General features: G+C 43.7%; 2 protein-coding genes across 3 annotated transcripts in view; one reads left to right on the top strand and one right to left on the bottom strand.

Annotated features, from left to right (window-relative positions):
- Positions 1 to 2,463: 2,463 nt before the first annotated feature.
- LOC109901506 (kelch-like protein 32) lies at positions 2,464 to 43,886 on the bottom strand. 2 transcript variants are annotated; one of them, XM_031786510.1, is made up of 11 exons: positions 43,700 to 43,886; positions 26,411 to 26,508; positions 25,001 to 25,181; positions 21,176 to 21,283; positions 19,455 to 19,553; positions 16,149 to 16,364; positions 13,455 to 14,181; positions 10,013 to 10,071; positions 4,203 to 4,395; positions 3,781 to 3,875; positions 2,464 to 3,596 (listed from the first exon to the last, which is right to left on the bottom strand). In XM_031786510.1, the coding sequence occupies exons 2-11, from the start codon at positions 26,431 to 26,433 to the stop codon at positions 3,435 to 3,437; spliced, it is 1,863 nt and encodes a 620-aa protein (XP_031642370.1). In that variant the 5' UTR covers positions 26,434 to 26,508; positions 43,700 to 43,886; the 3' UTR covers positions 2,464 to 3,434. The 2 variants fall into 2 exon arrangements, with proteins under 2 accessions (XP_031642370.1, XP_031642369.1); XM_031786509.1 differs by lacking the exon at positions 43,700 to 43,886 and adding an exon at positions 26,913 to 26,958.
- Positions 43,887 to 53,005: 9,119 nt separating this feature from the next.
- Positions 53,006 to 56,096, top strand: part of LOC109901508 (calcium homeostasis modulator protein 6) — a 4,371-nt gene continuing 1,280 nt past the window's right edge. Inside the window, exons 1-2 of the mRNA XM_020497504.2 lie at positions 53,006 to 53,671; positions 54,621 to 56,096. The exon at positions 54,621 to 56,096 is cut by the window's right edge and continues 1,280 nt beyond it. Coding sequence (XP_020353093.1) covers positions 53,126 to 53,671; positions 54,621 to 55,058 — 984 coding nt within the window. The 5' untranslated portion in view covers positions 53,006 to 53,125 and the 3' untranslated portion in view covers positions 55,059 to 56,096. The remainder of the gene's footprint in view (positions 53,672 to 54,620) is intronic.

Raw genomic sequence — 56,096 nt, 5'->3', positions numbered from 1 at the left:
CGGTTAGTTGAGGTAATATGTACATGTAGGTAGAGTTATTAAAGTGACTATGCATAGATGATAACAACAGAGAGTAGCAGTGGTGTAAAATAGGGGGGGATGCAAATAGTCAGGGTAGCCATTTTATTAGGTGTTCAGGAGTCTTATGGTTTGGGGTAGAAGCTGTTTAGAAGCCTCTTGGACCTAGACTTGGCGCTCCGGATACCGCTTGCTGTGCAGTAGCAGAGAGAACAGTCTGTGACTAGGGTGGCTGGAGTCTGACAATTTTTAGAGCCTTCCTCTGACACCGCCTGGTGTAGAGGTCCTGGATGGTAGGAAGATGGGCCCCAGTGATGTACTGGGCCGCACACACTATCCTCTAGTGCCTTGCGGTCTGAGGCCGAGCAGTTGCCATGCCAGGCAGTAAAAAAACATTGTGACCGGTTGTGTGTTTATGCCACATGTAAAAGGTAATTAATACATTTTAAAAGTAAAATGACAAATATTTGGGCTATATTGAACCGTTAGATTCTAGATGAGCGAAGAATAGCTGCTCAGATTGGAGGAGGCGGAGCATGTGTTGAGCTTTCCTGAATAACTGGGCCTGCTGAGATTATTATTATTATTATTATTATAGGACGACATGCGAGAATGATGATCCGCAACAAGACCGCGCATCTCAGTATCAGAAGTAGAAATACAGCCAGACAGGCCTGCCATGGTGCCTTTCAAGACCTTGTAAACTGTCCAGAGTAGAGACCCACAACTGGAATGAAACGTTCAATTCACAGGGCTTTTGCACCGTCATTCAAATGACATTTTCACTGCGGCCTAGAGCAGAATTTTGTGCTCCCTTGAAAACAATAATGCAATTATTCATTGCACTGTGGCGTTGTATGCTTGTCTTGGTAGGATCATTGTGTTGTCCCTAAAGATCGATAGGGGAGCTTTTTGAGCTGCGTTCCTTGTCTTTCATGGTCAGTGATTTACCTGGCCTATCCACTTCCTATCAGCTCTTCCTCTTTATGTGGGTACATATTGAATATTGGTGCAGCTTTGTATGATTATATGTGTGCCATGATTGCTAATTAGCCTATTGAGTACCACAGTGTGAGTCATAAAACCCAGGAAATGGTTCCCAATCGTTGTTTTTTTTTAGCCATTCATTTATTCCTTCTGGGATTTTAGAACTACTTCGTGTAAGGTCTTTGTTTCGTGTAGGCTTACCCTGGCGTGACATTTTTATAACCGTGCAAATCTCTCTCAGACAAGGTCCCTTTTATCGATAATTAGTGTTGCACATGTTAAGTAAACTGAGGCGAATATATTGATAAAACTCACCTTGCCCGAGAGAGAATTACACGGCTATCAAAACCTCACAATGAATGACTTTTTTTTTGGTAAACTTCACGATGTGAAAAAACGAACGGAGGAAAAAAACAATTTTTTATGGGTATGATGTGTCCACTGTGACGGACCATTGCAGATCTGGACAAACGGTCTACCTACCACTATTGTCACTATGACTGCTGGCTAGAGGGCAGGATAGACAGACTGGTAGATATATCCCCGTCCCTCTACTTAAGGTGTCGAAACCATTCCACAGGGATGCTGGCCCAGGTTGACTCCAATGCTTCCCACAGTTGTCAAGTTGCAACATGGCCTTTGGGTGGGGGACCATTGTTCAGACTCAGCAGCGTTACAGTTCGTGACAAATCCGCTGCGCCTGGCACCTACCCTGTTCAAAGGAACTTCAATCTTTTGTCTTGCCCATTCACCCTATGAATGGCACACATACACAATCCTTCCTTAACTTGTCTCCTCCCCTTCATCTACACTGATTGAAGAGGATTTAAGTGACATCAATAAGGGATCACAGCTTTCACCTGGATTCACGTGGTCAGTCTGCCAGGGAAAGAGCAGAGATCCTTAATGTTTTGAATACTTGTGGTATAGTTAAGCAATAAGGCCCAAGTGGGTGTGGTATATGGCCAATTCTTACGCACGACGTAACGCAGAGTGCCTGGATACAGCCCTTAGCCGTGGTATATTGGCCATATACCACAAACCCAGAGGTGCCGTATTGCTATTATAAACCGTTTTCTAAGTAATTAGAGCAATGCAAATACATGTTTTGTCATACCCGTGGTATAGGGTCTGATATACCACGGCTGTCAGTCAAACAGCACTCAGGGCTCGAACCACCCAGTTTCTAATAATAGTTAGTGCGTGGAAAAGCGCATTGCATAAGGGAAGTACCAAAACGCCTCGATATAGGGGATGTGCGTGCAAGCAGATGAGAAAATGTGCTAAGGATAGAATAAATTATAATAAATCCTGCAAAAGGGAGAATGTAAACCAGGAAAAAAAGCACCCTGTGTCCAATGGAAAAAAGAAAAAAAACAACACAACCCACCCAAAAGCATCAAAAATAAAATGCTCCCGTATTTCAGACTAACACAATACAGCGCATGAACAACTTGCTCGGTTCAACTTATCACGGGCTTTATTGATACAGTACTGGACCTCTTTTCTGAAAACAAGACATGTTTTTGAAGTCCTCTCTCTCTCTCTCTCTCTCACTGCTGGAGGTGAACGGCGTTATTTCTTTGACGAAGTAAAACAAGACATTTTGAAAATGGCATAAGACAGTGGCGACACATAGCGTAGGCTCTCCGACACACAGTGTGCTGAGCACATGCACTGTATGCTACGTGGTCAGACATTCACTCAACTGTTAAACAGTCTTCAATCCTGAGCTTGATCAGAAAAACACACGCTCGAGAAAGAGTAAGACGGGCCCACAGTTTACACAGGACAGGTTTCAATTGAAATGACCGTGGGTGGGTCCGTTGGCTTTGTATTGAGTAGATGGGTTATGGCAAGTAGTAAGTACAGCTAGTTAGAGTGCCAATAGCCCTATAGTGCATTAGTAAAAGAGGGAGCCATTTCACTCCGTAGAGAGCTCTGCTCCCCTCGAGTGCTCCAGCATTGCGATCTACTGTTCTGCACCAGTTTGACTAGAGCCGGTCATCTGAGCAGGGTTGGGGTCAATTCAGGATATATTACTCCAATCAATATCTATTATTCTCAATGCTTTTCAATTAGCAAAATTGTCATCAGAATTTCTGTTTACTTCCTGAATTGACTGAATTGAAATGGAATTGACCCAAACCCTGCAGCTGATGGAAAATCAGTCCATCATAACAGGGTAGTTGGATAGGAATAGGGAACTTTGAGGACCTTCCTCTTTGAGGACCTTCCTTTTTTCATCCTCAGGATGGGCAGTGACGCCTGCACTTGAAGTGTGTGTGTGTGTGTGTGTGTGTGTGTGAATGCCTTTTAGAGGAAGAGTGGGGCTGTTGTAAAGGAGCAGACCTTTGGTTCTATTATTTTGTGTTACATAATTGTATGTATGTTTGCATGATGTATTTACTGTAGTCTCTATTAGTGTGTTAGACAGCCCCTATCCTGTGATGGGGCACTTGTAGAGTCTGTAGGTTGGGGCAGGTGAAGCATGGAGCAGGGAGGAAACACGTTGCTATTCCATTGGAGGCGAACGGTAGAGTTGGTCCATAGAACACTTCCTCCTTCCCCTCCGTGCTCACATCTAACACCTGGACAACAGGAAGTGAAATAAACATGTCATGCACATGGAACAATAGAATATTGTAATAAGATAACATTTGCTATGAATACCCTCTTTCCCCATAATGCATTGTAACCTTATAAACTACGCACAGCATAGTTTAATAAAACATACCATCTTTTAGGTGACTTAAACCTGTCATGGTCACTCACCTGAATACACGCTAGGGGCTCATTGGTCCAAATAGAATATCCACCGACAACATAGATTCGGTCATCATGGACTGCCACGCCAGATTCGTTCTGACCTGCAGAGGATAGAGAGGAGAGAGCGAAAACAATGATTCGCTGTGCCAAAGAGAGGCCAGATGACTCAATGTCATCTGAGACACAGGGTGCGTTGGGAAAGTTCCCGAAAATAAGTCCCTCCGTCTCCTCTCATGACTTCACCTTGAACATACTTGACAACTTCACAGGGAATCAAGGTCGGGAAGGGTGGAGAGTCACGGGAAAAAGGAGAACAGTGATCTTATCTAGTATGTGCGTGTGTGCATGTGTGCGTGTACACGTGTGTGCAGGTGCGTGTGTCTGCCTGCCTGTGTGTGCACGTGCATGCGTATGCGCAGCCCACCCACCCGTGAGTAGGCTGAAGGTGCAGCGGGTCCACTGGTCCATGTCTATGTCATAGGAGTCGATGTGGCGGACCAGGATGCGGTCGTTGTTGTAGTCCAGGTCATTTCCTCCCAGCACATACAGCTGCCTTCTCGCCACGGCCATGACATGGTACACTCGCCTCTGTAGCATGGGACTGCGGGCCAGCCACTGGTTCTGTCAGAGAGGGAAAGGGGGGAAAAAGAGAGAGAGGGGGGGTGAAAGAGACAGAGAGGGGCGAGAGGAGGGGGGGGAGAGAGGGTGAGAGAAAGAGAAGGTGAGTAGGAAAAAGGATGGTGAGAAGATGAGATGTTGAATAGATGGATTAATATTTTAGCGTATCCCTGCTTGGGTAATTGATGTATGTTCAGTGCTGGATAAATAATGTGACACCAGGGCTATGATTTTTCCTAATGATTTCACCCCCCTTCCTAATAATATACTTCACTCTCTCCATTTTACAAAGATGTATCCGACTGTGCACATTTGACTAAGTGTGTCTTTGGTTGTTTTGTAAGTGTGTGTGTGTGTGTGTGTGTGTGTGTGTGTGTGTGTGTGTGTGTGTGTGTGTGTGTGTGTGCGTATGTCTGGTAGAAGCTGGCGGGTGGCCATCTGTTGAGGGTAGTGTGGGGGGGGGGGGGGGGGGGTTGGTGTTCCTGGCAGGTGAATGTAGCTCCACGGTGAATACAAATGAGACTTTCTCTGTCTCCTGCTCTCTCAATTCAATTTTATTCTATTCATAGGGCTTTATTGACATGGGAAACGTGTGTTAACATTGCCAAAGCAAGTGAAGTAGATAATATACAGAAGTGAAATAAACAATAAAAATGAGCAGTAAACATTACTCACAGAAGTTCCAAAAGAAAAAAGACATTTCAAATGTCATATGTATATATAGTGTTGCAACGATGTGCAAATGGTTAAAGCACAAAAGGGAAAATAAATAAACATAAATATGGGTTGTATTTACAATGGTTTTTGTTCTTCACTGGTTGCTCTTTACTTGTGGCAACAGGTCACACATCTTGCTAATGTGATTGCACACTGTGGTATTTCACCCAGTAGATATGGGAGTTTATCGAAATTGGGTTTGTTTTCAAATTCTTTGTGGATCTGTGTAATCTCAAGGAAATATGTGTCTCTAATATGGTCATACATTTGGCAGGAGGTTAGGAAGTGCTGCTCAGTTTCCACCTCATTTTGTGGGAAGTGTGCACATAGCCTGTCTTCTCTTGAGAGCCAGGTCTGCCTATGACGGCCTTTCTCAATAGCAAGGCTATGCTCACTGAGTCTGTACATAGTCAAAGCTTTCCTTAAGTTTGGGTCAGTCACAGTGGTCAGGTATTCTGCCACTGTGTACTCTCTGTTTAGGGTCAGTCACAGTGGTCAGGTATTCTGCCACTGTGTACTCTCTGTTTAGTGTCAGTCACAGTGGTCAGGTATTCTGCCATTGTGTACTCTCTGTTTAGGGTCAGTCACAGTGGTCAGGTATTCTGCCACTGTGTACTCTCTGTTTAGGGTCAGTCACAGTGGTCAGGTATTCTGCCACTGTGTACTCTCTGTTTAGGGTCAGTCACAGTGGTCAGGTATTCTGCCACTGTGTACTCTCTGTTTAGGGTCAGTCACAGTGGTCAGGTATTCTGCCACTGTGTACTCTCTGTTTAGGGTCAGTCACAGTGGTCAGGTATTCTGCCACTGTGTACTCTCTGTTTAGGGTCAGTCACAGTGGTCAGGTATTCTGCCACTGTGTACTCTCTGTTTAGGGCCAAACAGCATTCTAGTTTGCTCTGTATTTTCTCTTAATTCTTGTCAATGATTCAAGTAATTATCTTTTTATATTCTGATGATTTGGTTGGGTCTAATTGTGTTGCTGTCCTGGGGCTCTGTGGGGTCTGTTTGTGTTTGTAAACAGGGCCCCAGGATCAGCTTGCTTAGAGGACTCTTCTCCAGGTTCATCTTTCTGTAGGTTATGGCTTTGCTATGGAAGGTTTGGGAATCACTTCCTTTTAGGTGGTTGTAGAATTTAGCAGTTTTTTTCTGGATTTTGATAATAAGCGGGTATCTGCCTAATTTGGTGAATTCTTGGTTGGTGAACAGACCCCAGACCTCACAAACATAAAGGGCAATGGGTTCTATAACTGATTCAAGTATTTTTTGTCAGATCCTAATTGGTATGTCGAACTTTATGTTCCTTTTGATGGCCTAGAAGGCCCTTCTTGCCTTGTCTCTCAGATTGTTCACAGCTTTGTGGAAGTTACCTGTGGCGCTGATGTTTAGGCCAAGGTATGTATCGTTTTTTGTGTGCTTTAGGGCAACAGTGTCTAGATGGAATTTGTGTTTGTGGTCCTGGCGACTGGACCTTTTTTGTAACACCATTATTTTGGTCTTACTGAAATATACTGTCAGGGCCTCTTTGGTTGGTGACAGAAGCACCAGATCATCAGCAAACAGTAGACATTTGACTTCAGATTCTAATAGGGTGAGGCCGGGTGCTGCAGACTGTTCTAGTGCCCGCGCCAATTCGTTGATATATATGTTGAAGACGGTGGGGCTTAAGCTGCATCCCTGTCTCACCCTGTGGGGAGAAATGTGTGTTTTTTGTCAATGTTACCCTCACACTTGTTGTTTGTGTACATGGATTTTATAATGTTGTATGTTTTTCCCCCAACACCAGTTTCCATCCATTTGTATAGCAGACCCTCATGCCAAATTTAAATCAACAAAGCATGAGAAGACTTTGCCTTTGTTTTGGTTTGCTTGTTTGTCAATTAGGGTGTGCAGGGTGAATACATGGTCTGTCATATGATAATTTGGTACAAAGCCAATTTGACATTAGCTCAGTACATTGTTTTTACTGAGAAAATGCACGAGTCTGCTGTTAATAATAATGCAGAGGATTTTCCCAAGGTTGCTGTTGATCCTACAGTAATTATTGAGGTCAAATTTGTCTCCACTTTTGTGGATTGGGGTGAACAGTCCTTGGTTCCAAATATTGGGGAATATGCCAGATGATGATAAAGAGTTTCAGTATAGCCAGTTGGAATTTGTTGTCTGTATATTTTATCACTTTATTGAGGATACCATCAACACCACAGGCCAATTTGGGTTGGAGGGTTTTTATTTAGTCTTGTAGTTCATTCACGATAAGTGGATAATCCAGTGTGTTCTGTTAGTCTTCAATAGTTGATTCCAAGATTTTGTATTTGATCATGTATATGTTTTTGTTGTTGTTTGTTCTTTGTTATAGAGCCAAAAATATTTTTGGCTCTATACATCTACATTTTGGACAGATAGCAACACAAATAATTATCTGTTTAGTGTTTTCTAATTTCTAAGAAGTGGTTAGAGTCTATGGATTCGTCAATTACATTGAGCTGATTTCTGATGTGCTGTTCCTTTTTCCATAGTGTATTTCTGCATTGTTTTAGTGATTCACCAAAGTGAAGGAGTAGACTCATGTTTTCTGGGTCTCTGTGATTTTGGTTGAACAGGTTTCTCAATTTCTTAGGTTTCTGCATTCTTCATCAAACCATTTGTCATTGTTATTCATTTTCTTTGGTTTTCTGTTTGACATTTTTTGATTTGATAGGGATGCTGAGAGGTCAAATATACTATTTAGATTATCTACTGCCAACTTTACACCTTCACTATTACAGTGGAACATTTCGTCCAGGAAGTTGTCTAAAATGTATTGCATTTGTTGTTGCCTAATTGTATTTTAGTATGTTTCCACACTACATTCCTTCCATCTATAGCATTTCTTAATGTTACTCAGTTCCTTTGGCTTTGATGCCTCATGATTGAGTATTACTCTGTTCAAGTAGACTGATTTTGCTGTGATCTGATAGGGGTGTCAGTGGGCTGACTGAACGCTCTGAAAGACTCTGGGTTGAGGTCAGTGATAAAGTAGTCTACAGTACTACTGCCAAGAGATAGAGTGCGCACCAGAGACAAAGACTCCTATGGTAAGTACACCTATAGCTCATCTCTTGGCAGTAGTACTGTAGACTACTTTATGACTGACCTCAACCCAGAGTCTCTCAGAGCATTTAGTCAGCTCTCTCTCTCTGGCGCTCGCTCTCTCTCTCTCTGGCGCTCGCTCTCTCTCTCTGGCGCTCGCTCTCTCTCTCTGGCGCTCGCTCTCTCTCTCTCTCTCTCTTTGGTACTCGCACTCTCTCTCTGGCGCTCTCTCTCTCTCTGGTGCTCTCTTTCTCTGGCGCGTGTGCTCTCTATCTCTCTGGCGCGTGTGCTCTCTCTCTCTCTGGCGCGTGCGCTCTCTCTCTCTCTCTGTCGCGTGCGCTCTCTCTCTCTCTGGTGCGTGCGCTCTCTCTCTCTCTGGCGCGTGCGCTCTCTCTCTCTCTGTGTCGCTCTCGCTTGCTCTCTGTCTCTGTCTCGCGCGCTCTCTCTCTGGCACTCGCTCTCTGGTCTCGCATGCGCTCTCTTTCTCACTCGCACGCGCTCTCTCTGTCTCGCACGCTCTCTCTCTGTCTCGCACGCTCTCTCTCTGTCTCGCACGCTCTCTCTCTGTGTCGCTCTCGCTTGCTCTCTGTCTCTGTCTCGCGCGCTCTCTCTCTGGCACTCGCTCTCTGGTCTCGCATGCGCTCTCTTTCTCACTCGCACGCGCTCTCTCTGTCTCGCACGCTCTCTCTCTGTCTCGCACGCTCTCTCTCTGTCTCGCACGCTCTCTCTCTGTCTCGCACGCTCTCTCTCTGTCTCGCACGCTCTCTCTCTGTCTCGCACGCTCTCTGTCTCGCACGCGCTCGCTCTCTCGCTCTTCCCCACTCTCGCATGCGCTCTCTCTCTCTCTGTGTCTTGCACGCGCTCTCTCTCTCACACGCGCGCTCTCTCTCTCTCTCTCGCACACACTCTCTCGCACGCTCTCTCGCACGCTCTCTCTCTCTCGCACGCTCTCTCGCATGTTCTCTCGCTCTCGCACGTTCTCTCTCTCTCTCTCTCGCACGTTCTCTCTCTCTCGCACGCTCCCTCTCTCACGCACGCTCTCTCTCACGCACGCTCTCTCTCTCACGCACGCTCTCTCTCTCACGCACGCTCTCTCTCTCACGCACGCTCTCTCTCTCACGCACGGCCTCTCACGCTCTCTCTCTCACGCACGCTCTCTCACGCTCCCTCTCGCACGCTCTCTCTCTCACGCTCTCTCTCTCACGCTCTCTCTCTCACGCTCTCTCTCACGCTCTCTCTCTCTCTCACGCTCTCTCTCTCTCTCTCTCACGCTCTCTCTCGCTCTCTCTCACGCTCTCTCTCTCTCTCTCACGCTCTCTCTCTCTCACGCTCTCTCTCTCTCACGCTCTCTCTCTCTCACGCTCTCTCTCTCTCACGCTCTCTCTCTCTCACGCTCTCTCTCTCTCTCACGCTCTCTCTCTCTCTCACGCTCTCTCTCTCTCTCACGCTCTCTCTCTCTCTCACGCTCTCTCTCTCTCTCACGCTCTCTCTCTCTCTCACGCTCTCTCTCTCTCACGCTCTCTCTCTCTCACGCTCTCTCTCTCTCACGCTCTCTCTCTCTCACGCTCTCTCTCTCGCACGCTCTCTCTCTCTCGCACGCTCTCTCTCTCTCACGCTCTCTCTCTCACGCTCTCTCTCTCACGCTCTCTCTCTCACGCTCTCTCTCTCACGCTCTCTCTCTCTCACGCTCTCTCTCTCACACTCTCTCTCTCACACTCTCTCTCTCCTATTGCAGTAAACAAGCGTATTACTCGGCTAGCACATAAACTGTTCTGGTTTTCATTGTTTTGATGTCTTTTCTGTTATTTCTCTGTACTATCTGTTCTTCAGTTACCTGTTCTGGGTCGTACACCATCAGTCTATTCTGGTACTGAGCTGTGTTTGTGACTCCACCTGTAACAGACAAGAGTATTACACACAGGTGGCGTGCATGTGTGTGTGTGTGTTCAGTGTGTTATGCTCTATTATCCATCTGGGTGTGTGTGTGTGTGTTCAGTGTGTTATGCTCTATTCTCCATCTGGGTGTGTGTTCAGTGTGTTATGCTCTATTCTCCATCTAGGTGTGTGTGTGTTCAGTGTGTTATGCTCTATTCTCCATCTGGGTGTGTGTTCAGTGTGTTATGCTCTATTCTCCATCTAGGTGTGTGTGTGTGTTCAGTGTGTTATGCTCTATTCTCCATCTAGGTGTGTGTGTGTTCAGTGTGTTATGCTCTATTCTCCATCTAGGTGTGTGTGTGTTCAGTGTGTTATGCTCTATTCTCCATCTAGGTGTGTGTGTGTGTGTTCAGTGAGTTATTCTCTATTCTCCATCTGTGTGTGTGTGTGTGTGTTCAGTGTGTTATGCTCTATTCTCCATCTGTGTGTGTGTGTGTGTTCAGTGAGTTATTCTCTATTCTCCATCTGTGTGTGTGTGTGTGTGTGTGTGTGTGTGTGTGTGTGTGTGTGTGTGTGTGTGTGTGTGTGTTCAATGTGTTATGCTCTATTCTCCATCTGGGTGTGTGTGTTCAGTGTGTTATGCTCTATTCCCCATCTAGGTGTGTGTGTGTTCAGTGTGTTATGCTCTATTCTCCATCTGTGTGTGTGTGTGTGTGTTCAGTGAGTTATGCTCTATTCTCCATCTGTGTGTGTGTGTGTGTTCAGTGTGTTATGCTCTATTCCCCATCTAGGTGTGTGTGTGTTCAGTGTGTTATTCTCTATTCTCCATCTGGGTGTGTGTGTGGTCAATATGTTATGCTCTATTCTCCATCTGTGTGTATGTGTGTGTGTGTGTTCAGTGTGTTATGCTCTATTCTCCATCTAGGTGTGTGTGTGTGTTCAGTGTGTTATGCTCTATTCTCCATCTAGGTGTGTGTGTGTGTTCAGTGAGTTATTCTCTATTCTCCATCTGTGTGTGTGTGTGTGTGTTCAGTGAGTTATTCTCTATTCTCCATCTGTGTGTGTGTGTTCAGTGTGTTATGCTTTATTCTCTATCTAGGTGTGTGTGTGTTCAATGTGTTATGCTCTATTCTCCATCTAGGTGTGTGTGTGTTCAATGTGTTATGCTCTATTCTCCATCTGGGTGTGTGTGTGTGTTCAGTGAGTTATTCTCTATTCTCCATCTGTGTGTGTGTGTGTGTGTTCAGTGAGTTATTCTCTATTCTCCATCTGTGTGTGTGTGTTCAGTGTGTTATGCTTTATTCTCTATCTAGGTGTGTGTGTGTTCAATGTGTTATGCTCTATTCTCCATCTAGGTGTGTGTGTGTTCAATGTGTTATGCTCTATTCTCCATCTGGGTGTGTGTGTTCAGTGTGTTATGCTCTATTCCCCATCTAGGTGTGTGTGTGTTCAGTGTGTTATGCTCTATTCTCCATCTAGGTGTGTGTGTGTTCAATGTGTTATGCTCTATTCTCCATCTGGGTGTGTGTGTTCAGTGTGTTATGCTCTATTCCCCATCTAGGTGTGTGTGTGTTCAGTGTGTTATGCTCTATTCTCCATCTGTGTGTGTGTGTGTGTGTTCAGTGAGTTATGCTCTATTCTCCATCTGTGTGTGTGTGTGTGTTCAGTGTGTTATGCTCTATTCCCCATCTAGGTGTGTGTGTGTTCAGTGTGTTATTCTCTATTCTCCATCTGGGTGTGTGTGTGGTCAATATGTTATGCTCTATTCTCCATCTGTGTGTGTGTGTGTGTGTGTGTTCAGTGTGTTATGCTCTATTCTCCATCTAGGTGTGTGTGTGTGTTCAGTGTGTTATGCTCTATTCTCCATCTAGGTGTGTGTGTGTTCAGTGTGTTATGCTCTATTCTCCATCTGGGTGTGTGTGTGTGTGTGTGTGTGTTCAGTGTGTTATGCTCTATTCTCCATCTAGGTGTGTGTGTGTTCAGTGTGTTATGCTCTATTCTCCATCTAGGCGTGTGTGTGTGTTCAGTGTGTTATTCTCTATTCTCCATCTGTGTGTGTGTGTGTGTGTGTGTGTGTGTTCAGTGTGTTATGCTCTATTCTCCATCTGGGTGTGTGTGTGTGTGTGTGTGTTCAGTGTGTTATGCTCTATTCTCCATCTAGGTGTGTGTGTGTTCAGTGTGTTATGCTCTATTCTCCATCTAGGTGTGTGTGTGTTCAGTGTGTTATGCTCTATTCTCCATCTGGGTGTGTGTGTGTGTGTGTGTGTGTGTTCAGTGTGTTATGCTCTATTCTCCATCTAGGTGTGTGTGTGTTCAGTGTGTTATGCTCTATTCTCCATCTAGGCGTGTGTGTGTGTTCAGTGTGTTATGCTCTATTCTCCATCTGGGTGTGTGTGTGTGTGTGTGTGTGTTCAGTGTGTTATGCTCTATTCCCCATCTAGGTGTGTGTGTGTTCAGTGTGTTATGCTCTATTCTCCATCTGTGTGTGTGTGTGTGTGTTCAGTGAGTTATGCTCTATTCTCCATCTGTGTGTGTGTGTGTGTTCAGTGTGTTATGCTCTATTCCCCATCTAGGTGTGTGTGTGTTCAGTGTGTTATTCTCTATTCTCCATCTGGGTGTGTGTGTGGTCAATATGTTATGCTCTATTCTCCATCTGTGTGTGTGTGTGTGTGTGTTCAGTGTGTTATGCTCTATTCTCCATCTAGGTGTGTGTGTGTGTTCAGTGTGTTATGCTCTATTCTCCATCTAGGTGTGTGTGTGTTCAGTGTGTTATGCTCTATTCTCCATCTGGGTGTGTGTGTGTGTGTGTGTGTTCAGTGTGTTATGCTCTATTCTCCATCTAGGTGTGTGTGTGTTCAGTGTGTTATGCTCTATTCTCCATCTAGGCGTGTGTGTGTGTTCAGTGTGTTATTCTCTATTCTCCATCTGTGTGTGTGTGTGTGTGTGTGTGTTCAGTGTGTTATGCTCTATTCTCCATCTGGGTGTGTGTGTGTGTTCAATGTGTTATGGTCTATTCTCCATCTGTGTGTGTGTGTGTGTGTGTGTGTGTTCAATGTGTTATGGTCTATTCTCCATCTGTGTGTGTGTGTGTGTGTGTGTGTGTGTGTGTGTGTGTGTGTTCAGTGAGTTATGCTCCATTCTCCATCTGGGTGTGTGTGTGTGTTCATGGTGTTATGCTCTATTCTCCATCTGTGTGTGTGTGTTTTTTATTTATTTTACCTTTATTTAACTAGGCAAGTCAGTTAAGAACAAATTCTTATTTTCAATGACGGCCTAGGAACAGTGGGTTAACTGCCTGTTCAGGGGCAGAACGACAGACTTGCCAGCTCGGGAGTTTTGAACTTGCAACCTTCCGAGAATAATGCTCTATTCTCCATCTGGATGTGTGTGTGTGTGTGTACCTGAGACCCAGAGCAGGTCGTCAGCCACACTGCCTGCATGGCAGGACAGCGAGCGGTCAAAGGACTGGATGAAGGTCCACTTGTTCCTCTTCGGACAGTAGCGTTCCACGGTGGGCAGCACCTGTCTCAGTTCGTTCCTCCCCCCCACCGCGTACAGATACTGGCCCAGAGCCCCCAGGACAAAGTGTTCCCTGCACGCCTTCATGGAGGCTATCTCCATCCAGCGGTTCCCCCGGGGGTCATACCGACAGGCTGTCCTCACCGCACACGTCCTCCCTGTGGAATGCTCCACCTCGCCACCCGCCACAAACAGGAAGTGGCCCATGACGGCCACGCAGTGGTGGCTGCGCCCAGCGGGCATTGGCGCCAGCTCGCTCCAGTTGGAGCACCCGGCCACGCGCACGTTCTCCTGGGCGGCTGGGTTGAAGTAGCGCAGCTCCCGCACGCGGCTCACCTCGCGCTTGCGCCCGCCGGCAATGTAGAGGGTGAGAGACTGGAAGCGGGGCTTGGTGTGGGCGGTCTGGCAGAGGGGTTGGGCGAAGGTGGCTCGGTGGTACTCTAGAGCCTCGTCCACTAGGGCGGCGGCGGTGGCACTGGACTGGACCAGCGGGTGGCACTGTGCCACGTGGTGCAGGGCGGCTACGTCCATGAGGCCGTAACGAACGTGCTGTATCAGGTCCTCGGTGTACTGGTACCGACAGTCATGCTCTAACCAGCACACCACCAGCTAAAGAGGAGAGGGGGAAGAGGAAGACAAGAGGGAAGCGATTCATACTTATTAGTATTCTAAATGCCTACAGAGCAGTGTTGCAAGATCAAGACGAGTGTGTTACCGTATACACAAACACACTTATACAAAACACACACACACACACACACACACTAGTGGGTTGTGTGCAAGCGTCATAAATATCCACTGGTACATTCTTATGTTGAGGACCGGGAGAGGAGAGAAGCAGAGAGGGGATTTAATTGAACAGTGAGAGCAATCGGAGGCTGTTTAGCTGTGGCGGTGGCCCGTGAATGTGGGCGAGATGGCTGAAGATCACTGATACCATTATCAGGGAAACAAAGTGGCTTTTAACACAATCAGTACAGAGACAGGGAACTTATTACAGCACAGCAAGATTACTGAGCTGGAGCGGTTCACTGTCAGCACCTCCTCCTGACTCACAGGCACACTGGATACACACTGAAATCCTATTCAAACATTACACTGGCTCATATATGCGTTCAAACCACATTCTGTACAAACAGCATACCAAAACACACATTTACATAGACACAGACATAGACAGACATTGTCCTGCTACTGTCAATGCCACTCCTTTTGCTCGGTCTTCCTTAAATACATCCTAAAATTACGCCAACACAACAGTATTTACACCCCCCATCCCCTTTCACTCTCTGCTTTGTCCTCTTCTCGGTTTCGCTATCTACACTCCTCTCTCTCTCTCTCTCTCCCTCCTCTGAAGTGGTGGAGGGGTGTGTGCGCTCCGGGAAGGCTGACTGAAGGTCACGCTGGATCAGAGAACTTCCTCGGGGCAGAGAATAAATCAACTTCCCGTGTCTCTCCCCTCCTCCCCAAAGAGAGAGACAGAGAGAGAGAGAGAGACAGAGAGAGACAGAGAGAGAGAGAGACAGAGAGAGTCAGAGAGAGAGAGAGACAGAGAGAGTCAGAGACAGAGAGAGAGAGAGAGACAGAGAGAGAGACAGAGAGAGAGACAGAGAGAGAGACAGAGAGAGAGACAGAGAGACAGAGACAGAGAGAGAGAGAGAGAGAGAGAGAGAGAGAGAGAGAGAGAGAGAGAGAGAGAAGCCAGAGAAAGGCAAACGCGTGAAGAAGGGGGGGGGGGGACAAAGACCCAAGAAAATGTGATTTCCAGAGCGTGAGACTCGGCGAGAAGTCGGTGTGACTATGATTGACGGGCAAACTATATCAGCTGTGTATTGGCGCCCGCACGTTTTTTCGGGCGGATGCCCAAATTAACCTTCTCGGCAGAGTGAAGGAGGCCCAAAGCAGCCTAATCAGGGTCTGATTATGGTAGAATCGCCTGGCTAAAGGGTCAGGGTAATTGTGCCATCAGAGGCCTGATTGTTTTCAATCAGACGGCCGGCCGGAGTGACAGCTGGGGGATTGGGGCGCTGATGAAGCCGCAGTGGGCCTAATCAGAGAGGGGGAGAAGGGAGAGGGGGGCCTGATTGGTGCAAATGAACAGTCAAAATGCATAGCCCCCCCCCCCCGCCACACTTCACTCATCCCTCATACATATATACACACACACACACACACACACACACACACACACACACACACACACACACACACACACACACACACACACACACACACACACACACACACACACACACACACACACACACACACACACACACACACTTCCTTTCCTATTCACTTCTATACATAAATATAAAGAGTGCATTTTGGTGCAGGCAAGGAAAATTGACCAGTTGATGTTTAATGACACACTGTGTGTTGTAGTATATCAAAGTCTGTGTGGGTCTGGCTGTATGGAAGATCTGCATTTTATCGTGTGCATATATAGTGTGTGTGTGTGTGTGTGTGTGTGTGTATATGCCTGTATATGTGCATGCATTTGCGAACATGTGTGCGTTCCTTCCATTATGTGTGTGTGTGTGTGTGTGTGACTGTGAGGAGCCAGTGCGGTGTACCTGCCAGATCTCCTCCTCGTTGAGGGAGGTGAGGCGGTCGCTCATCAACACATCCCTGAGGAGGCGGTAGGGGAGCAGCAGCACCTCCTCCAGGCGGCTCTGCTGCAGCTCACACAGGTGTTCTACCAGGAAGCTGACCACAGCCTCCTCCAGAGCAGGCAGGTGGAACAGATCAGAAACACGGTACAGGTCCAGGTAGTTAACACTGTTCAGCTCCTGTTGTGGACACATGGGCATAGGGCAAAGACTCACGAGGTAAATACATTTACATTGGAGTTATTTAGTACAACGCCACCACGTGTACCATCCCAATGAGGTTGAGCAGCGGCGGCTGCGGGCGGGCAGGACTTCCCGACTACATCGAGTCACTGTCAGTCGATACTAAAAATATACAGTTGAAGTCAGAAGTTTACATTTAGGTCTGAGTCATTAAGACTCATTTTTCAACCACTCCACACATTTCTTGTTAACAACCTATAGTTTTGGCAAGTCGGTTAGGACATCTACTTTGTGCATGACACGTAGTTTTTCCAACAATTGTTTACAGACATATTATTTCACTTAATCACAATTCCAGTGGGTCAGAGGTTTACATACATTAATTTGACTGTGACTTTAAACAGCCTGGAAAATTCCAGAAAATGATGTCATGGCTTTAGAAGCTTCTGATAGGCTAATTGACATAATTTGAGTCAATTGGCGGTACACCTGTGGATGTATTTCAAGGCCTACCTTCAAACTCAGTGCCTCTTTGCTTGACATCATGGAAAAATCAAAAGGAATCAGCCAAGACCTCAAAAAAAATGTGTAGATCTCCACAAGTCTGGTTCATCCTTGGGAGAAATTTCCAAATGCCTGAAGGTACCATGTTCATCTGTACAAACAATAGTACGTAAGTATAAACACCATGGGACCACGCAGCCGTTATACCGCTCAGGAAGGAGACCTGTTCTGTCTCCTAGAGATGAATGTACTTTGATGCGACTGGTGCAATTCAATCCCAGAACAACAGCAAAGGACCTTGTGAAGATGCTGGAGGAAACAGGTGGGACTCCACAGTCAAATACAGTCAAAGTCCTATATCGACATAACCTGAATGGCCGCTCAGCAAGGAAGAAGCCACTGCTCCAAAACCGCCATAAAAAGCCAGACTACGGTTTGCAACTGCACATGGGGACAAAGATCATACTTTTTGGAGAAATCTCCTCTGGTCTGATGAAACAAAAATAGAACTGTTAGGCCATAATGACCATTGTTGGGTTTGGAGGAAAAAGGGGGGCGCTTGCAAGCCGAAGAACACCATCCCAAACGTGAAGCATGGGGGTGGCAGCATCATGTTGTGGGGGTGCTTTGCTGCAGGAGGGACTAGTGCACTTCAAAATAGATGGCATCATGAGGAAGAAAAATTATTTGGATATATTGTAGCAACATCTCAAGTCATCAGTCAGGAAGTTAAAGCTTGGTCGCAAATGGGTCTTCCAAATGGACAATGACCCCAAGCGTACTTCCAAAGTTGTGGCAAAATAGCTTAAGGACAACAAAGTCAAGGATTGGAGTGGCCATCAAAAAGCCCTGACCTCATAGAAAATTTGTGGGCAGAACTGAAAAAGCATGTGCGAGCAAGGAGGTCTACAAACCTGACTCAGTTACACCAGCTCTGTCAGGAGGAATAGACCAAAGTTCACCCAACTTATTGTGGGAAGCTTGTGGAAGGCTACCCAAGTTAAACAATGTAAAGGCAATGCTACCAAATACTAATTGAGTGTATGTAAACTTCTGACCCACTGGGAATGTGATGATAGAAACAAAAGCTGAAATAAATCAGTCTCGACTATTATTCTGACATTGCACATTCTTAAAATAAAGTGGTGATCCTAACTGACCTAAGACAGGGCATTTTTACTTGGATTAAATGTCAGGAATTGTGAAAAACTGAGTTTAAATGTAAACTTCCAACTTCAACTGTACATGTCGTGGAGATGAGAAACCCAGCTAGTCATTTAGTAGATGCTCTTATCCAGAGCGACTTGCAATTAGTGCATTCATCTTAGAATAGCTAGGCGAGACCACAACATATCACAGCTGTGGGACTGTGATCTTTCCACAATAAAGTAGCAGGAAAAGACAAGTTTAGGTTTTTATTTCATTCAAAAACAATTGGGGGGTGCCGTGGGATTTATTTAAGATACTCTTGGAGGAGGAAGGGTTTCAAAACATTTCAGAAGATGGGCAGGCACTCCGCTGTCCTGACGTTAGGTGGAAGTTTGGACCACCGTTGGGGTGCCAGGACAGAGCAGAGCTTTGAGCAGGAGCTGACCTCCTGCAGGGGTGGGAGGGCCAAGACACCAGAAGTGGCAGAACAGAGTGTCCGGTTGGGGTGTAGTAGGGTTTGAGTTAATACATCCAGTAACACACACACACACACAGACATACAGTTAAATATCCCTCACATGCGCACGCACACACACACAGTTAAATATCCCTCACATGCACACACACACACCACACACACACACACACAGGGTTCCACATTTTCTTTGGGGTGTTTTTGAACTGCAGTTTATATATCATTGAATCTATTGAGATGAGACATTGTTATTCAAGTAGATCACAGAGTATGAGAGAGAGAGAGCAGGAGAAGAGGCAAGAGAATAGAAAATGGAGATTGCGAGTGGAATAAGACTGCCATCTGCTGGCAGTAAGCAGAGCCATGTACAATATACTGCATGGTTCTGTGAGTATTCAGCTCAAACAAAAACTAACAGATGAATAACCTGTTCAACGTCGCCTTTCATACAGACAAAACACTTATACAGAAAGCTAGTGAATCTATATTTTATGTTAATCCGGGCCTTTTCTCTGCATCTTCAGCTTCTAATTGTATAATACAGTGTTTACAGTGAGCATGTCTACAGGGACAGTGCAGTGAAATCAATGGTGTGCAACAGTGTCCATTTCTCTCTCCACCAGCAGGTGGTGTATGAGAGCACTGTTTACCATAACGTGATGCAACGGTTTGCCCATTGCCATGCTAATGTATCTTTCTGGTGGTGACAGGGGGGTTTAATGTGTGGTTTTGTGTGGTTAGGAAGTACCTTGAACATATGGAGAGTAGACCCTCCATATACACAAGAAATTGCAGTGTTTATGTGTGTGTGTGTGTGTGTGTGTGTGTGTGTCATACACATGTTTATTTGACTGTACTGCTGTATATGACTGTATATGTGAGTATGTAATATATGTGTGTGTATATATATATATATATATATATATATATATATATATATATATGTCTTGACTCCTCACCTGGATGAGGTAGTGTGAGCAGAGACTGAGCAGCTCCAGCAGCTGAAGGTGACTTCCTGCCGACAGAACATCCTGAATCACCCCTGGCTCCAGTATTATCTGAGGAGAGGACCTGAGTGAGACCACTTCCTGTCCATCTCACACACTGCTCACCTCCCCAGGCAGACAGGTTCCGTCCCAAATGACATCATATTCCCTATATAGTGCCTGTAGGGTTCTGGTCAAAAGTAGTGCACTATGTATGGAATAGGGTGCCATTCTGGAAACACTCAAATGACAGAAGCACTCAGGACCAGTGGTCACTTTATATAATGCTGCTGATTCATGTGTGTGGGTGTGTGATTGTGGTCTCAGGCCAGGCGTGTTTTGTTTTTGTGCAATAGCATTTAAACTAATGTGATTTCACTCATGTGTCACTGAAAGCCTTTACAAGGCATTATTTATGCTATCTGTTCTTCAACAGACTACATGTGTTGGTCCCACTTTAAATTCAGTGTCTATAAAACATGAATTTAAAACAAGGGTCATTGCGTTGCAGTTAGCATGTTATTATACATTGTTATTCACACACAGTTATTCTTCTCTCAACTGTGATACCTATCACATTTACATGTGATTGTCATGTCGTTCTGCCCCTGAACAGGCAGTTAACCCACTGTTCCTAGGCCGTCATTGAAAATAAGAATTTGTTCTTAAATGACTTGCCTGGTTAAATAAAGGTAAAATAAAAATGTAAATACATGATTTTAGCAACATCAAATAAAAAGTCAGACTAATATGTCGAATGTGCATGCTTGCGTCCTCTCAGTGTAGGCTATATAGCAACAGCATGTCTGCTAACCTTTATGGCCCCTGACATGTGGCTGGTGGATTTCAGCAACTAGCTGTGCGGTTGTTTACTGAAATAAGCATATTGCTCACGTCTCATCATCTCAGCAGAAAGAAACGGAACGGCAGCCGGCTGCTGACCTACATCGACACAACTCCCCCTGCTCATTTCCACTGTGGAAATGCAATTAGGAATAATTACGAGCTAGCCAGCCTCTCACTGCTGGGCCACAGGGCATAGGTCTCCTGACTCCTCGCCGCAGAGAGAGAGAGAGAGGGAGAGAAATATGGGGGGTAAGAGAGATAGGCAAGAGAGAGAAAGCGAGAGAGAGCGGGAGGAGGGGGGGGGGAAAGAAAATCACTGGCATACTGTAGGGTCAGGTTAGGTTAGATATCACATCCATGCATAGGTTGTAGCAGGTATACTCAACCACTACTTTAGAAGGTCCAGTCACACAAATGTACTAGGTGGCAAAAGTCCGGATGGATATTATCATTTATCAGCATAGTAACAAACCGCCACATTGCGACTCATATGACTGCAAACTGCTCACACCCCTCTTCTTGGCAGAGAGAAAGCTTCTGCATTTTAAAGCAAATTTCCTGCAATTCTACACAGTATGTCATGTTTTATGTGCGTTCATATGATACCGGAGTGACTCAACAAAATGAATGGGGGCCCCCTAGGGGTCAAGTATCCGGGCCGCGATCCGCCAGTTGAGTATGGCTGGGCGATAGCTTTAATCAGCTAACGAAAAGCTGAAAATTGTCACTCTTAGTTCGTGTTAGCCTGGATATTTGTGAGCTATGTTTGTGTGTACAATTCAGTACCTGTGCGTGACTTGAGGACATGTGGTGGCTAGCTGTAGGTGAAGGTGCTACTGTAGACTCACCTGTCCTGTGTAGGCAAAGTCTAGTGCATGTTTCAGTCCCACACTTGTCACTCCCTGAAGAGTCACCTCATCTGCCTCACTCTCCACCATGCACAGACTGAACATGGCCTGAGGACACACACACACACACACAGATAGAGAGAGAGAGAGAGAGCGAGAGAGAGAGAGACAAGAGACAGAGACAGGAGACCTCAGACATAGGCACAGCAAACCTGATCTATAAATAGGCTACAGCATAGTTGAATTACAACTATTACAACTATCCCCCCCCCCTCCCCAAGGGGTTGAAAGCACAAGAACTACTGTTGTGCCTAGACATTTCCATTCCACAATAACAGCACTTAACAGATGACCGAGAAGGCTCAAGCAGGGCAGACATTTGACGAATTGACTTTTTGGAAAGGTGGTATCCTATGACGTGCCAAGTTGAAAGTCACTGAGCTCTTCAGTAAGACCATTCTACTGCATATGTTTGTCTATGGAGATTGCATGGCGGTGTGCTCGATTTTAGACCTGTCAGCAATGGGGGGGGGGGGGGCTGAAATAGCAGAATCCACTCATTTGAAGGGTGGTCCACATACTTTTGTATATATACAGTGGGGCAAGAAAGTATTTAGTCAGCCACCAATTGTGCAAGTTCTCCCACTTAAAAAGATGAGAGAGGCCTGTAATTTTCATCATAGGTACACTTCAACTATGACAGACTAAATTAGAAAAGAAATCCAGAAAATCACATTGTAGGATTTTTTTATGAATTTATTTGCAAATTATGGTGGAAAATAAGTATTTGGTCACCTACAAACAAGCAAGATTTCTGGCTCTCACAGACTGTAACTTCTTCTTTAAGAGGCTCCTCTGTCCTCCACTCGTTACCTGTATTAATGGCACCTGTTTGAACTTGTTATCAGTATAAAAGACACCTGTCCACAACCTCAAACAGTCACACTCCAAACTCCACTATGGCCAAGACCAAAAAGCTGTCAAAGGACACCAGAAACAAAATTGTAGACCTGCACCAGGCTGGGAAGACTGAATCTGCAATAGGTAAGCAGCTTGGTTTGAAGAAATCAACTGTGGGAGCAATTATTAGGAAATGGAAGACATACAAGACCACTGATAATCTCCCTCGATCTGGGGCTCCACGCAAGATCTCACCCCGTGAGGTCAAAATGATCACAAGAACGGTGAGCAAAAATCCCAGAACCACACGGGGGGACATAGTGAATGACCTGCAGAGAGCTGGGACCAAAGTAACAAAGCCTACCATCAGTAACACACTACGCCGCCAGGGACTCAAATCCTGCAGTGCCAGACGTGTCCCCCTGCTTAAACCAGTACATGTCCAGGCCCGTCTGAAGTTTGCTAGAGAGCATTTGGAGGATCCAGAAGAAGATTGGGAGAATGTCATATGGTCAGATGAAACCAAAATGTAACCTTTTGGTAAAAACTCAACTCGTCGTGTTTGGAGGACAAAGAACACCATACCTACTGTGAAGCATGGGGGTGGAAACATCATGCTTTGGGGAAGTGTACCTATGATGAAAATTACAGGCCTCATCTTTTTAAGTGGGAGAACTTGCACAATTGGTGGCTGACTAAATACTTTTTTGCCCCACTGTATATTGTATGTGCAGATATACTGTGTAGATATACTGTGTAGATATATTGTGTCGATATACTGTGCATGCAGACTGTACTGTATATGTTCCATGTCCTCCAAAGGCAGATGTTGACGTTACACTGACATTACATACTGGCACAGAAGATGGAACACTGTAAGGTGGCCGGCCGTCTTTCGTGCTCTGACCCAACTTTGCTTCTTTTGGCGTTTATCTTAACTTTTTTGGATGAAAAGTATCCACTATCAGTTCTTACGATCGACAAGAAATTTTGAACAACAGATCGGCAGTTACTAAACCTCAATTCCGACTCATCTGCCCTGGGCTAACCAAGGCGAAACGCAGGCAAAGATTGCAGGAGAGGGGGAGTCCTGCCAAGATTAAGGTGAAGGGATAACCGGCCAACTCTTCCCTCCATTTTATTGGCCAGAAACTTGATAATAAGATGGATGACCTCCAATCATGAATTTGATATCAGCAGGACTCATAACTGCAATATTCTCTGCTTTTCTGAAACATTGCTTTTGGAAAAGATACCCCCCATGGCTATCCAACTCGATGGATTCTCCATTCACCAAGCGAACAGGACATTGGATTCAGAGAAATCCTAGAGGGGGAGGGGTATGACTCTTCATCAACAGCAAATGGTGTGCTGACTCTAGCCCAGTGGAAGTCTTGACCCATTGTTCACCCGTCTTGGAATACCTGATGGTCAAATGTCGAGAGAGAGTTTTCAGCTGTTATCATGACTGCTGTATATATTCCACCTCAGGGCAAGAAAAACAACAAGCTGGCACTTAAAACTATAACATTTTTTTATATACTTTTTAAATGTAACCTTTATTTAACTAGGCAAGTCAGTTAAGAACTAATTCTTATTTACAATGACGGCCTATTGGGGAACAGTGGGTTTACTGCCTTGTTCAGGGGTAGAACGACAGATTTTTACTTTGTCAGCTCGGGGATTCGATCCAGCAACCTTTCGGTTACTGGCTCAATGCCCTAACCACTAGGCTACCTGCCGCCCCATAAACAAGCAGGAAACCATGAACCTGGAGGCAGCTTTTTTTGGTTGCCGGTGATTGTAATTCTGCGTCATTAAGACATCTAATACCCAACTTCCATCAACACGTCTCCTTCACCACTAGGGGTGATAAAGTCCTAGATCACTGTTACTCTACTCACAGGCAAGCATATAAGGCCCTCCCTCATCCCTCGTTCGGCAATCAGATCATGACTCTATACTCCTGTCTACAAGCAGAAGCTCAAACAGGAAGTACCCGTGACGTGCTCCGTAGATAAATGGTCCTCTGAATCAGAGGCTATGCTTCTGGACTGCACCGGGACTCGGCTGAGAGCATCGACAAGCTAACCACCTCCGCGACCGGCTTCATTAGGAAATGCATCACCGATGTTGTCCCCACAGTGAAGGTGAGCTGCTTCCCCAATCAAAAGCCCTGGATTACAACCAAGGTTGCAGCTAAACTAAAAGGACAGTGCTACCACACACAGGTCTATCGCAGCCACCCGGAGACTACGGCTGATGACAATAACTCCTGCTACGACCTCCACAGAACTTGGCCAGGTCGCAGTTGTAAATGAGAACTTGTTCTCAACTGGCCTACCTGGTTAAATAAAGGTGAAATAAAAATAAATAAATAAATAAAATCATTTATTCTGATGTCTAGTCACCTTACACCCTATACATATCTACTCCTAACCACTTCAGTATCCCTGCACATTGTACGTTATTGGCACTGACCCTGGAACTGACCCTGTATATAGCTTACTTACTTTCTCCTGTTCTTATTATTTCTATTTCTCGTGTGTTTTTGTTCTACTTTACTTTATTAGTAATAGTGATATTGATTATTGCATTGTTGGGAAAGAGCTGCAAAAAGGCATTCCACTGTATTTGTGCACGTGACAATACAACTTCAAACTTCACTCTTAGAAAAAAGGGTTCCAAAAGGGTTCTTTGGCTATACCCATAGGAGAACCCTTTTTGGTTCTAGGTAGAATACTTTTTGATTCCAAGAAGAACTCTTTTGGGTTCCATGTAGAACCCTCTGTGGAAAGGGTTCTACATGGAACCCAAACGGATTCTACCTAGCAGCTAAAGGGTTCTTCAAGGGTTCTCCTATGAGGAGAGCTGAATAACTCATTTTTTCTAAGAGTGTAGTGTCCTCCCCAGGTCCAAACTCACCCGGAAGTAATCACTGCACGCCGCCAGCACTGCTTTATGGGCGTGGAACTTCTGGTCGCCGGCGACCAGGGTGACATCACAGAGTACGCCATCCTTCCTCTGCTGGTTGAGGGCGGAGAGGACAGAGTCCTGGTGAGACTTGGACTGGCATAGCCTCTGGTCTGTTACCAGCTCCTGCCCACTGGGAGGGGGGGGGGGGGGGGGGGGGGGTAGAGTGAGGTAAAGGGAGAGACATCAGTGAAGGCTGGGGGAAAATCTCAGTCTCTCTTGTCTCTCTGCTCATCTCATTTGAGTCATTTAGCAGAAGCTCTTATCCAGAGCGACTTACAGGAGCAATTAGGGTTAAGTGCCTTGCTCAAGGGAACATGGACAGATTTGTCACCTATTCAAGTCAGGGATTCAAACCAGCGACTTTTCGTTACTGGCCCAACACTCTTAACCACTAGGCTACCTGCCGCATCTCCTGCTCTGTCTCTTGTTCTCCTAGCTGTCTATCTGTCCATTTCATATTTGTCTGCTTATTAGTCCAGCTGTTTATTATTTATTAGTCTAGTCTGTTTATTATTAACTAGCGGTCAGTCCTTTTTTCTGCTTGTCTGCAGTTTGGTCTGTCACCTTCAATAGTATGTGAACATGTGTGTGTGTGTGTGTGTGTGTGTGTATTCTCAGGTTTCGTGGTAAAGCCCTGGAGACCCCTGCTGGCAACCTCCAAGGCCCAGCAGCTGTAGTTCAAGATTGTCAACGGGCTGCTCCTCCCTAACTCTCTGTCTGGGCTGGACAAGGCCCTGAGGAACAGCCTGTCCCTCTACCTGCAGTGTGTGTGGCCATGAGAGTAATACCCCAGGAATGAGGGACGGGTCACCACAGGCTGAGAGGCAGAGTCGGTATTATAATATGACAGGCAGAAGTGTGTGTGTGGAGGGGAGGGGTTGACTGCCAACACACCTGCCAACATGCTGCCCCACCAAAGCTCAGATCAGCAATGCCAAACCAAGGTTGGTCAGAGGTTAGTTAGCTCACCACATATACGAACAGTTAACACTGCAGATGGCATTGCAAACTCTAAGAGCAAAATGAGTCACACCCGATTACAAAATGCTGGAAACTTTAGTAGGGCTGTGTGTATGATTCACATGCGTGCTTGTGTGTGTATGATTCACGTGCGTGCTTGTGTGTGCGTGTGTGTGTGTATGATTCACGTGCGTGCTTGTGTGTGCGTGTGTGTATGATTCACGTGCGTGTGTGTATGATTCACGTGCGTGTGTGTATGATTCACGTGCGTGTGTGTATGATTCACGTGCGTGTGTGTATGATTCACGTGCATGTGTGTATGATTCACGTGCATGTGTGTATGATTCACGTGCGTGCGTGTGTGTGTGTGTGTGTGGATTCACCAGCTTACAGATTTACCTGACACAAGGTTCAGATGGCATGCTCCCGGAGAAGGAGAGAAGAGGTGGAACAGTATTCTGTGATTCCTTAGGGCTGCAGTTACTTCCTGCATTAGCCTGGAAAGAGAAACAGATAAGGCACATTTCAATCGATCCATTTGGATCAATTAACTGCTAACCCCTAACACAAAGCAGACCGAAAGTCCACTTGAAACTGCGAGGCACTTCAGGTTAAATGAATAGAATGAAGCAAAGACACATTGTGAATTAGCAATCAGCCAAGAAAGACCACCACCTGAGCTTCCTACTGACTCTCTGTGGTTAAGAATATTTTAAATATATATATATTTTACCTTTATTTAACCAGGTAAGCTAGTTGAGAACAAGTTCTCATTTACAACTGCGACCTGGCCAAGATAAAGCAAAGCAGTGCGACACAAAGAACAACACAGATAGGTTAGATCACCGTGTCTACAGCAGCTACCATGAGCCCACACCAAATTTGATTGGAAATACACTACCATTCAAAGGTTTGGGGTCACTTTCCTTGGCCAGCATCCCGGAGTCGTCTCTTCACTGTTGACATTGAGACTGATGTTTTGCGGATACTATTTCATGAAGCTGCAAGTTGAGGACTTGTGAGGCGTCTGTTTCTCAAACTAGACACTAATGTACTTGTCCTCTTGCTCAGATGTGCACCGGGGCCTCCCACTCCTCTTTCTTTTCGGGTTAGGGCCAGTTTGCGCTGTTCTGTGAAGGGAGTAGTACACAGTGTTGTACGATATCTTCAGGTTTCTTGGACATTTCTCACATGGAATAGCCTTAATTTCTCAGAACAAGAATAGACTGACGAGTTTCAGAAGAAAGTTATTTGTTTCTGGACATTTTGAACATGTAATCAGTTTTCAGGCCAGTTTTATTGCTTCTTTAATCAGAACAACAGTTTTCAGCTGTGCTAACATAATTGCAAAAGGGTTTTCTAATGATCAATTAGCCTTTTAAAATGATACACTTGGATTAGCTAACACAACGTGCCATTGGAACACAGGAGTGATGGTTGCTGATAATGGGCCTCTTCACCTATGTAGATGTTCCAGTAAAAATCAGCCGTGTCCAGCTACAATAGTCATTTACAACATTAACTTGTCATGTGCTAATTGATTCGGGTGCGACAATATCACTCATCTCTCAAACGATCTCGAAAGGGCTTTGAAGCCAACTAAACGTTGGTTAAAAGTGGAACGATGCGACACTACACTTTGAGGGGTCACTCAGACTACCTCGCCTCTCACATTGAGAGTCATGGTGAAACTACACTTCAAGGATGTATCGCTCGTTCACCCTGTGTATGTTACCAGCCTCAAAACTGTACCCCTGCTACTTGGAGCAGACTTGATGGATCGGTTACTTCCATTGATGGATTGGAAAACTAACCAGGTATGGTCACAGACCACAGTGCCTTCTCCACTGACCACACTGTCAGTGGAGAAGACTACGGACGACACCGTACGACAGTCAGTCTAGCTACAATCAGTAAGAAGGTTAGAGAGCTAACCAATCAAATTACCCTTGACAACAGCGACATACGAGTCACTCAGAATGCAACACGTGTAAGGGAATCTCCAGTGCACTCTTCCAATGGTTAACACACATGTCACTAATAAATAGAATCCTCCATTCAGGAGGAAAATGATTAGAATCATTAACCATGATCACCCCACGTACGACTGGTCCAATACTTCCGTCGTGAGGTTAGTTCCTCCGTGGATAACATAGCTATGAAATAGACTTCTTACCTATCACCACTACAATAGTGGAAGACACAGTGACTTGTAGTAAAAAACTACTACAGACTCCCTCGACACCAATTCTGACTGACCTCCAGGCATTGACCTGAAAATTACCTGACAATCAGACTCATTCTGAACAAGATGTAATCTGCCAAGATAGTTGGGTTTCTTCCCTTGACATGCTCGCTTGTGTAAGCATAAACGTACATGCACAACGGAACATCCATTTAGGATTTATGCTAGGATCAATTAAGGGTCCAAGCCAAATACCAGCCTTCGTAAAGTTGAACATTTACTTCTAGGCCTTTGAATCTACAGCACTCACCAGTTGTCTTCCCAGAAGTCCATAGGTCATCCCTGTAGACTACCCAAAACTAGTGCCTTACAACTGTATACTTATCATATAGTTATCAACTTAGGATAGTGCCTAAGCAACACACCAAGTAGGAAAACCCTAGATATAGCATTAGAGACAATGCCATGAAGGTCATTTTGCCAGAACATTGGACGTATATAGAATACAATTAGATGATTTTAGATGATTCTAATACAATTAGATGAATTTTGTGTGAGAACTACATTTTGTATATATTTTGTTTATGATTTCATTCCTTTTCGGTTCAGTTCCTTTGACACTTAGGAAGTGATAGAGCCATAAACAAAGTCCCCATACAACCATCACATAGTGCCACAACGCCGCTCATTGGGGAATGAATGTAATTCTATATATTTCATGAGTGTGTGTGCATTGTTAACATCTGCCTAAGTTACTGGATGACGACCAGACAACAGGTCCGGAACGGCGACCCCAAATCCGGACACCCACGGCCCATCCTTGTGGCGGCATACCCCTTTGTCAGAGAGCCTACCAAGGTAAAACACCAGAGGGGGGGACCGCAACGGCAATCACCAACCAGGACACCCCCTTCCTGGGGTACAATCGGTGAAGAATCCAGCTACGAACTGGTCCGTTTGGTACAATTTTGTGAAACTCATGGGAGACAATAAGGCCACATTACCATAAAGCTGTTTATATAATAGCCTCAGATATGAGGCTTACATCTAATTGTTGTGTAAGATGAATGAGTGAGGTTGATACTGTTTGTGAAATTGTGTAATGTGATTTTGGACTGTTTAATGAAGGAAAACTCCAAATGGAATTGGAGTTAACTAAATCAGAGGACCGCCCATGAGCCCAGTTATGGTCGGGCATCCCGGGGCATCCCGCTCTTTTCTGCAATTCCGAATATAACCCCCACCTTGAGAATTTCTCAACAGACCATGTTGCTCTCAATTACGAGAGGACAAAGGTTGCAGACCAGACTGCTGAATCTTTTAACCATCCCACGTTAAACTCTTAGACTATCGATACCGACAGAATAAGAACAAGTCTTTGATATTAATTACTAGTCTGCAGCTAAGAATTCGGTATCATTGAACGCAAAGACCGACAACCGCCGAAACATCTATCCATAACGACATGAATGAATGGATAGTTCAGAGTGACATTCTAACCACGACATAGAGGGCGGACAAACTCTCCAACAGAAACAAACTTGTCAACAGAGACCCCGATGACACACTGAGTGTAAATATATATATTGATTGCAATTGTTCCCGAATGAGTGAGCATTCATGTGCAAAGGATTAGCATTTCAATTGTTATAATTATCAACTGTGTGTTGTTTTATCTCAGTCGACCCCCACTTCCCTTTTGTACACCAAGCCACGATGCCGGGAAACTCCGTTATCATTTCCTTGCAACTATCTACTGTTTGTTTATGCATTTCTGTGAATTACTTGCTTAGTAAATAAATAATTTTAAGACAATTAATGTATGGATGACTCATAGTGAAGACTGGGTTTGTGCAGATAACCAACAATTTACGACGTTTGGAATGAGACTAACGTGAGGTAAAATAAAGAATAATTTATTAATCAGAAGACTATTGATCAGGTATGAAAATATCTGAAAAGTTATATTAGGTATATTATAACTTTGTAATCTGAATATCTTCCTTGGTGCCCCGACATCCTAGTTAATTAGTTACATGTTTAATTGCGTAATAATAATTACACAGAGTCATTTGATAAAGATTTGTCTTCAGTTTAATGATGCCAAAGACACGACAGTTGCCAAGTCATATCAGATCACTGGAGATAGTAGGCTAGGCAGCCACAAATCTAACCAACCACGGTCACAGAGGTCAATCAAAGTAGATCCGGTTTGCATTTGGTTACATGCTGCATATTAAACAACATCAAAGGAAGTGTAAATTATAACAAAAAAAACACGCCCTGTTAAGAACTCTTTTTATTTTTTTTATATACATATATTGACTTTCAATGTTAACTGCAGACTGTATAGAACAGTGGCCAACAACCTTTTCTTAGTCAAGATAACTTTATTAGTCAAAATGCAAACCAAGTGCAATTCTCTGCTGGGTGTGGGAGATCAAGTGTGCCTACAATGTATTGTGTGATATCAATTAAATGATCAATGGCCTAGCTATAGTGCGTGGGTGGAGAACCACAGGGAAAGGTTATATACTACTGTTCAATAGTTTGGGGTCACTTAGAAATATCCTTTGTCTTTAAAAGAAAAGCAATCTTTGTGTCCATTAAAATAACATCAAATTGATCAGAAATACAGTGTAGACATTGTTAACCTGGTTGGGCTGCAATTCCGTTTAACGGGATGAATATGACAACAGCCAGTGAAAGTGCAGGGCGCCAAATTCAAAACAACAGAAATCTCATAATTAAAATTCCTCAAACATAAATGTATCTTATACTGTTTGAAAGGTAGTTTTGTTTTTAATCTCACCACAGTGTCCGATTTCAAATATGCTTTTCAGCGAAAGCACCACAAACGATTATGTTAGGTCACCACCAAACCACAATAAAAACAGCCATTTTCCTAGCCAAAGAGAGGAGTCACAAAAAGCAAAGAGAGAAATATTCATCACTAAACTTTGATGATCTTCATCAGATGACACTCATAGGTCTTCATGTTACACAATACATGTATGTTTTGTTTGATAAAGTTCATATTTATATTTAAAAAATCTGATTTTACATTGGCACATTACATTCACTAGTTCCAAAAACATCCAGTGATTTTGCATAGCCACATAGATTCAACAGACATACTCCTCATAAATGTAGATGATAATACAAGTTATACACATGGAATTATAGATATACCTATCCTTAATGCAACCGCTGTGTCAGATTTAAGAAAAGCTTTACGGAAAAATCAAACCATGCAATAATCTGAGACGGCGCTCAGAACAATAGTCAAATTAGCCCCCATGTTGTAGTCAACATAAACCATAAATTACATGCTAAATATTCCCTTACCTTTGATGATCTTCATCAGAATGCATGCCCAGGAATCCCAGGTCCACAATAAATGCTTGATTTGTTCGATAACGTCCGTTATTTATGTCCAATTAGCTACTTTTGTTAGCGCGTTTGGTACACCTATCTGGTCGACCATGTTTTCGGACAAATCTTCAAAAAGTTATATTACAGGTCGAAGCAACATTTCAAAGTAAGTACAGAGTCAATCATTAGGATGTTTTTATCATATATCTTCAATAAAGTTCCAACCGGAGAATTCCTTTGTGTCTTGAGGAGGAACGGAACGCAGGAAGATAACATGTGATATGCGCGTGACCTGGAACAGGCTCTCTGCCAGTAGTCTGATGCATTCTATTCTTATTCAGTCCCACAACACAGTAGAAGCCTCATTCAAATTTCTATAGACGGATGACATCTAGTGAAAGCCCTAGGAAGTGAATCTTCATTCATATCGAACAGGGATTTCAATAGGCAATGGTTTGAAAATATACCAACCTCAGATCTCACTTCCTGTTTGGATTTCTTCTCAGGTTCTTGCCTGCCATATGAGTTCTGTTATACTCACAGACATCATTCAAACAGTTTCAGTAACTTCAGAGTGTTTTCTATCCAATACTACTAATAGTATGCATATATTAACAACTGAGACTGAGGAGCAGGCCGTTTACTATAGGCACCTTTCATCCAAGCTACTCAATAGTGTCCCTGCAGCTAAAACTTCTTAAAAGAGATGTACTTGCGATTCTTCACCACCAGTGATGCAGAATGCTGAAATCAAATGGAAGTACAAAGGGCGGGATTTCCGTTTAAATTCCTCCGCCTTGGGCGACGGAACACAGGAAGTGAAAAAAGTTCCCCCTTTGTTAGCTTAGCATCTCGTACAAGCTAATCCTACTTTGTTCAGAAATCTTACTTCCAAGCACAAAATAGGGTCCTCTCACCATGGAAAGGGTGGGTTTACTAGTGACATCTCACATTAACCCATTCGACATAGCTTTATTTTTAACGGAGCGACATTGTACATAAATACAGATATGCCTGTGGTCTGCACACACTTGCTTAATGCGGTAGACGGACAAAATCATGCGGCATCGTATGCCGAAGATCTATCCTCTAATTCCGAACCTTACTGGCTCTATGAATTAATATTGACTGACAGAAGTAGTACCGTTTGACCTAACGGGCTAAATCTGGAATGGTTCACTCACTGACGCTAACGACACACGACCGAAGGTGCTCTGTAGCCTCTTCAAATGGGAATACACACACAACCAATTTGTATAGAAAGCAGTCTGTTTGTACAATTCTGTTTGCACAATTGATATGTAGAATTCCACAGCAAAGTCCAATTCTATTTTAGATTCCTCGCACGGGGGTGTCACATATGTTGCGTCTTTGGCAATCATTAAACTGAAGATGAATCTTTATCAAATGACTCTGTAATTATTATTACGCGATTAAACTGATTAATCATGTTACTGTAATTAACTAGGAAGTCGGGGCACCAAAGAAAATATTCAGATTACAAAGTAATAATTTTCCTAATATAACTTTTCAGATATTTTCATATCTGATCAATAGTCTTCTGATTAATGAATTGTTCTTTATTTTACCTCACGTTAGTCTTATTCCAAACGTCGTAAATTGTTGGTTATCTGCACAAACCCAGTCTTCACTATGAGTCCATACATCAATTGTCTTAAAATGATTTATTTACTAAGCAAGTAATTCATAGAAATGCATAAACATAACAGTAGAAGGTGACAAGGAAATGATAACGGAGTTTCCCTAGTGGGATAAACCGTCATCGGGGCTTGGTGTACAAAAGGGAAGTGGGGGTCGACTGAGATAAGACAACACACAGTTGATAATTATAACAATTGAAATCCTAATCCTTTGCACATGAACGCTCACTCATTCGGGAACAATTGCAATCAATATATATATTTACGCTCAGTGTGTCGTCGGGGTCTCTGTCCCAGGATGCCCGACCATAATTGGGTTCATGGGCGGTCCTCTGATTTAGTTAAACTTCAAAGGGAATTGGAGTTTCCTTCATTAAACAGTTCAAAATCACATTACACAATTTCACAAACAGTATCATCCTCACTCATTCATCTTATACAACAATTAGATGTAAACCTCATATCTGAGGCTATAATATAAACAGCGTTATGGTAATGTGGCCCTATTGTCTCCCATGAGTTTCACAAAATTGTACCAAACGGACCAGTTCGTAGCTGGATTCTTCGCCGATCTTTTATACCTTCTCCAGAACAAATGTTGTTCGGTTCTCCTGTTCTGTGCAGTGGAAGAAATTCCTTTGTTCTCTATGAAAATTCACTCTGTCTTTACAGTGGCCATGAGGAGATAAATTCCTGGAGGAGATTAAGACCTCTCTCTGACCACAGCAGCCTGGGTGTAGGAGACAGGGAGAGGAGGATGGGGCTTGCTGTTCCCAAAGAGGGCAACATCATGACACAATCTATCAGGGCATTATGTTCTAGTCTCCGTCTCATTAATTCAACCAGGCCTATAGTTTATTATGTGTCTATGAGAGCTGCATGTTTTGATCTGGCCCTTATTTGGACACTGTTAACCTCCAAACGAGCTTCAATGCAATATACTCCTTCCGTGACGTCCAACTGCTCGTAAATGCTAGTAAAACAAAATGCATGCTCTTCAACCGATCGCTGCCCTTACCCACCCGCCCGACTAGCATCACTACTCTGGACGGTTCTGACTTAAACTCTCCTTCCAGACTCATATTAAGCATCTCCAATCCAAAATTAAATCTAGAGTTGGCTTCTTATTTCGCAAACAAAGCCTCCTTCACTCATGCAGCCAAACATATCCTCGTAAAACTGACCATCCTACCGATCCTCGACTTTGGCGATGTCATTTACAAAAAGCCTCGAGCACTCTACTCAGCTAATTGTATGCAGTCTATCACAGTGCCATCCGTTTTCTCACCAAAGCCCCATATACTACCCACCACTGCGACCTGTATGCCCTCGTCGGCTGGTCCTCGTCGGCTGGTCCTCGCTCTGCCTTATCTCAGCTCACTGGTCACCATAGCAACACCCACCCGTAGCGTGCGCTCCAGCAGGTATATTTCACTGGTCATCCCCAAAGCCAATACCTCCTTTGGCCGCCTTTCCTTCAAGTTCTCTGCTGCCAATGACTGGAACGAATTACAAAAATCACTGAAGCTGGGGATTTATATTTCCCTCACTAACTTTAAGAGTCAGCTGTCAGAGCAGCTTACCGATCGCTGCAGCTGTACATAGCCCATCTGTAAATAGCCCATCCAACCAACTAAATACCTCATCCCATATTGTTGTTTTGTTTTTTTCTGCTCTTTTGCACCCCAGTATTTCTACGTGCACATCCCCATGTGCATATCTATCACTCCAGTGTTAATTGCTGAATTGTAATTACTTCACCACTATGGTCTATTTATTGCCTTCATTTGCACACACTGTATACAGATTTTTCTATTGTGTTATTGACTGTACGTTTGTTTATCCCGTGTGCAACTCTGTGTTGTTGTTTTTGTGACACTACTTTGCTTTATCTTGGCCAGGTCGCAGTTATAAATGATAAGTTGTTCTCAACTGGCCTACCTGGTTAAATAAAGGTGAAATAATTTTTTTAAAATAAAAGTAAGAATTCTATTAGGTAATGCACATGCAGCAGCTACTCTTCCTGGGGTCCACATACAGTGGGGCAAAAAAATTGGGGGGGGATTTTCTTTCCTTGTTTTGTCTGTCATAGTTGAAGTGTACCTATGATGACAATTACAGGCCTCTCTCATCTTTTTAAGTGGGAAAACTTGCACAATTGGTGGCTGACAAAATACTTTTTTGCCCCACTGTAAATATGCAGGTTTAAAAATATATACTTGTGCATTGATTTTAAGAAAGGCATTGATGTTTATGGTTAGGTACACATTGGTACAACGACAGTGCTTTTTTTAGCAAATGCGCTTGTTAAGTAGGCTGTGATTCGATGATGAATTAACAGGCACCGCATCGATTATATGCAACGCAGGACAAGCTAGATAAACTAGTAATATCATCAACCATGTGTAGTTAACTAGTGATTGTTAAAATTGATTGTTTTTTTATAAGATAAGTTTAATGCTAGCTAGCAACTTACCGTGGCTCCTTGCTGCACTCGTGTAACAGGTAGTCAGCCTGCCACACAGTCTTCTCATGGAGTGCAATGTAATCGGCTATGATCGGTGTCCAAAAATGTGAAATGAATCTGCCATTCCGATTAATCGGTCGACCTCTATACGCAAGTATAAACACCATGGGACCATGTAGCCGTCATACCACTCAGGAAGGAGACGCGTTCTGTCTCCTAGAGATGAAAGTACTTTGGTGCAAAAAGTGCAAATCAATCCCAGAACAACAGCAAAAGACCTTGTGAAGATGCTGGAGGAAACAGGTACAAAAGTATCTATATCCACAGTAAAACGAGTACGATAACCTGAAAAGCCGCTCAGCAAGGAAGAAGCCACTGCTCCAAAACTGCCATAAAAAAGCCAGACTACGGTTTGCAACTGCACATGGGGACAAAGATCGTGCTTTTTGGAGAAATGTCCTCTGGTCTGATGAAACAAAAATAGAACTGTTTGGCCATAATGACCATCGTTCTATTAGGAGGAAAAAGGGGGACGCTTCCAAGCTGAAGGACACCATCCCAACCATGAAGCACGGGGGTGGCAGCATCATGTTGTGGGGGTGCTTTGCTGCAGGAGGGACTGGTGCACTTCAAAAAATAGATGGCATCATGAGGGAGAAAACTGATGTGGATATATTGAAGCAACATCTTAAGACATCAGTCAGGAAGTTAAAGCTTGGTTGCAAATGGGTCTTCCAAATGGACAATGACCCCAAGCATACTTCCAAAATTGTGTAAAAATTGCTTAAGGACAAGTCAAGGTATTGGAGTAGCCATTACAAAGCCCTGACCTCAAGCCTATAGAAAATCGGTGGGCAGAACTGAAAAAGTGTGTGTGAGCAAGGAGGCCTACAAACCTGACTCAATTATACCAGCTTTGTCAGGAGTAATGGGCCAAAATTCACCCAACTTATTATGGGAAGCTTGTGGAAGGCTACCCAAAGCGTTTGACCCAAGTTAAACAATTTAAAAGCCATGCTACCAAATATTAATTGAGTGTAAACTTCTGACTCACTGGGAATGTGATGAAAGCAATAAAAGCTCAAATAAAATTGTGAAAAACTGAGTTTAAATGTATTTGGCTAAGGTGTATGTAAACTTCCGACTTCAACTGTACATCAACACCTACCCCGTAGACATTCCTGTCTTTTTTATAGATGTTATATCCTTGTATTCCTACTACTGTATCATCGAAGGTGCTGTAAAAGTGAGTCTCAGAAATGTCTAATACTGAATATTAATGTTATCTAAGATTAGCTGTGCCACGAATTTCATGAGCTTTGTTTGAGGCTACATACATCATCAGTGCGCGCAACAGAACAGTGTACTGTCTACACTCAATTTCTTGTTTTTATGAAATTATTTTCTTTTAAATCATAGCTAAAGTTTGTATTGCAAAGGATTCCGCAACGCGGTTAGCCTTTAAGGCTGGGACAGCAAGTTTGTGTTAGTAGCAGTTAGCCTGCTTCGTTTTCCTGATGGTTATCAGCTAAAGCTAGCAGTGCTAGCACTCTGGTGTTTTTATCCACAGTTGGGTGTGAAATGATTTCCACACAATCACAAGATGAAGGTAAGGAGTAACTGAAAACTGGGACAGGGATTTGTCTGCACTAAATGCACCACCATCAAGCAGCTTAGGGAAGAGATCCTCCGACTGCTCGCTAGGCTGCGAGAAAAGTATTGCTTGCTTTCTAAGTACACAAACTTGCTGTAGCCCAGACAAACCGAATCTCAGTTATAAATGTCTCATATATCAAAGCTGTCAATGAGTCGGGCGGAGTTGATCTGCCCCAATCCAATGGACAAATGTTAAGCTAAACTCCGCATCCCATGGGAGACTAGACACTCGCAAGGCATAGGAGATAGGGAAGGCAGTCTGGCCACCCTTCATCTATCCAAGAAGATCAAATCCAGCTATCAAACATCTTTGGCCGGCTTGAGACGGACCTACCAGCCCCGGGAGTCAGCATGGATCCTGGGAGTATACCACCAGCCGGTGGCCACCACAGTTCAGGAGGTTGCTGACTCAAGACAGAAGGGCCATCTTCCACCTTCCTAGGGTTTCCCACACCATCGGAATTTTGTGATTACGATCTTGTCTCATCGTTGCAACTCCCCAACGGGCAGGCGAAGGCGAAGCTCGAGTGATGCATCCGCAGAAACATGACCCGCCAAACCGCGCTTCTTAACACCTGCTCGCTTATCCCGGAAGCCAGCTGCACCAATGCGTCGGAGGAGACACCGTTCGACTGATGACCGAAGTCAGCCTGCAGGTGCCCAGGTGCCCAAATTGTGCGCCGCCCTATGGGACTCACGGTCACGGCCAGTAATGACACAGCCTAGGATCGAACCCCAGGCTATACGGACGCCGATGCAGTGTCTTAGACTGCTGCGCCACTCGGGAAACCCACTCACGTAGGTTTTAACGACCTGCTTTAGGCAATCTGAGGAACTGAAGGAGGACTACAAATATATGTTTTATAACACCACACTAGCACAGGGCCACCTCCCGTGCTATCGGGGGGGTTCGGAACATTTCAGCTGACTCGTTGCTCTGAACGAGTACCTGAAGGAACTATGCAATGACAGGAATGTCTCCTTTTGTGGCAACTTCGATTTGCTGTGGGAGCAATCAGCAGCAAAAATAGATGGGATTCATCCTAACCACAGGGGTTCCAGGATTATTTCCAGTAACATCACAAACTGTTTTAGAGACTGACTGACAGGGTCTGGTAGTGATCCAGTCCTCCCTGTCAAAATAAGCAACAGAGGACTTGGAAAGAATATCAACTCCTGTAGAAATGGCACTGTAGTTATTGTGAGTAACCTAATTTATGTTCCTCTACCGCCACCTTCTGGTGAGTTTATACAAATTGTCATTCTGATCGATTGGAGGATGACAGAAAACGTGGCTGTAATTTTCATAATTTGGCTGTTATTCCATTGGTTACCTGCCCCAGGGGCAGAGTGGCCTACACTCACTGAATATGGAGCTTTTAAAATGTTAGAGCAATCACTAGTAAAACCTTTCTCGTGAATGACCGCATTACTGAGCGCAAAGTTGATAGCCATGTTTTTGTGAGAAACATGCGGTCTTCAGACTGTAGTGCCGCTCTTATTGAAGCCTCCCCGCCGGACTACAGCTTTTTATACAACCAGAAAAGGGAAAAGGGTGGGGGGACAGCCTCTATTTTTACAAATGCTCTCAGCTGTAAGGACATTTCATTTGGTGACAGTCTTTTGAGCATCATGCTATACAGTTTAAATGCCAGACACTAGTGCTGGCTATAACCCTGTATAGGCCAGCAGAGTACTGCCCACTTTCTTTCCTGATTTCTCTGAACTATTGTCCTTGGGAATTATGATGAAATCATTGTTTGGCGATTTTAATATTCACGTTGACAAAGAGACTGACTCCAAGGCCAATGAATTTATTCATCTTTTTGAGCTCTATGGACTTCATCCAACAAGTTATTGGGCCCACCGATAACCTGTGGACATACTCTGGACCTGGTTACTACCAAAGGGCTTTCTATTGACGTATCCTCTATTGTTGAAGTTGCTTTATCTGATCACCACTGTGCATTTTTTACTACCTTGTTGCCCATAGCACAGGGTAATACTGAACGCATTATTAAGAAACGCTATCTTACCTCTGACGTTGCTACAGATTTTACTGAGTGTATGAACAATACATCATCACCTATTCTGCCTTCCTCTTGTGATAATTTAGTTGATAACATCAATAGCAAATTAAGGGCAACCATTGATGCCATAGCTCCAGTAATGTTGAAAAAGGCCACATCGAAATGGAGAACTCCTTGGCTGAGAGGAAACTAATCAATTAAAGAGAAATTGCAGAAAGGCAGAGCGGAAGTGGAGAATGTCAAAGTTGCAGGTCCACTATGATATTCTGAGAGAGCAACTTGGCATGTCTAACAAGGCAATTGGAAATGACAGACGGGCTCAGGTTTCTAACTTGATTACTAATAATCAGAATCATTTGAGAGTGCACTTCTCGACCATTGACGGCCTGATATATCCTACAAGCCTGTGAACTTTCCTCCACATCTAAATGTGATAAGTTTGCAGCATAGTTCAGATAACAAACGTTAGGCTGGAAATCCAGACCTGATGAGAAGTTTGATGATATTTTTTTTAATTTTTACCTTTATTTCACCAGGCAAGTCAGTTAAGAACACATTCTTATTTTCAATGACGGCCTGGGAACAGTGGGTTAACTGCCTGTTCAGGGGCAGAACGACAGATTTGTACCTTTTCAGCTCGGGGGTTTGAACTCGCAACCTTCCGGTTACTAGTCCAACGCTCTAACCACTAGGCTACCCTGCCGCCTCAGAAAGGGGCTGTGGAGTTATTTTCCCTGTTTGACATGACATGCTCAGGAAAGTGATATCACAGCTTAAGCCTTCTACCTGCCTTCTTGATCCTATCTCCACCAGCTTCTTCAAAAGGTTTTTAATTGCATATCTGAAGTTCAAGCTATTGTTAATCCATTCCTGTTCACAGGCACTTTCCCCAATGCACTAAAAACTGCTATTGTAAAACCCCTTCTGAGGAAAAAGTAATCTAGATTCTTCAGCTCCAACCTCCATCTCCAACCTTCCATTTTTCATAATTCTGAAGAAATTGGTTTTCAAACAGCTAAATGATTTAAGTGCCAACTGTATTTAAAAAATATATCCTATCTGGTTTTCATGCCCACCATAGCACAGACATCCTTAGTTAAAGTGGTAAATGGTCCTAGAGCCAACACAGATGCCAAACAGCTCTCTGTCCTCTTTAAGCTTCACATGAATATGGCCCTCTCTGAGCTTTATAGTAATATGGCTCTGAATATATACAGTTGAAGTTGGAAGTTTACATAACCTAGTTTTAATGACTCCAACCTATAAGTGTTTCAACCACTCCACAAATGTCTTGTTTAACACACTATAGTTTTGGCAAGTCAGTTAGGACAATTACTTTGTGCATGACACAAGTCATTTTTTCAACAATTGTTTACAGACAGATTGGATTTAGGTGCTGCGTTCAACACTGTTAACCATGATTTCGTTCTGGACAGAATGGAGAGGTGGGTTGGCCTCTCTGGTCCAGTTTTAAATTGGTTTGGGACCTATTTAACAGGTTGAGAGTTTGTCACCCTTGGTGAACATAACTCAGAGAAAATAGATATCACGTGGCGTTCCACAAGGTTACATTTTGGATCCGGTACTGTTCAGTTTATATATGTTACACTTGGCACCGTTATAAGTAAGCATGGCATTGATTTTCACTGCTACCCAGACGATACACAACTTTACATTTCTGTGTCACCAGAGCCATATCTATCTCAGGCCGATACATCCATGATTTTATTACAAGCAGGCTTAACTACTTTAACGCTCTCCTGTCTGTTCTACCCAAGAAAGCCATTGGTTAACTGCAAAACATACAGAATGCTGCACACATTACACCAGTTTAAAAGTCTCTGCACTGGCTGCCTGTGAGTTTTAGAATACATTTTAAGATTATTCTATTGGGTTTTAAAATCAACCTGCAATTGTGCACCCCATTACATGTCAGACATGCTTTTGAGTTATGTACCCAGTAGGTTGCTCAGGTCCTCAGGCACTGGCCTTTTAACTATTACCAAAGCCTAGGACCAAGAGGCGTGGAAAGGCAGCCTTTAGTTACTATGCCACCAGCCTCTGGAATAACCTGCCAGGGAATCTGAGGGTGGTTGAAACTGTGGTCACATTTAAAAGAGACACGCCTTTTTGGCTTTGATTTTCCTTAGGGTACTTTTTTTCCAGTTTGCCTATTTTTTTTTTGTTATTCTTGTTTTTTTTTACCCTCTTATGTTTGTTGTGTAGCAAATATGTATATGAGCCAACTTTAACCCTTTCCTGGGTAGCTTATGTAAAACTGAACTCATCATTATAATAGGCTGTATTTCTAATAACTATATTTCTCATAACAAATTCTATTTCTGATTTTTGTTGCAGATAATGTTCAGCAGATGCCTTATCTGGTTGAGTTCAGCTGCAGCAGGGTGCTCTATTCTTCGTGACACTTCTGCATAGATGTCTTGCTGGACAGTTGGTCTCTTCTGACTAGGGTGTTTTCCTGTTAGCATGGATGGGTAGTGAGGTAAGGGGGTGCTGTCCACTCTGGAAGGGGCCCGATGTTGTAGGGTGGAGCTGGCCTCTCTGGAAGGAGCCTGGTGGTTTAGGGTCGAGCTAGCCTCTATGGAAGGGGCCCAATGTTGTAGGGTGGAGCTGGCCTCTCTGGAAGGAGCTGAGTGGTTTAGGGTCGAGCTAGCCTCTATGGAAGGAGCCTGGTGGTTTAGGGTCGAGCTAGCCTCTATGGAAAGGGCCCGATGTTGTAGGGTGGAGCTGGCCTCTCTGGAAGGAGCCTGGTGTTTTAGGGTGGAGCTGGCCTCTCTGGAAGGAGCCTGGTGGTTTAGGGTCGAGCTAGCCTCTATGGAAGGGGCCCGATGTTGTAGGGTGGAGCTAGCCTCTATGGAAGGGGCCCGATGTTGTAGGGTGGAGCTGGCCTCTCTGGAAGGAGCCGAGTGGTTTAGGGTCGAGCTATCCTCTATGGAAGGAGCCTGGTGGTTTAGGGTCGAGCTAGCCTCTATGGAAGGGGACGATGGTGCAGAGTGGTGTTGGCCGCTCTAGATGGGGCCGATGGTGGAGCTGGCCTCTGTGGATGTGGCCCGGTGGTGTAGAGTGGTGCTGATCTCTCTGGGTGGCTGATGGTCATGATCTTGGAGGATGTATGGCAGAGTTCCTCTTATTTTGGTTTTTGCTTTGTCCCAGAGCAGTTTATTTCAGTTTCCTAGCAAAGACCTTGACACCTGTTTTTTTTCAAGTGTACTAGGCCATACATCAGCTGGGGGTGAATATCAGTGGTGGTTCTTTAGGTAAACATTGTCCAAGAGAGCACTACCTCTAAAGAGCTCAGCTTTGTTGCTCTGAATAATGTGGAAGGGCACATCTCCATGTGGTATCAGGGTGGACATACTGATTTTGGCTGCTACATGTCCTCTCACTGCCATCAAATCATTGTTAAATCATGTTAAATGCAAGAGTCATGGATTTACATAGGCCTACAATACTATTTGGTCTGTAATGTGAAATCACATGTTAGATGGTTTGTTGTGTGTTATCCATTACATTAAGGTAGGATACGCTATGCATTTGTGATAATTTAATGATTCTTTGAGAGCCTCAATTTTGGCCCACCTACATTTTTGCTGGCCCTGCCATCAATATTTCTGTCTACACCATGACCTTCAGATGCATGGTCACAGGCACCAAGAGAACGAGAGAGAGGGGATACTACATTACACATCTGTCCTGTCCAATTCCTGGCTTTTATGCTGCTCCAGTGAAAATGACACTTCTAGTTTTTCAAGCTTTGGACAAGTAGCCTAGGCTAGATACATGTTAACCTACTTTGCTGTACCACACGTTATTGCCAAACATAGTGTCCATACATAACTCGCGAATTGAACGATGTTTGACCGTTAACATGACATGGCTGTGTTTACACATGGATAACGTAGTCTACCATTTACATCGCATGAGAAGCACGCGCGGTAGATTAGACAGACGCAGTCTGATGGCGGTGAGAATATAATCAGTGCGCTCTAGCCTGTTTTAGCCGAGGAGTCCGCAGGCCTTGGTCATTCACTATCACTTTTAAATCTCAGAGCTGTCAAAGGTTTCCTAGCAACAAGGCAGCGGATCATTCAGCCGAGAAGAGAAAAAAACACGGGGTATTTGGGATAAACTCCAGTCTCACCAAAGTGTCCTGACCGCATAAACATAGTCTCTCCGACTTGACCCCCCAAAAATATTGCCCGGTATAAATATGCCCTTCTCGCATTTAATAACCATCCAAACCATGTATGCAGTAATATTCTCCTGATGTTGCACACCAAACGAGCTACCCACCTCATATGACTGTTCTCTGGCCCTGTCCTCTCAGCGGTTCCGTTTAGTTGACAATCTGTTTTCTACCATTTAATATCCGTTTCTGTTGCATTTGTGGTGAGCAGTTGAAACGAGTGCTGAATACCAAGTTAGTCTGCGGTTTTACAGTCCGTTGTATTGGACACTTGAGATGGTTACATTGTGTTAGCTAAATTGTCACATTCAAACCCCGCCTCTTGATATGGTCACATGCATTGGGTCGTGTGGTATACAGCGCCATCAAGTGATGGAATTGTTGTATGAGTACGTCTAGTAGGTTATGGGGCCTCGAAGTTATATTTTATTATACACGTATATATAGGCTAGTCTATGGGCCCAATCGAGAAATGGGTGGCATGATCCCAGTTGGTGCTCTTGATTTGATTATATTTTTATTTGATTTTTACCATTTAAAATACATGAAAATGTTCAACCATGCAGATACATTTACCAACATTGCCGATGATTATATAGACAAAAAAAGTAAATACTTCAAATCAAATCAAATGTTTTTTGTCACATGCGCCGAGCTGTAGACCTTACCGTGAAATGCCTACTTACAAGCCCTTAACTCTATTTCTTGAACTGCATTGTTGGTTAAGAAAATATTTACCAAGTAAACTAAAGTTTTTTAAAATTCAAACATTTCTTAGCAACCAGGCTAAGGAATGGGGCCTATCGAAATTGGTAAGTCTTTGAGTCCAATACAACATTCACTGTAGTGAGTATTTGTATAGTAAGTAATATAGTAGTATGCTAATTACCAGTTTATTTTTTCTCCAAAATAATGTCAACCCATAAAATACTTATTTAGCCTAGAACTATGTGTCGGGAGAATGAGCTGACCGCCTGGCCTAGAGCTGGCCAAACTGAGCAATCGGGGGGAAGGGCCTTGGTCAGGGAAGTGACCAAGAACCTGATGGTCACTCTGACAGAGCTCCAAAGTTCCTCTGTGGAGATGGGAGAAACTTCCAGAAGGACAACCATCTCTTCAGCACTCCCCCAATCAGGCCTTTATGGTAGAGTGGCCAGAAGGAAGCCTCAGAAAAAGGCACATGACAGCCCGCTTGGAGTTGTCAAAAGGCAGCTAAAGGACTCTCAGACCATGAGAAACAAGACTCTCTGGTCTGATTAAACCAATATTGAACTCTATGGTCTGACTGCCAAGCGTCACGTCCGGAGAAAACCAGGCACCGCTCATCACTTGGCCAATACCATTCCTACGGTGAAGCATGGTGGTGGCAGCATCATGCTGTGGGGATGTTTTTCAACAGCAGGGCCAGAGAGACTAGTCAGGATCGAGGGAAAGAGGATCTTGAGAGGATCTGCTAAGCTTGTAGAGTCATGCCCAAGATGACTCAAGGCTGAAATCGCTGCCAAAGGTGCTTCAACAAAGTACTAAGTAAACAATACATTTGCAAAAATGTCTAAAACCTGTTTTTGCTTCGTCATTATGGGGTATTGTATGTAGATTAATGAGGGGGAAAAAATTACAATTTAATCCATTTTAAAATAAGGCTGTAGTGTAACAAAATGTGGATAAAGTCAAGGGGTCTGAGTACTTTTAGAATGCTAGGCTAGCTAGCTAGATTATTCATAGCTAAAAATAATATTTTTCCCTGCAGTGGATCCTTAACTGCCTATGGACAGACCCCAGCCAATTTAAGTTAATATTTTTTATCATTTAGCTAGCTAGTTCCTGAGCATTAACCCCTTATTCTTCATCTTATGTGGAATTGTTTTATTGGCTGTCTGTTTCTGCATTATCCACAGGGTAACTGTCAACTTGTGAGTCTGAAAATGGACACAGTATAAGGGCACAAGGCGAGACCCAAATGCAGACACAGCAGGAAGATGGTAGAGCTCCGATATTTATTATAACAAAGGGAGCAGGCAAAGGCAGGTTGGGGACAGGCGAGACTTCATAAACCAGGTCAGAGTCCAAACAGTACCAGACGAAAGGCAGTCTCGAGGTCAGGCCAGGCAGGGGTCAAAAACCAGATCCGAGTCCAACAACCGTACAAGGGGAAAGGCAGGCTGGTAGTCAGAACAGGCAGAGTGGTCAGGCAGGCAGGTTTGGAATCAGGACAGGCAAGGGTCGAAAACCAGGAAGACTAGAAACAAACAGAGCCTGGGAAAAATAGGAGCAAGGAAAACTGCTGGATGACTTAGAAAACAAGACAAACTGGCACAGAGAGACAGGAAACACAAGGATATATACACAGAGCAACACCTGGAGGGGGTGGAGACAATCACAAGGACAGGTGAACCAGATCAGGGTGTGACACACAGGAGGTTAAGGAATTGAAAAATGTTATGTTTGGAGGGATGTGACAAAAGGAAGTCTGACTGCACAACCGATTGGCAAGCATACTGCAAATTGAGAAATCATGTGACTAAACTGAATAAAAAGAAGAAGAAACTACACTACTGTATGAAACAAAGATAAATGACATATAGGATGATATTTAAAAATCTTTGGAGCATCTTCAATGAAATGTTGGGAAAAAAGGCAAAGTCAGCTCCATCATTCATTGAATCAGATTCCCTCATTCATCACAAAACCAACTGATACGAATTACTTTTTCATTGGGAAGATAAGCAAACGTAGGCATGACATGCCAACAACAAACGCTGATAGTAAACCACCAAGTATATCTGACCAAATTATGAAAGACAAGAATTGTAATATTTTGAATTCTGTAAAGTGGGTGTGGAAGAGGTCAAATAAATGATTGTTGTCTATCAGCAATGACAAGCCACTGGAGTCTGACAACTTGGATAATAGAGGACGATATTGCCACATCTTCAATTTAAGCCTATTAGAAAGTGTGTGCCCTCAGGCCTGGAGGGAAGCAAATGTAATTCTGCTACCTAAGAATAGTAAAGCCCTCTTTACTGGCTCAAATAGCCGACCAATCACTGTGTTACCAACCCTTAGTAAACTTTTGGAAAAAATGGTGTTTGACCAGTGCTATTTTACAGTAAAGTAATTGAAACTGGCTTTCAGCACGCTTATAGGGAAGGACATTCAACAAGCACAGCACTTACACAAATGACTGATGATTGGCTGAGAGAAATTGATAGTAAAAAGATTGTGGGGGCTGTTTTGTGGGACGTCAGTGTGGCTTTTGAAATTATCGATCATAGTCTGCTGCTGGAAAAACGTATGTGTAATGGCTTTACACCCCGTGCTATACATCCCAACTCACTGGTCACCATAGCAACACCCACCCGTAGCTTGCTCCAGCAGGTATATTTCACTGGTCATCCCAAAATCCAACACCTACTTTGGCCTCCTTCCCTTCCAGTTCTCTGCTGCCAATGACTGGAACAAATTGAAAAAAAATCACTGAAGTTGGAGACTTATATCTCCCTCTCTAACTTTAAGCATCGGCTGTCAGAGCAGCTTACCGATTGCTGCAGCTGTACAAAGCCCATCTACCAACTACCTACCTCATCCCATATTTGTTTTAGTTTTTCTACGTGCACATCCTCATCTGCATAATCTATCACTCCAGTATTAATTGCTGAATTGTAATTACTTCACCACTATGGCCTATTTATTGCCTTACCTCCTTCCTTCATTTGCACACACTGTATACAGATTTTTCTATTGTGTTTTTGAATGTACGTTTGTTTGTCCCATGTGTAACTCTGTGTTGTTGTTTTTGTCGCACTGCCTTGCTTTATCTTGACCATGTCGCAGTTGTAAATGAGAACTTGTTCTCAAATGGCCTACCTGGTTAAATAAAGATTAAATAAAAAATATATATATATAAAAAATATTGTGGATAGAAAATTACCTGTCTAACAGAACACAGAGGGTGTTCTTTAATAGTAGCCTCTCCAACATAATCCAGGAAGAATTCTGAATTCCCCAGGGCAGCTGTCTAGGCCATTTACTTTTTTCAGTCTTTTACCAACGACATGCCACTGGGTTTGAGTAAAGCCAGAGTGTCTATGTATGCAGAAGACTTGACACTATACACGTCAGCTACTACAGTGACTGAAATGACTGCAGCACTTAACAAAGAGCTGCAGTTAGTTTAAGAATGGGTGGCAAGGAATAAGTTAGTATTTCAAAAACTAAAAGCTGTCTAGGCCCCTTACTTACTGAAATCATTCACTAAACCCTAAACCTTGACTAAATCTTGCAATAAATTATGTGGAAATTGAGGAAGTTGAGGTGACTAAACTGCATGGAGTAACACTGGATTGTAAACTGTCATAGTCATAACATACTGACACAACAGTAGCTAAGATGGGGAGAAGTGTGTCCATAATAATGCACTGCTCTACCTTCTTAACAGCACTATCAGCAAGGAAGGTCCTGCAGGCTCTAGTTTTGTCGCACCTGGACTACTGTTCAGTCGTGTGGTCAGGTGCCACAAATAGGGATTTAGGAAAATTGCAATTGGCTGTACACAGAGAGCAAATATTAATAATATGCATGTCAATCTCTTCTGGCTCAGTGGAGGAGAGATTGACTTCATCACACTTGTATGTGTGAAAGGTATTGTTGAAGGTACATGTTGAAAGCACCGAGCTGTCTGTTTAAATGATTAGCACAGAGCTCAGACACCCATGCATACCCCACAAGATGTGCCACCAGAGATCTCTTCACAGAAGAACACTATGGGAGGCGCACAGTACTACATAGAGCCATGACTACTTGGAACTCTATGCCACATCGGGTAACTGATACAAGCAGTAGAATCAGATAAAAAAAACAGATAACAATACACCTTATGGAACAGCGGGGACTGTGAAGCAACACAAACATAGGCACAGACATGCATACACACACAGGATATACATACGTACACATGGATTTTGTGTTATAGATATGTGGTATTGGAGTAGGGGCCTTAGTGTGTTGTGAAATATGTTATGAATGTGTTGTAATGTTTTAAAATTGTATAACTGCCTTCATTTTGCCAGAACCCAGGAAGTGTAACTGCTGCTTTGGCAGCAGCTAATGGGGATCCATAATAAAAACAAAATACAAATACCAAATCGGACTTGTGTGTGTTCAGACAGCAGTAATTTGCTGACCTGACTATGCTAGTTGTCATAGTAATGACGAGTGTGAGCAGTGGCGTAGATCGATTGGTGGTGGTGCTTGTGCTTCCTATCGCTCAGAAGTTATGTAGCAAGCTAAGGTGACAACAATGCCTGCCATGGACTTTTCCCAGCTGCTTTAAATGTTAAAAATCATAGTGTAAGAACACTTTTAAAGCTTCAAAGGATAAGATGATCCAACTTTCAAAACAAGTCCGTTTTGGCTAGCCACAGCAGTCAACTAGCTAGCTAGGTAGATGTTTAGCTTTCTACCACATTCACTAATTTGTTTGTAAACAATTAACAAGCTTGTTAGCTACCATGTGTTCTTGTCAAAATGGTCAACAGAGTAGCTAGCAAGCAACAAGATTTGCCAAATAACATTCTAAAAACCACTTGAGAGCCAATAAATTAGATTAGAATATTTAGACAAGTCGCACGGCTATGAATCAGTCTGACTTGAATATTCGATTCCATGTGCTTTCTGGCTGTTCACACTGGAGGAAAAAGAACAGATTTAAATCAGATATGGACTAAGAGTAGTACATGGCCATTAAGGCCAGATTGTTCTTCAAGATGTCTAAATGTTCATACAGTGCCTTTGCGAAAGTATTCGGCCCCCTTGAACTTTGCGACCTTTTGCCACATTTCAGGCTTCAAACATAAAGATATAAAACTGTATTTTTTTGTGAAGAATCAACAACAAGTGGGACACAATCATGAAGTGGAACGACATTTATTGGATATTTCAAACTTTTTGAACAAATCAAAAACTGAAAAATTGGGCGTGCAAAATTATTCAGCCCCTTTAAGTTAATACTTTGTAGCGCCACCTTTTGCTGCGATTACAGCTGTAAGTCGCTTGGGGTATGTCTCTATCAGTTTTGCACATCGAGAGACCAAATTTTTTTCCCATTCCTCCTTGCAAAACAGCTCGAGCTCAGTGAGGTTGGATGGAGAGCATTTGTGAACATCAGTTTTCAGTTCTTTCCACAGATTCTCGATTGGATTCAGGTCGGCTGGCCCTTGGATGTACACAGAGAGCAAATATTAATAATATGCATGTCAATCTCTTCTGGCTCAGTGGAGGACCTGTCCAAGATAAGACAGGAGCAGAGGCATCATGCCTTTAGGGCACATGTCCACCAGATTTGTCCTATTTAAATATATATACACATATTATTAGGAATCAAAGTAAGACCCAGATGCAGACTGTCGAAGTAACAATGTTTATTGTAGCAACAGGGGCAGACAAAGACAGGTCAAGGCAGGCAGGGGTTGAAGATCCAGGTTAAGGCAAAGGTACAGGATGGCAGCCGGACTCAGGGTCAGGGACAGGCGGAGTTCAGTAATACAGAGGTGGAGTAACGGTACAGGACGGGAGGCAGACTCAGGGTCAGGGACAGGCGGAGTTCAGTAATACAGAGGTGGAGCAACGGTACAGGACAGGAGGCAGACTCAGGGTCAGGGACAGGCGGAGTTCAGTAATACAGAGGTGGAGCAACGGTACAGGACGGCAGGCAGACTCAGGGTCAGGGACAGGCGGAGTTCAGTAATACAGAGGTGGAGCAACGGCACAGGATGGCAGGCAGACTCAGGGTCAGGGACAGGCAGAGAGGTCAGGCGGGTACAGGGTCAGGACAGACAATGGTCCAAAATCAGGAGGAGGAGGAAAGGGAGGCTGGGATAATTATAGGAGCTGACAGGAAAAACCGCTGGTTAGCTTGAACGAACAAGATGAACTGGCAAGAAACAGACAGAGAACACAGGTATAAATACACGGGATAGTTGGGAAGAAGGGCGACACCTGGAGGGGGGTGGAGACGAGCACAAGGACAGGTGAAGCAGATCAGGGCGTGAGACATTCAAACAGTACCAGTCAAAAGAATGGACACACCTACTCATTCAAGGGTTTTTCTTTATTTTTACTATTTTCTACATTGTAGAATAATTAGTGAAGACATCAAAATTATGAAATAGCACATATGGAATCATGTTTTAACCAAAAAAGTGTTAAACAAATCTTTATCTTGATGATAGCTTTACACACTCTTGGCATTCTCTCAACCAGCTTTATGAGGTAGTCACCTGGAATGGATTTCAATTAACAGATATGCCTTGTTGAAAGTTAATTTGTGGAATTTCTTTCCTTCTTAATATGTTTGAGCCAATCAGTTGTGTTGTGACAAGGTATGGGTGGTATGCAGAAGGTAGCCCTATTTGGTAAAAGACCAAGTCCATATTATGGCAAAAAACAGCTCAAATAAGCAAAAAGAATGACAGTTCATCATTACTTTAAGGCAAGAAGGGCAGTCAATCCGGAAAATTTCAAGAACTTGAAAGTTTCTTCAATTGCAGTCGCAAAAACCACCAAGCGCAATGATGAAAATGGCCACAGGAAAGGAAGACCCAGAGTTACCTCTGCTGCAGAGAATAAGTTTGCTAGAGTTACCAGCCTCAGAAATTGCAGCCCAAATAAATGCTTTACAGAGTTCAAGAAACAGACACATCTGAACATCAACTGTTCAGAGGAGACGGGGGAATAAGGCCTTTGTGGTCGAATTGCTGCAAAGAAACCACTACTAAAGGACACCAATAATAAGAAGAGACTTGCTTGGGCCAAAAGCACGAAGAATGTCCATTACACCGGTGGAAATCTGTCCTTTGGGATGCTAAGCCCAAATTTTAGATTTTTGGTTGATGATCACTGCATGTGTGGTTCTCACATGGTGTGGGGGTGCTTTGCTGGTGACACTGTCAGTGATTTATTTAGAATTCAAGGCACACTTAACCAGCATGGCTACCACAGCATTCTGCAGCGATACGCCATCCAATTTGGTTTGAGCTTAGTGGCATTATCATTTGTTTTTCAACAGGACAATGACCCAAAACACACCTCCAGGCTGTGTAAGGGCTATTTGACCAAGAAAGAGAGTGATGGAGTGCTGCATCAGATGACCTGGCCTTCACAATCACCCAACGTCAAAAAGATGAATGGAGCAAAGTACAGTACAAAGAGATCATTGATGAAAACCTGCTCCAGAGCACTCAGACCTCAGATTTGGGTGAATGTTCACATTCCAACAGGACAACGTCCCTAAGCACACAGCTAAGACAATGCAGGGTTGACTTCAGGACAAGTTTCTGAATGTCCTTGAGTGACCAAGCCAGAGCCCGGACTTGAACCGGATCGAGACCAAAAATAGTTGTGCAGCAATGCTCCCCATACAAACTTATAAAGCTTGAGAGGATCTGCAGAGAAGAATGGGAGAAACTCCCCAAATGCACGTGTGCCAAGCTTGTAGCATCATACTCAAGAAGACTCTAGGATGTAATCGCTGCCAATTTGGGCTTCAACAAAGTACTGAGTAAAGAGTTTGAATACTTATGTAAATATTATATTTATGTATTTAAAAAAAAAAAACATTTCTAGAAACCTGTTTTTACTTTGTCATTATAGGGTATTGTGTGTAGATTGATGAGGGGGAAAAAAACTATTTAATCAATCTTAGAATAAGGCTGTAACTTAACCAAATGTGGAAAAAGTCAAGGAGTCTGAATACTCTCCGAAGGCATTGTAAATATTGTTTTATTTCTCTGTAATTCTACTAGCCACCTAGAAATGTTATGAAATTGGCTTTCGCTAACCCAGATAGGTTCTCAATCTACCAACCTCCTAACTAGCTACCAGGACATCAATCAAGTTAGCTAGCTTGTCTAACTATCTTAGCTGGCATGCCTGCTGGCAAGGTTGGTAGACTTTCTAAAAGCAACCAATTACTAAATGCACTGAATAAGACTCACCTTCCTTTCCATCTTTTACCCAGATTTGAACAGCGATGCAGAGAAGCATATTTTGTTTCTTTAAAAAAAATACCACTCAAGAGCTGTGCCTAAGCCCGAGCTGACAAGCTACAAATCTGTTGTTCTGCCCCTGATCAGGCAGTTAACCCACTGTTCCTAGGCTGTCATTGAAAATAAGAATTTGTTCTTAACTGACTTGCCTGGTTAAATGAAATTATGCCTCTAGATTGCAAGAAAAAAAGCTGTTTCAGGTGTTTGAAAAATGCTCAATTCTCCAATTTATAGATGTGGGGCAAGCACCCATTCAGATTTTTGGGGGGCATGACAACCTGGGGGGCTGGTCTGGGAATTAATAGAATACCCTCATTGTATCATCCATAAATAAACTGTAGCCTAGTGAAGTGACTTCATGTTTACAACATCCTGAGTTGGAGGCGCGCCGGAGAGGACAGGACAACTGAAAGTATAGCTGTCACGTCAATTTATATGCTCCCATGACTTGCTATCAGCAGAAGTGCCTGTGAGTCCTGTGCGCCTGGAATGATGGATAAGTTCAAAACTGTTCTTAACATTTTTCAGAAACAGCAGACTAGTCTCGGGTTTGGTTTAGTTGCGTTGTTAACTGCAGGCGGGGAACAGATATTTTCGTCAGTGGTGTTCAAATGTCCTTGCAGCGGCTGGAACTTTTCCTACGGCATGGTGTTTCTCTTAGTGCCTGCTCTGGCACTGTTGGTGTTAGGTTACATCATGAGCAATAAAACATGGAAATTGTTTACAGGTTTGTGTTTACGCAAATCCAAATTTTGTAATTTTAAATATGTTTGCGCCAGTGGGGTGGTCTTCTTTCAGATCACCACGACAGCAGCAGTTGCACCTGTCAGTTGGATTGCAGTCGCTTTGCTCAATGGCAATTACTTTGAATGCGCCATGACTGGCGTCAATGTAACGGTTTTCACAAACCACCTTTGCGATGGAAAGAGTCCGCAGTGCCAGGATGAACTTTATAAATTCCCATGCGGGAGAGCAACCCACGTGCCCCAATCCGACAGCAATGATGTGCTGGCAACCATCCGCGCTGAGTCGCAGGTGAGATAATATTCACACTAATAGAACCAAGTTATGGTTTGAATTATCTATTTGTATCATATCTTCTTTGCCCCATTTTACTCGCTTCAATATGTTTTAGTGGGCTATCCTTGTTTTTGTCGACGGCCAGATTTCTGCTAACGTTAAATGACACCACTGGATGTGTTCTGACAGCTAAGGGAGGTGTAATATATTTAAAACGGACATTATGAAGTACACATTTTTGCTTTGAAGGCGTTTGTTGCATCGCATTTCATTTGGAAATGCCAACATTAAAATGCCCCAAAGCAGAAGTGCCTCAAAGCATAGTCTACTTCCATTGTTATAAAATAGCAGTTATTCTTCCGCCTGACTTAGTTCCTGTATGACTTGTTGTCATTAATGTACAAAACTTCCCCGTGTTTCCCCTATATGAATTTAGCAGTGACAGGCAGCAGCTGCCAAAACGTTTTCAGTGTCAATTTAAAAGTTTAAAACGAGATATAAAGTATGTAGAAAAGATAAGGCAGCCCCCATTGATTTTGATAGAATGTTGGAGTCACTCAGATAGCATAAGAACATGGCTCCATTACAAAATGTGTAGAATTGCAAGAAATAAGCTTTAAAACAGCTACATTCTTTCTCTGTGGCCAAGAGGAGGGCCTCTAAAATGTATGGTCGGAGATTGCCACCACTGCTGAAAAAAATCCTACCGGAAATACTGCTTCCTATGTGAAGAGGTGATGGAGGAATTGCTGACCAACACACACCTCTGAAATGAATCTACCGTTCCATATACAGTATGCTTCCCTAATACATTCTCCTGCTACCTGCTATTTTTATAGATATGGTTTGAGTTTGAGTAGTACAGTATACTGTATTATAACTGTGACATTAACTCAGGAATTCCAGGTAAGGGGTTAAGCAAGATAGTTGAATATTGTGTTGAATGTATTGGTTTTGATTTTAGGTCCTGGGTTGGCTACTGATTGCCTCCATCATGGTCTTTAACCTCCTGCTGACCTGTGTTGCCCGGTGTAACTCCCCAGTCAGCTACCTGCAGCTGAAGTTCTGGAGGGTCTATGCCCAGCGGGAGAGCGACCTGCTGGAAAGCTACACGGCAGATCACGCCGAAACGCTTGCAGAGAGGAACCTGAAGAGCTTCTTCCAGCAGACGCCTCCAGAGCCTGTCACGACCCCACCTAACCAGGCCTGGGAGAAGATCTCGTCCCTCTACAGGTTCAGCACCAGAGACCACTACTACAGCATCCTGCACAAGTACGTGGAGATGTGCCACGACCCAGCAGAGGCCAGGGCCCACAGGATGTCATCTGTCAGGTCAGACGGTCCATACACTGCTAATCCAGCCGTGCTCGCCTTTGTGGATGAGGGCAAGATGATGCTGTGAATGGGCATGCATATGATCATAGGAACAGCATCACTATCATGACCCTATCTGTAAGCATCCTTATTTTTATCATCAAAGTCATGACTCATTATAGAGGATTATTGTCAGCGTTCTAATCTTCGTCATCATCATCATCATTATTGCTGTGCATCAGGGGATTTTTCAGTAGAAAGACCAATTACATCTGATTAACCACTCTCAGGTCTTCACTTGTATAACAATACTTCCCAATTTTAGATTGTTACTTGAAAGTCCACTCACTGTACCACGAGTGCTGCTTGCAGCTTTTTATTTGAAATTCTATGCTCAGAAGGGATTTTTTTTAAATATTTTTTTTAAATAGTTGATCATACTTTCTTTCTCTTCTACTTTTCTTTTCTCTTTAGTATTTTTATGCTCCTCAGACTTGACCTACATACAGGTGGTCTGTGGTATTAAACAGGAAAATCATAGTCTGGTTCTATGAAATGGGGCGGCAGGTAGCCTAGTGGTTAGAGTGTTGGGCCAGTAACTGAAAGGTTGCTAGATTGATTCCCCGAGCTGCCAAGGTCAAAATCTGTCGTTCTGCCCCTGAACAAGGGGCAGAATCCACTGAATCCACTGTTCCTATGCCGTCATTGTAAATACAAATTTGTTCTTAACTGACTAAAAAATAAGGAGCGTATTTACTTCCTGTTAGCTAGTGCACTGCAAAATACTTTCAAGTAAAACCCTGTTGCCAGTGTATATGTAGCATCTTTATGACGGTAACCCACAAGAATATTTAGTTGGACCTTACAAGCTTGGTCTCCAACGTATGTCTGCGTTATTGTTATTTATATTATTGCACTGTAGACCGACCATTGCCACAAGTGAACTGCGATGAACATCAGCTCTGAATTGAATAATAACTTGGTTAGATCCGTATCTCTGTGTAAAGCTTAAATGTGCTGCATCGGTATCAGAAGTCTTATGGTACTATCGCGTGAGGGCAATGGGAGTTGTTGTTGGATGAGTGGAGGATCATGAAAGTATTCACTTTAAGTATGAGGATAATGC

Source organism: Oncorhynchus kisutch, linkage group LG13 (genome assembly GCF_002021735.2).
Source record: "Oncorhynchus kisutch isolate 150728-3 linkage group LG13, Okis_V2, whole genome shotgun sequence".
NCBI classification, from domain to species: domain Eukaryota; kingdom Metazoa; phylum Chordata; class Actinopteri; order Salmoniformes; family Salmonidae; genus Oncorhynchus; species Oncorhynchus kisutch.
The sequence above is the reverse complement of the archived record's forward strand: the minus strand, read 5'-3'. Positions and strand labels throughout refer to the sequence as shown.

Excerpts from the sequence above, each read along its gene's own strand:
- LOC109901506 (XM_031786509.1), bottom strand. Across the intron at positions 19,554-21,175 it reads ACTTTGCCTACACAGGACAG|ATAATACTGGAGCCAGGGGT; the intron begins GTGAGTCTACAG and ends TCCTCTCCTCAG. Across the intron at positions 3,597-3,780 it reads AGCCCCTAGCGTGTATTCAG|GTGTTAGATGTGAGCACGGA; the intron begins GTGAGTGACCAT and ends CCTGTTGTCCAG.